Source organism: Haplochromis burtoni, unplaced genomic scaffold (genome assembly GCF_018398535.1).
Source record: "Haplochromis burtoni strain Fernald_Lab_line unplaced genomic scaffold, NCSU_Asbu1 Contig_248, whole genome shotgun sequence".
In the NCBI taxonomy this organism is placed as follows: domain Eukaryota; kingdom Metazoa; phylum Chordata; class Actinopteri; order Cichliformes; family Cichlidae; genus Haplochromis; species Haplochromis burtoni.
This window is the reverse complement of record NW_024582609.1, coordinates 8,406-80,494: the sequence shown is the minus strand read 5'-3', so window position 1 is coordinate 80,494 and position 72,089 is coordinate 8,406. Positions and strand designations below refer to the sequence as shown.

General features: G+C 39.9%; 2 protein-coding genes across 2 annotated transcripts in view; one reads left to right on the top strand and one right to left on the bottom strand.

Annotated features, from left to right (window-relative positions):
- Positions 1 to 49,907: 49,907 nt before the first annotated feature.
- tes (testis derived transcript (3 LIM domains)) lies at positions 49,908 to 62,134 on the bottom strand. The gene is made up of 7 exons (XM_005938352.3): positions 61,920 to 62,134; positions 57,566 to 57,651; positions 54,781 to 55,330; positions 53,136 to 53,813; positions 51,547 to 51,762; positions 51,247 to 51,405; positions 49,908 to 50,112 (listed from the first exon to the last, which is right to left on the bottom strand). The coding sequence occupies exons 1-7, from the start codon at positions 61,944 to 61,946 to the stop codon at positions 49,921 to 49,923; spliced, it is 1,908 nt and encodes a 635-aa protein (XP_005938414.1). The 5' UTR covers positions 61,947 to 62,134; the 3' UTR covers positions 49,908 to 49,920.
- A 6,017-nt stretch (positions 62,135 to 68,151) lies between these two features.
- Positions 68,152 to 72,089, top strand: part of cpa5 (carboxypeptidase A5) — a 4,936-nt gene continuing 998 nt past the window's right edge. The window contains exons 1-9 of the mRNA XM_005938353.3: positions 68,152 to 68,303; positions 69,167 to 69,248; positions 69,449 to 69,583; positions 69,678 to 69,779; positions 70,727 to 70,828; positions 71,002 to 71,103; positions 71,236 to 71,346; positions 71,600 to 71,690; positions 71,898 to 72,089. The exon at positions 71,898 to 72,089 is cut by the window's right edge and continues 8 nt beyond it. Coding sequence (XP_005938415.1) covers positions 68,236 to 68,303; positions 69,167 to 69,248; positions 69,449 to 69,583; positions 69,678 to 69,779; positions 70,727 to 70,828; positions 71,002 to 71,103; positions 71,236 to 71,346; positions 71,600 to 71,690; positions 71,898 to 72,089 — 985 coding nt within the window. The 5' untranslated portion in view covers positions 68,152 to 68,235. The remainder of the gene's footprint in view (positions 68,304 to 69,166; positions 69,249 to 69,448; positions 69,584 to 69,677; positions 69,780 to 70,726; positions 70,829 to 71,001; positions 71,104 to 71,235; positions 71,347 to 71,599; positions 71,691 to 71,897) is intronic.

Genomic DNA, 72,089 nt, shown 5'->3' with positions numbered 1-72,089 from the left:
GTACAGAAACGTGCCACTCGCAAAGTAACGCAAGGCAATGCACACAGTTTGTGCAGTTGTTAATGCCCGACTACGGTGAGTGGTACTCTTAACATGGGGATCCAGCAAGTTGGTTAGGTAGATGATACCCTCACGGGAAAATCGGTATCTCTCTATGAGCACACTGTCGCGCTGAGCTAAAGGATCCTGTCTATCCCGCAATATACGTTGGATTCTGAACACTCTCCTTATCACTCTTGCACCTTCCGCAATGGGTGGCTCGCGTACAAACGGACAGGACATGGCTGCGACAAACTTCCCACTTCCACCTTCGCTTTTATAGCGAATCACCTACATGACATAGCGTGATTACTAGTACATTTCCCTTTTTTTAGGGACTGACCTGTATGTATCTGTGTGGAATCAATAAAAGGATCAAGTGCTGCATTATCTTTAGTTACATTGATGTTATTTATTTATGGTGAAACAGTGGCGGAATGTCGCTGTTGCTTTTGTATAATGAAGTGGACATACCTGCGTGGCCGCGATCTAATCCTGTTTACATAAAGTAAACCTGCTCCCGAGCAGGTTTACGCTTACGGCTCTGTTGCTATGACAGCAAGTCCCGGATGAGCTTCGGGAAACCGAACGATCCAAGATCACGCGAAATCGTCAACAATCTAATCCAGCTAACTTACTTAGCGAGGTACGGAGAACGGGCCCCAGGCCCACACACTAGCCAAACACTCCTTTTCGATTTGTGCGTAGCCTGTTTCAGCCTGCATGAGGGGTCTAGAGCAGTAGGCAACTGGTTTCCACTCTGCACCATGAAGCTGAAGCAGCACAGCCCCAAGCTCGTAGCTACTGGCGTCAGTGGATACACCTGTGGGTCTGTTGGCGTCATATAAGGCAAGAATAGGTGCTGATGTAAGCACTCTCTTGAGGTTCTCGAAGGCTGCCTGCTGTGGGTGGCCCCAGGTCCAAATCTTTTTGCTTTTAAGCAACTCGTACAATGGCTGGCATACTGAGGCAAGAGCAGGAATATATCTGCCCAGGTAATTAACCATTCCTAGGATCCATTTGAGGTCTTGCACATTTTCTGGTGATGGCAGCTGAAGAATGGCATTCACTTTTTCAGGGTCTGGCCTGACCCCAGAATAGTTGATCAGGTGCCCTTGGAAGCGAAGCTGGCTCTGTCAGCTCTGTGGCCCCATAGACCAGGATGTCATCCATAAAGACCTCTACACCCTCAAGCCCCTCTAAGGTCTCCAACATCTTTCGCTGAAAGATCTCGTGTGCACTTGTTATCCCAAAGGGCAGCCTCTTAAAGCAATACCTGCCAAACGGGTGATGAATGTCGTTAGTCTGCAAGTCTCGTGGTGCAGCGGGATCTGCCAAAATCCACTGGCTGCATCCAGCGAGGAGAAGACCGTTGCCCCACATTGTTTCCTCAGGGGTAGGCAAGATGTAGCGCTCTCTTTTGACAGAGTTATTCAGTTTTGTCAAATCAAAGTGCTGTTTCCAGTCGGGCCATTCCGTTGGCTTATCAAAGGGGAAGCTTGTCGAGGGATTAAACTTAGCCATTCTGTTGTTTCCTCCCTTATGGCGTTATTCCAGCGATGGTCCGGGTGACTTCTGACACCATGCAGAAGGACCCCTCGGTAGCTTTCCTTATAACACTGCTTTATTGAACGTATGCTCAGCATCAGTTTTAATGGCACAACAACGGGTGCGACAGCTAGGAGTAAAAACTGCCACTTGGCAGCCCTGCCGCAAAGCATATCAGATGGCGTAAAGCTGCAGTACCTACCCACTCAACACAGGCATTAACATAACCCAGACAGTCCTCGCACATATTTTTAACACATTACTTGCCACCAACATTGTTATGAAGTGACAGGGAAAGGGAGGGAGACTTTGAAAACGTATTTACAGACAGTAACCAACAAATCCTGCGTAATATATATAGATTTAATATCTCTCTGTGGCCCATTCCGGTCTGACAGATGGAATTATACTGGCAAAGACGAGGTCAACCTTCTAAGCATGAAAGACTCTACAAGTTCATCTTAAGTTTATGTGAATGCTTCCTATTGTATTAGTTGGTTCAGCTGAGATGATTTGATCTTCTGCAAATAATCAAGTCAGAAGAGTGCTAGACATCTGGTATGACAGCTTATAACCAGTAACCATCTTCTCATCTCTCCTCAGTTATTAGATTCTGCCCTGTCTATTTGTACAAAGTGTCTCAAAGAACAATTACTGCAGCAGGTAGCATGTGGCACATTTTTATTGCTTCATGTACTATTAATGATAAAGCTTGCATATGCTACTTTTAGCATGCAGGTGAAGAATATTGCAGCAGTCACCACTGGCTGACCTTACTCTGTCCTTTGAGCCTCTTGATTCTCCATAGATTAAATTGAATTAATGCAACAAACAGCCACAGGACATCCAGGCAAACATTCCCTGGAGATATGCATTCTGAGCTGCAGCTTGGAGAACTTCCAGTGACTTCATGAGGAAGAAATGCCTATTTGTCCAGGAGTTTCCAGAGGGAACAATGATATCAGAGCACCCACAGTGTACAGGGATTTCCTGTTGTACCCAAAGAACTTTCATCAGTGGTTTGAAACACACACCACCTTGAATGAAAGGTGTGCACTTTTTATCATGTGAATACAATCTGTGGTTGTATTTTCATTCAGGCATGAATAATATGTATTCTACAAGTGTGCCCACCCATTTACCCCTGTGCAGGTGCAGGCCTATGGGTGTAGATGGGAAACACTCAAACTTTCCTGCTCTCTCTGTCTGAGGATGTGTTTTTGCATTCCAGTGTTTAGATTTAATTTAATGTGTTCTGTCTCAATCTCAGATTCCAGCAATATCTTTTAAGATTAGGAATAAAATAAAGACCAAAATAGAAGCAAAATCAGAGAAAACAACAGAGTTAATCAAAGGCCCTGTACTATGTTTTAAAAATATTTATGTTCCTGTTCTAGGCTTTTTGATTTGACTTAAAGCTCTCTAAATTACACACACACACACACACACACACACACACACACACACACACACACACACACACACACACACATATATATTTATGACATGATAAACCAGAAACACTGCAAAAATGAATCATGAATTAGCCCCAGGTTAATTTTGCTATACATTTGAAGCCAAACTTTCCATCACTGCAACAAATGAAACAGAGCTTGTCAAGGTTAAATGTATTTAGGAAGCTTTTATTTGATTACAAACAGGGTTATCACAACAGGAAAGGCAAAGAATACAGATCCAAACATATAAATACTGAGGCTGGGTCAAGTTCAGTATAATCATTTGTCTATAGTGAGTGAGAACACGCATGGCATATGACCCCTACGATATCTTCATCTTTATCCAATTAGTGTTTCTTTGAGGTTGTCAGTTTAATGTAAATTCTATCATTGTTTTATTAATGAATGTCTGCAGAGTGGTATGCACATGTATTGTATGTGTATTCCTTTCTGTCAGTTCAGGCTTGTTGCTCTACTGGTTGCTGACTATGCTCTACCTTGAGGGTAATAGGTTTGCTCCACAGTTCTTTCACTTAGACGTATCGGATCAACCCCTAGAATGTTTTTGGTTTTAGTCTGTTGGCATCCCCTTTTTCGCTTCTCTCTGATGGTGTTGTTTCTGCTTGTGACTCATTCAAAATTCTTTCCACTAATAATGTATAATGCTTCCTGGCACAGAGCAGCTGGTAGAAATGGGTCTGTTACCTAAAAAACAGTGACCCTGGCTGAATCATAGCAAGCCTTGTATGTTTCTGAGATAAAGTTCTTTGAACAAAGGACTCGTGTAAGCTTTGACTACTAATTTTAATGTGGCAGTGATAATTAAAAAAGAAAAGACACAACCTTGTGTACACTGCATATTTCTCCTATTTTAAAACAAGTCAACAAGCAGGTACTTATTCTGTAGAGCTTTCATCAGATAACAATAAAGCACTATAAGAAATGCTACGAGGCCACACCCATCATCACCCAGGGCAAAGAAACCAGAGAAAGAAGACCCTGATCTTTCACGATGGAAGTAAATCTTGAAAAGAATCTTTTAAAGTATTTATTTTCAAAACTATAATATATGTTACTGAGGAGTTACACTAATTTTTAATTATGCATGCTGACATTTCTTCCTTTTAAAACTTAACCTTTGCTTTGGCCAAAGTCAGTTTAAGAAGCAGGTAATTGTAATTTTCTTCTTTTCGTACACAATGTGAAAGACTATGGATCAAATTTGTGAAAATTGCTTTATGCTTCATAAGACATGGAGGGATTGGAGCATAGCTGAGACACTGTGTGAGAGCTGAGCAGCGAAAAGAAATTAAGTGAGTAGCCGGCTCTCGCTCAATGGGAGTCGACTCTTCTGATTCACTGCAAAGCTCTCTCTAAGCACGGCTCTTAGAGCTGATGCTTTTGCGCACGACACATTATCAAACGTTACGTTATGTGTCATGGATACTGTTGATTCCAAATCTCCCGACCACTATGTCAATCTGAGACAGCAAGACCCAGACAGCGAGACCAAGACAAGACCAAGACCAAAGTCCGTTGAGACCAAGACAAGACCAAGACCACGTAAAAGTGGTCATGAGACTGGTCTCGTGACCAAGACCAGTCTCGAGACATCCAATTCTAGTTATTTGACAATTGTCTGATATTTATTAGAAAATAAATAAGTCTCAGAATGTCAAACAAACGGGTGTTTGGATTATATTAATCAAATCTATATGATGACGAAACCTCAGCATTTATTGATTATTAGTTGTTCAACATCCTCGTTTTACAGTAGGCATGAATGAAGTCACAGATAAATCGCTTCTGTCTCTGCACCTCACTTCTTGCTTACCTTACAGAGGAGGTGGAGGGATGAAGATGAGAAGGGGAGAATGAGGATATCGGTTTTGGAGGGAGGAATGTCCTGACAGGCCCCGGCATATTGAGGCATCGACTGTCACATTTGTTATGAGTGGTGGAAAATCTTCATAGCAAGCTTGAAAGCCCCTCAAACCATTTTCCAAAATAGCCCAGATCTATCTTGCAATGTGCTGGACACCGTATGTAAACTCTCTGTGTCACATGCCTTTCTCTGCATTGAGGTAAATGTTCGTCTGTTGTCTCTATGTCATCTCGGATAGGACAGTCTTCTTTAGTGGACTCTGAAAAAAATGTTCCGGAAACCAAATAAAATGAAACCAGCTGAGAGTCTATGGCACACCTATCTGTCTCCACATGCCTGAGTTGTTCAGGCTGTTATACCAGAATTTTACTGATAAAATTAGGACGGAAATAAAAACTGATATTATTGGGTGGGCAACTGTGATTGCTTTGTAAAATCAGAGAAGAAAAGATATTATGATACATTTAGAAACTGATAAAACAAGACTGCCTCCCAGATGCAATTATGCATCCTTTACAGAGGTAGCACTGTTGCCTTGACGAGTGATGACCATGAGCTCTCTCGGGGACAGCATTTTGTCTTGTTTTGTAGGAAATGAGTAGAGACCATCTGCTGCCACAATAAGTTCAAAGCAAACATCATAAAAGCTGATGGGATCAGCATTTTGGTTGAAAATAGTTTGAAAGTCCTGCATGTGTTTGCCTGTCAACCAGGAAGTGAGCAGGGAGCAGACTGAAACCTGTAAATATTTCTCTCAGGATGAGTGGTTTGTTACAAACATAGGCCTCCCCAATAAATCACAGCTAATTCACGCACAACCGTCAGCATGCCGCAAGTCATTAACCCCAGGTTTTAAACATGTGTTTATGAGGGATTTTGTTGCTGGGAGATTGAGGACATATTAACACTTGAAACTTCAAGGGTTTATTACGCTTATTGAAGCTGTTTGGATATCCAGGCGCTGCCTCTGAGCTACATTGTCCATGTCTGTAGTGTTAGTGACATGAGTCATTCTGTACACAATACAGTAGGCATGTGTTCAAATAGAAATACATTTTAGAGCGTGCAAGGACAGCGGCTGAATTTGAAAATAGCTGTTGCTTTATCAAATTCCATGTGTCCAAGAGTGTGTAATATGAAGCAAGGATGGACATTAGAAGGTGTTTATCAGGTTAATAAGTCACCCCAGTGCTTCCCAGTGTAGCTGTAAGTATGATCACATAAAAGGGATATTGTTGGGTTATGACCTGTGGCAAAATGGAAAAGATCCACCAGCAGGAGTGTGGCAAACTATTCAAACAGAAAAAGTGCTGATATTAAACACGTGATACTGACAGAAAGCAAAAAAACAGTGTTATGTAGATGCGTGTGACAGAAAAAAAACGATGATGATGTTCTACATGAAATGCATCAAAATAGTAAGAAACGTGTTTAGAAAACGCACCACACAACACTTACTGTTGTATCTCTGACCACATTTGATGGAAACTATTATTGCCAGGAAAACATTTCAACAGCTTTTTCACCACCTTTGAGTTTGCCACCTTTATGCGGTGAACCTCTTGTGTCATCACCCTAAAGGGTTCATATTTGCAAATGTGGAAAATATTACCTCACACTGAGCAGAAGAATGATGTGCACCTGTCACTGCTTTTTCTCCCGTGCTGTAAAATAAACACCCAGAATGTCCTGAGGGGGGAAAACGATTGCTCATTTCTTTGGTAGTGTGTGTTATTATTCTCGTATTTAGACAGGCAGCAAAGTTACCAATGCAAAGAGAAAGCAGCAACAACATCATTTGAGCTGTATTCCCTCTAATCATTATGGTAACACCCTGTCATCCCAGGGCTGATAGAGATTTCACGCCTTGTGCCAAAGGGATGTAATTTCCTCTCACGGATGGCAGACAAAGAATTACTCTCGTAAGTGATGGGTGCTGGCTCCAGCCAGGTAGAAGACAGTGATACTTTTTACTCTTTGAGATTTTTTGGCTGCAGGTCACGTGAATATTAAGGATGACAGCACTGGAAGGTATGCAGAGCAGCTGTTGGTTCATGCACAGTACCATGCTGGTACATTGTTTGCAGTGTTGAGTCAGACCTGTAAGACCCACCAAACGACTGGCAAACCCTCCAGCCATTTTTGTGAAATTAATTTAATCATAAAGAGTGTTGCAAGTGTTCCAGTAACCAAGTTAGATATTTAGAATACAGACTTGTGCTTGTTACAACTGGTTACTTTGTTAAAAGTAATACATTTCATAAATAACTTTTCTTCTAAGTCTGCTTTACTTTAGTTAAACTGATGCTGGTTAGATTGTCAATAAGATGTTTTTACAAGACTAGTCCTTTGACTAACAGGGTATAAGTGATTCAGTAGTTTGTACAACCACATTTAGCAGCAATACCTTGAAGTAATTGTTTCAAGGTATTCTGTTTCACATCATTATTGAGGATTTTTGCTCCAGTTCATTGAGGTTTGCAGGGACTCATACACAGCTCTTAAGATTCTGGCACATGTCATTCAGGATGAGGTGAGGACTTTGAGTCATTGCAGCAACCTGATTATTTTCTTTTTCAGCCATTCTGTTGTAGATTCTCTGGTGAAATTGGGATCATTGTCCTGTTGCATGACTCAATTTAGGTCAAGCGTTAGTTATCGGATAGATGGGATCACATTTAACTACAAAACATTTTGGTATACAGAAGAGTTCATAGTCGACTCAATGAATTCAAGCTACCCAGGTCCTGTGGCTGCAAAACAAGTCCAAATCAGCCCTCCACTACAGTGATTTCTAGTTGGTATGAAGTTTGTTTTTTTTACTAACATATTAATAATATATTTTCACCAAATTTGGCACTGTGTATTATGGCCAGATAACGACCAAGTCCTTCTTAGTCAGGAAGAAACTAATGTGATTGATATGTAGATATGTAAATGTGTCAAAATGGCACTTTGACCATTTTGACACTGTGCATAGTTAGATCTTTAAGCCTAATATAATTGGTACAATCTATTTTTAACAAATACATTGTTAAAGTGTCTGATGTTATAGAAAATGACACAATGAATAGTACTGCAAGAATACTCGAGTACCCGGCTGTCTCTGCTCTTAAAGAGTAGATTAAAGAGAATGCTGCCTTCTAGCTGGTTTTTTAGTATAAATTACTTGGAACGCAACATCTCCTTTATGTAGTGGTAAATGGACTGGTTACTCTACTCTTCTGAGCTCTCAAAGCGCTTTACACAACTTTTGCATTCACCCATTCACACCAGCACATTTTCTTAGTGCTTTCTAACAAACATTCACACACATTCATACTCCGATGGATGCATCGGAGAGCAATTTGGGGTTAGTATCTTGCCCAAGGATATTTGGCATGCAGACTAGGGGGAGCCAGGAATCGAACCACTAACCTATGGTTTACACATTTATTTATTTATTTAGGACAGTGCATAAATGTAAAAAAAAATTACATGAATGTAAACATACCAGATTATAGCCAAGGGCTAATTTCCATCTGTTGTCCTTAAGCATAAAAATAGACATAATAATTCATAAAAATTCATCATTCATTCATAATAAAAACTCCATCACCAAACTTACACATACACACCATTCTGTTCCCAAATAAAACATTAAAACTATACAACTCATACATGATCAACTTGATTTGTCCATAACCAGTTTTTAACCTTTGCCTTAAACAAATTGAATGTCGAGCATTCTCTAATGGGTTGAGGAAGACTGTTCCACAGATGGCCACCCTTAACAGAGAGGACGTTCTGCCCAAATGCTGTCCGTCTGTGGGGTATAAACAAGTCTCCTCGGATTGAAGCTCGAGTGGTCCTGTCTGAGCTTTCTTTATGCCTAATGAACTGCTTTAGTGGTTTGCCAAACAAGAGAAACATCACTGGTTCAGTGCTAGGAGACGACACAAATCCCTTTGAACTTGCTCTAGAAGGCGTATGTGGTGTAAAAAAAAGAAGCAAAATCAAACATGCAGAGCTGCTTACTGAAAGTCCAGCTGCTAGAGCAGCTCTAGTATTGGTATACATATAAAATGCATGTGCTTGTTTGACACCCCTGTTGTGTTTCTCTTACACCATCTTTGAATGTTACTGTTGTGCCGGCCTTCTGCTTTGGGCAGGGCCTGCTGTCCCTTTCTGTTTGTCACTGTGTTGTCTTCCATGTTCCTGGTAGGTGGGGTTAATCAGTACATCTGGGAGCACCTGGCCAGTCTCTCTGGAGCATTTAAGAACAGACTGTCCTCGTCTCTCATTTATCTATCACATATTTGTTGGTTTGGCTTTGGCCTAGTTGTTTGAGGTTTTACAACACTATGCATACTTAACAATCCATCGCCCATCTGTCATGGTTCCTGGGTCATACACCCAGTGTTATGGACTCTCTGGTTTTGTTCACTTTAATATTTCTAGTAATTCTGGCATGTTCCTGGGTTTTGGCCCCAGCGTTCTGTGTTTTCAACTAATGATTTTAATGTTTTGGCATTTAAATTATTAGTTCCAGGTTTTAGTTATAGGTTAAGTCTATTTGATTTGCTTGGAGTCCCCTTCTTGCCTCACTATGTTCCCATGTCCATCCTTGTCTCTCTGTATCTTGTCCTGAGTCTCAATAGTGAAGTTAGACTTGTCTCTGTGTCTGTTACCCTTTGTCAATGCAGTTGTGTCCCCGTGTCTGTCTGTTCTGTCTGTGCCTTGTAGTTTGTGTTGTTTTTCCCCAGTCAGTCATGTCTCCATGTTTGTTTCCCTTGTTGTCCATGTCAGTTCATGTGTTGTAGCCTCTATGTTTCCCTTTGTATTGTGATCGTCTCATATCCTTTGTGCATCGTGTTCAGTTTTGCTTTCCCTTGTCTCTTTACTGTATTCAGCTCAGCTGTTTTTTCCTAGGTATCTCCACTTTGCCCTACTCCCTGTTGTGTATTTAAACTCTTGGTTTGAATTCCTCATTACTCCTGCTGTGTAACCCTCAGCTCCTGGTTTCCCAGTCCAGCTCTGTCCTGGCTTATGTATTTTTTATATTTCGTAAGTTAACAGTAATAAAAGTTAAAGTGGTTTCACATCCTGTCTCCTGCATCCTGCACTTAGAGTCCAAAACCTGCCTTCAGCACAGCGATACATGAGACCATCCAACTACTGACACACTGATAACTGATTAACACACCTCATGGAGTATTATGGTTTTCCAAATTATCTGGTCGATAAATCGCTAAAATTTGGTTTAATTGTGTTCTCTCCCATTATTTGTCATGGCACTTGAGCCAGACTCTGACACTGAGAAGTATGTTTGAGAAAGGTGGCTAATCACATACAGTACCTAAAGTGATATTGATACATTAACAGTTTGACAGTGTTTTAATGATGCAGATTGCTAAAGCCTAATTTGAAACATTTTAGAAATGCATTATTATAAATTTACCTTCATCAGTTTACGAGTGTTTCATGGTAATTTTCTCAGCGTGGAAGATATCAGTCTTCCACAATCTACTAATCTTTTTAAAGTCAAATGATTTCTCATCTTATGTTTCCAAAGCTGATCCAATCCTCCTGATAGTGCAGAATCCCAGACTTCATATCCAGACAGAGAAATCTTTGTGCAAATTAAACCAAAGGTGAAAATGTGAAATCACTCAGTTGTGCAGCGGAAACTTTTCACAATACTGTGGCCATGAATGGTGCCACCTTTTTAACTCTTGTTCTGAATCACTTGTTATTTACAAAAAAATACACTAGACAGCCTCTACTGCCCTTTCTTTTTCCTTGTCTTGAACACATCCTTCATAATCGGTAATGCATAATAAAACAAGATATAATCAAAAACCCTTGAGTGTGCCCAAGAAACCATTTTTAGTTTGCACCCTGGAAATCCCATTATGACATGGACGCACATGGACTTGTACCTCCACGATGTGCATAAGACATCATTCTCCGTGTTGGTGTTGCAATAGAACATCTGCATGACACCTTAATTTTGTCTTTAGATACTTCAGCAACAATAAAAGTGTATTAAAATCTGACCCAAAAGAAAAAATCACACAGCATAGACCCATGAATGTTGCTAAACCAAAAAGCGCATGTCTGATCGAATACCTTCAGGCTTCAGACTGCTGTTTGGTCTCAAGGTCATCACCACTGATACAGTTTGATCTCTTAGAGGTCCATGCTGGAATCATAGCGTGCTTAGAAGATTTGTATCTGTTGTTTTTCTTTGTTGGTCAAAGGAAAGCTGAAAGACTCAACATGTCTCCATCATATCTCCACGAATCTAAGCTTTTCTTTTACTCCCCAAATGCTAAAAGTGTTTTAAAAAATTTTGAAAAATTAAACAGGTCTTTAGATGATGCTGGGTTGTACAAAAGATGCAGTGAGGTACATGGAATGACATTGGGAGTGCACTAGAGCCACCGAGGAGGCCATCTCTTATACAAAAGGAGTGAACTGATACATGAACCTTGTTTATGCTCCAGCTAGACACAAGCATATCTACTCTAATTAAAAAGTAAAAAACAATTCCACAATCTCATATTTCTAACATTTATAATGGATAATAATGTGTCGTTGCAAATTTTCCGTGAATTAGAATGTGAACTTCATCATTCAGGAGGTTTACACTTCTTTCAACCATAAAGTCTTACTCGTGCTTCAACCATGACACAAGTATAAGGCTGGTCTGACACACCCGGCTCTTCCATGTGAATCAGCACATCCTCCTCAAGATGTACGTACACACACACACACCATCCCACGTACTGTATCCCAAACCACAGCAGTTCTGACTGGAAGCTCTGAATAACCGTTTAAAGATGTCTGTTTTTTCTTTTCTTTTTTTAGCTGTGTGTGCTCCATCACACTCCATTATGCAGAGGAATGTGAGGGCTTGGCTTTTACTTGGCAAAAACAAGATTTGAGAAACTATGCAGCTGAAGGATATAACAAAAACACACAGCAAACTCATTTATTTGGCAGAGGAATTGTCATTATGCTCATTAACACAAGGTTGTTTATGTCAAATGCCAAAGCTCCAAGAGATTTGTAAAACAAAGCGTCCAAAAAGGCCAAAGAATAGAACTGATATCATTAAACCTGAATATTCATCAGCTAAAATGTGGCTTATAATGTTCATTATCATGGCAGTCTTGAACACATACAAATTAATCAAATATAAAAATAATTTAATGCTACAGGCAAGTTGGGGTTTCTAATTCGAAAGACCTGCATTTGTGTAGACTGTGGCACTCAAAGACCCTGGAGGGGAATACATATTGAAAAAACCAAATACGGCTTTAGTCATGAAAATTCTCTGTTTTTTTTTCACTTCAAACTGGAAAATGACCTGCAAGCGTTTGATGACTTGAAATCTGATCACAAAGACTTCATGACTTCCTGTTCTGCCTCCAAGTTATTGTTTATATACCAAAAACCTAAACTGTTCCCAGACAGTAGCTGATAGTTTTAAGATTGCACTTTGGCAATATGAGCAAAAATGTTTTCCCTCTTGGCTCCCTACATAGGCTGTAAACAAGAGCCTACTCAAACATGATTGGTCAGTAGTCCTTGGACTAAAAATGGGCTGCAAATCACAACGATTTGGTACAAAACATGGGGCGAACATGCAAACTCCACAAAGAAATGCCTTAGCCAGGTTTTGGAATTGAACTTAGGACCTTTTTCCTGTGAGGCAACAGTGCTAACCACTACACCACCATTCAAACTAATGGATAACATTCATGCAACTAGCATTACATGTTGAAGGTTAATGAAAATCACAGTTATGGCACAAAAATAGTTTAGCTTTAGGCAATAAAACACTTGGTTAAGAGTAGGGAAATACTTCAGAGATTAAATGCTATGCTAACTATGTGTAGCTTATACACCACACCAATTCTTCTGCCGGCCTTGTCCTTTGAGAGTGTTTGAAGACTGAAAAATGAGGTATTGTCTGATATTTATCTCATTTCTAAGAATTTTCAACAGGGTTACAAAATGTTAACAGTGGTTTTTAGATCCTATTTTTATTCTCTTTGGCGGCTGCAAAATATTGGTTAAACTAAAAAATATATGACTGCAGGTGAGATTGCAGTGGACTGTTTTCAGGCCACGGTGGGCTGAGATTGCTGAGATTTATGGGAATAGTAGTTTGAGACCACTTGAGTCTCAAGACCACCTGAGACCACCTGAGTTCAAAGTTGCAGATAAACCCTTAAAACCTCAGACTGCACAGAACAATTACCTTTTTGTTCTGTTGCCATTGTGATAAAGATTACTGTTATGGCGATGAGGAGCTAAGTGCCCTACTAGTTCAATAATGTTGGAGATAAACCTTTACAGGATGTCATATTCTGAACAAATGTGCTTTTTTTATTGAGTTTCTGACTTATATTGTTTAGATTGTGAGCAACATTTTTGATAATAAATGTATCCAAGTGCTTCAGTGGGTCAGTAATGCAGCAGATAAACTGTTAAAAACACATTCTTCACCTACCATGTAAGGCTCCCTGCTATCAATGTGCTGTATTCTCATTCCTGAAGAACTCCACACCTGATACACACATGGAGGGTGTGGTGAGCTGAGGAGTTATGAGCCAATAGACATCCTGGCTCACTCACACATGGATGCATGCACACACACATTCTCCGGTAGTTTTCCAGAGAAATCTAACCCTTGAGATGTGAATGATGCTTTCACACAAAATGGCCACCGTTGGACAGCTTTCAAAATGCTACAAAGCTTTCTTTTTAACACGGTGGGGGAATCTCTGGTTTTAATGATGCTACTTTGCGAGAGGGTTTCCCCCTTAAGACATAGCATGCGACCTGCGTAACTTTCACAAATACAGCGCTCCATTGTCTTCGCTGTGTGCACACACTGAGCCCCTGCTGTTAACCTTTTATTAAAAGTAGATAAGATTGACTTTGAGACTTTGATTTAAAAAAAAAAAAGACTTTGATAAGTCTAAGTCTTTGATGCATGCCCAGTAAATCTTCTGGCAGGAATTTCTCTTGGTGAAACTGATCCAGAGGCAGAGTTTATGGAGCTTTTAATGCAGTCCTGTTATAATAAGGTGAAGCTCTGAAAACTGTGCAAAGGTTTCTGCAGGAAGGAAAAAACAATCAAATGTATGAAAAATTATCACTTGTGTCTGTTGGGTGAAGTGATCGAAAGTAGACATTTCATAAACTTAAACTCATGTACTACTTACTTCATCTTCTAAAGACTGCACTACAAAGCAGGATTTGGGGCTTAGCGAGATAACTTTGGCGTTAACGTTGTGTTTTCTGTGCTTCAGGTGGTCCACTTCTGAGTGTATTACCATGGCAACTTAGGCTACACACCTAACGTGCACTGAGGAGATTATGTTCAAGATCAGAGATTATTACGTGTGAAATCACTGTAGTGGTCAACTCTAGTGAAAGCCAATGGACCTCAGGGCACGGATGTTAATTACCCCTTGGGGATAAATAAAGTCTTTCTGATTCTTGCAGGGTCGGCAGGTTTTCAACAGTGATTTAAGTGATAGTTGGTGTGTGTAGCAGTGCAGCGAAAAGAATCTTTTCAAATCAACTGACATAATAATTTGTATTTGTTATAATAGAATTATAATTTCTATTGTGAGCGCCGTAAATTTTGAGTGTAATCAGCTGACTTATATTGCTGCTGCTGCTGTAAGATTCAATGCTCTTTGTGGATTTATCTAAGTGAATTCAATGAGCTATGAGCAGATGTTACTACAGTTGTCGTGGCTAATTTCCAGCACTGGCAGTATAAAGCTGGAATAAAGGTGGAATTTTATCAGACTTACTCATTTACTGAAGAAACCAGAACACCAGCACTTGTGTCCCTAATTAAAGCCTACTTTAAGATAGAGCATAAAGTTTTTGTCCATGTATTGCTGATGTAAGGTTTATTAAAGCCAGATAAAGACATCCTGGTTATCCTGAACTTGCTCCACAGTCCAGGCTCCCGATCTTGTTTTTGAGAATTAAAGTTAGAGCTGATGAATCGCATAGAAACACTTTCAAAGCTGCACTGTCAAGATTTGTAAGAAATGTGTATCACAGAACATGTGGGTACATTGGACAGACACAGATCCCTGCTAATTGAGGAAAACTTCAGTATAAAGACTAGAATTTCCCACTCTAAGACTGGAGCATAAACCTCTTGGAGTGGTTGCCATTATATTTGTGAGATAATTTAATTCAAATTACCCTTAAGGCAACAAAATTGCAAATGAGGCGTTCATTTCTCTGACTGGAATTATCCGAGAAGATACCTGGCAAACAGCTATGGGCTGCAGACACCTGTGTCAGCACCCTTTAAATTGCCGATTAAATTGTCCGATTTAAAGTTCAACACTTGACAAAAAAAAAGAAAGAAAAATAAATTCAAAGTAGTGCTGTCAGCGTTAATCTTGTTAAAATGACGTTAACGCCATAACCGCATTAAAGCGGCAAATCTCCGTTAGTGAGTTAACGCGGATCGCCCTGTGTGTGTGGGCTGCACAGCTAATGCGTTAACGAGCTATCCGCGCTAACGAGCTAACAAGCTAACGTGCTGACTCCGTGCAGCCCCACGCATTGGGATATCCGCGTTAACTCGCTAACAGAGATTTGCTGCGTTAATGCGGTTATGGCGTTAACATCATTTTAACGAGGTTAATGCTGACAGCACTAATTCTAAGATTAAAATCAGAATTCAGAGAAACAAATGCATTACCTAAGAAAAGGTTTATGTTTTTCAGTGGCCTTCTTTCTCTTCTGCATTAGCTTATCTGTACTAGCTCCCTCCTCTGTACTAGCTTGGCAACTTTGACATCTGCTCCATGAAAGCATATGGAGCAACTTGAATTTAGCTTATTTCCAGTTTGTTGTTTTAAATAGTTACATTTTTCTGTAAACCATATGTAGTATAGAGTACACCTAAGACTTGTACTTGCTCAGCTTACAAAAAAATAGCAAATAAATTTATCACACTTATAGCTTAAATCCACTAGTCCCTACTTGGGCTGGCTCAGCCCCTCGCGTTTTCAGGGTTTTCCATAAGGTGTTAGTACCCGGTACCAGATACTTTTTTAGTGTCTACTCGGCCGGGATTCCAAGCGACCTGAGGCGATTCGAGGTCAACAGACTGCATAGCACCGAGTGACTCGTCAGTGGGCTCACTCAATGACTCATGAGAGCGTTGCCTTCACAAAAATCAAAACCACCATTTTTGAAACCCGGCAACGAGGGAAATGACTGCACTAAAAACAACAGAAAGGCCCCTCAAGTCTGATAAAAAAGCCATTAGGTATCTGCTTTCTGAGACAGCCTCAAGTGGACACTTGAAGAGCTGCAGTCTTACGTGTTGAGTTCACGCGCTGACTCAATTTTTCTGCATAGGAATAACACCATGACATTCAGTAGCAATTTACAAATGATCAGTAAAAGAGATGGTTTGTGTGAAATTGGCAATGTTTCTGAAAACCATCATATATCCAGAATTTGAATATACAGGACAAAAGTACCATGCAGAGTACAGTTTGTTTGCTATCGTGTCATTTACATCTAGGTTTTGTATATTTAAATAGCCTGGGAAGCTGAGCTCACTGCCAGGGTGATGCGAATGATAAGGACAAGTGTCTGGTTCCCATTTAATCCCAATGGTACGTTCTGCTGAGGAATCTCCCTGTGGTGAACTGGTTTGAGTGGTTACTATGCTGCAAACAGACGGTTGCTATGTTGGGAAGCAACCACAGGGCCAGTCAAACAAACATCCCTTCTCTGAGTCACAGGCCACCTCCCCCCCATCCTCTCACTAGTGCACGGAGTTCCCTTCCTAAACTTGAGTCGTATGTAATTACGCCTGATTTCTCGCTCGCTTACATTCAGTTCCCCTGTAATCTCACATCATCCAAGCCCAGACACTGCCCCCTCTGTTACCTTCTTCCTTACCCTAGCTGCTCTCTCTTCACCATCAGATAGGCTTGACAAAATAGCTTCTGGATGATATTTTTAGGGGGTCACCCCCTCCCATTTTCTTTCCACCTTGCTCCACAAATAAGCAGTCCACTCCCCTTCTGGAGGAGGAAAACTCAATTGACTCACTCATTACGGCCTCATCTGGCATGCATAGTTCAGCCTACTGACCAAGTGCAGCTGTTTGCTTTGCTTTCTTCATCAACAGACGATGAGATGAAGACCAGATCAGAGCAGCGGAGAGCCGTTAGAAATCTGCCACCATTTGGACTGAATTTGAGCCTTATTTCAGAATGCCAGTTGGAGTGCCTGCTGGATAATGTGAGGAATCTAATGCCAGAAACACGTGGAAGCAAAAAATGATCGTCCATCATAAATTCTACATATTTATTTATCCCAAATTACCATCAAATATATGTCAAACTACATTAAATGCTGTTTAACGACAACTTCAAGAATCCGATTTTTGTTTTCTTTTAGGAATATCCTGTCCTAGTGGCTATCCTATTCACTTTAATCCTTATCTTATTTTCCTCTGAAGTAACGGAAGCAATGGGATTTTATCTACAACTGTAAGTAAATGCTAAATCTGCCAGAGAAACCTTAACAAGGTTTCTGGAACTGCTCGGTGACATCATTAACATCCATTAAATGTCAGTCACTATTCACAGGTCAGCCAGGCTTTGTATTAGAGGGCTGGACTGTGTTCTTTTGGGTCTCATCGTCACATGTGTGCAGACAAGGAACATTCTCAGAAAAAAGGAGTGTAAGAAAGAGAGACCACACACCACAACCTGCAGAGTGCAACTGAATGTGTTTGACTCATTTTTAAAGATTACATGTGGTGAGAATAACTCAGAGGAAGAGAAGAGGGAGCCATCAAGCAGCAGCCTTTCAGGGGTGTGAAAGGTGACAAGAGACAGAGGGTGGAGATAAAAAAAAAAAAAGAGGAAGAATGTAAAATGAAAGACTATAAATCCATACACATTTCATAAAAGCTGTAACAATAAATTTTGTTCATCTGGAATGGTGGGAAGATACTGATGAAAAGAGTGCCTTTAGGAAGTATTACATCTTTTTTTTGCTGCAGCTGTTGACACACCAGTTTGTTGTCTCTGCATGTTTCATCGGTGTTGAAAAAAGGAATGATATATTAGTTAAAGATTATGAGGGAATAAATAAGAAGGACATGGGCAATTCTGTCATACTTCAAAAGAGAACTCAAGACTTGGTTCAGTCTTACAAACAATCAGTGGATCAGATCAGACTGAAAGGTGAATGATGGGATTTCAGCACAATCATTTTGGCAGGAATTAAGATGATGAGTATCATAAAATAAGCAAATAGCCATTAAAAAAAATATTGCACATTATTGGGCAGAAATAACCCACAACACACAAGCAATGTGTGTTTCTTCTGCCTTGAACGTACTTGGGCATTTACTGAACTTTTTCCCATGTGAAGGAGTTGACTTACCTGCGTATTAGCCAAAACACAGGTCTGTGTTTTTTTCAAAGTACAAAGAGGTGCTTATAAATAAATATATTACCAAATTAAGTTTACAAATCCCTTTCTTACCATGCTTCATAGCGGCCCACCCATCGTAGGGTACACGATATGACAACCAGCAACCTCGAGATCTGAAAAATGAAAGTGGCAAAAACTGCAGTTCCTGCAATGGTCGTTGGTAACAGGAGAATGATGAAGCTGAGTATTTTAGAATAGACTAGAATAGCCCTTTATTGTCGCTGTACATGCACAATGAAATTATGTGTTAGGGTTAGAGCTTTACAGCTTAGTTTTAAAATAATGGTTTATAACTAATTTTCTCCTTGATAACAGCGATGCTGAGGGATGAAGGGGAATAGTTTTAAGGCTTAAAGTTAGAAACTAGGTTGCTTTAACTAAAAGGTTTACCCACATGGGGATTTGAAGTTGATCACTCCTTGGCTGCTTCTCCACTAAAGAACCAAACTAAGTTACTGAACCGGAGCTCTCACATCATCTATGTGGTCTTTTGAACCTTTATAATTTTAATAAACTAACATGTAATAAAGTTTCCCCACGCTACATCATTGCAATAATACCTAATTTTACAACCATTATTTATCTCCCAGTATGATTTCTGATAGTGTTAGTGCTTTTTTAAAAAATGTAACCGCACCAAAGAAGAATTTATGATCGGTAACTGCTTATCAAAATTTTACTGATAATAATAATCCACATTAACCTTAATTAGCTCTAGCTCTCATTGCCGAGACCTTGTCAGATATGAACTTCTTCAATTCTTGTCTGTCTGCTGGAGCAGAAACAGTGACACTGAGTTTTTGTTAATTCATCTTAAACCCTCGTGTTGTCCTGGGGGTCTTGTCTGACCACAGGATATTTTATTTTCACTCAAAAAAACTTGTCTGGCAAAAAAGTAAAGTTTCCCTGACAAAAGATGAAAGAATATATTTTTAGTAAATGTGTTGTGTTATATAAAATTTGTTGCACATCTACATCATCCCCAAACACCAATCACAGACTTAACATCTGGCTTCTAATTCGCTCCAGTGAATGTTTAGTTTAACTGGTTAGAGAGTCATTATTTGAAGGGATTATTGCACTTGCAAGCAGATGTAAAATGGCTGCAAACTGGAACATTCAGCTCCTTTTATAGAAGACATTCTTTATGACTTTGTCATAAGAAAATTACTCCAGCAGACACTGTGCACATGGACTCTGACATTGTGCATCAAATTTTGTCTGATCGCATGTTTATTTTCAGTTTCTGTTAATTTTAGAGCAAATGTCTGAGCCTTGCATCTCAAATTACTCAATTCACTTTTAGCCGTTGACGTTCTCATTTCCAGAGAGATTATTTGTAGATGAGACTCCCCTGTGAACCTCTTGAGCTTAATCATTCATCATGGACTATGTGGATGTTTCTGCTGAGTTTATTACTTTTTATCAGCACAGCTTGTGGTGTGTTATTTCTGCAAGACTACTAAATCAAGTCAGTCAGACAGTGCTGAATTAAATTTATAATTTATTTAACTCGTTTAAAGTTCATTTCAGTAAGGGGTCCTCTGAAGGAACACAGAGGACTGATATTTATTGAACATTTGTCATGCAAAAACTTTTGTTTTCCAATTTTAGTCCATTCTGCAGGTGCAGATCTGTGTTTATGAAACCCTATTATATACTGACACTCAGTGTAAGTCAGGTCACTGATTTATTGTGCCCACCCTCATTCCCAGTAATCTAACTCCCAGGTCTGCAGAGAAAAGAGAAGCAAATTTATGATCAGAACTACACAGAACAGTGCCAGATGGGGAAAAGAGTACAGTAGCTTCAGTGACTGAAAGCATTTTGCACCCTTGCTGTGCTCACAGGCCACACTTCGCTAACACTGGGTTAGATCCCTGTTCGCTTTCAGAAATACCATCAACGTGATTCAACATGGTGCTGCAATCATTCCTCGGAGACTTTGGTGCATGCTGACATGATAGCATTCCATAGTTGTTGCAAATTTGTCTCATCCATGATGTGACCACATCACGCACGTGCTCTCTTGCATTGAGATCTGGGATTAAATGTACTGTCATGCTCAAGAAACTAGTTTGACATGATCTGAAATCTGTGACATGGTGCGGTATCCTGATGAAAGCAGGAAATGGGCACCCTGTGGTGCATGGTGCAAGTGAAGTTTACAAGTTAAATTTACAGTGGGTTTTACACTGATCACGCATAACATGATGACCACTGACAGGTGAAGTGAATAACAATGATTTTCTCTTCATCAGTTCACCTGTTAGTGAAAAAGTGAACATTCTTTCTGGCTGTGGCCTCTTTCAGTAGGACTATGTGCCACAAAGCAAAAAAGGTTCAGGAGTACTTTGAGGAGCACAACAATGATTCTGAGGTGCTGACTTGGTCTGCAAATTCTCTAGATTTCAATTCAATCCAACATCTGTGGTATGAGCTGATCAAACAAGTCTGATCCATGGAGGGCTCCACCTCGCAACTTACAAGACTTAAAGGATCTGTTGCTAACATCTTGGTGCCAGATACCACAGCACCTTCAGAGGTTTAATCGAGTCCATGCCTCAATGGGTCAGGGCTGTTTTGGCAGCAAACAGGGGACCAACACAATATCAGGAAGGCGGTCATGCCTGAATGGTGTATGAATGTATGTGACACACAACCAGATTATAACACTTTAAGTTACTTTAAAACTATTCTTAATACTACATTTAAAATGCACTTCCAACTATCAAGGACCTTACATATACCATACAATAAATAGTTCCCTCACAGTGCTCTGATATGTCCTCCGGACTGTGATATAGTCAATCTGTGTCTCAGTAAAATCAGTATTTGCTACATATTAATTAGGCACTTCCATTTAAAAAGCTCTGACGAAACAGAAAGTTACCACTCAAACACAGTATCTTGTTCTGCCAGAGATGTAAACACTGTGTCAGACTGAGACAAGCTCTCGTCAACATCCCACTCAGGAAGTGGTGTAAGGCAGATAAGGAGGCAACGGGAAGAGGGAGCATCGTACAGATCAAATGTTCACGTATTTGTATCTGTACACAAATTAGCCATGAACTAAATACAAGCGGCTAAGTTCAGGCTAATTAATAACAACCAGGAAGTGCAAGGTTTGTTTTCTTTGTGCAGCTGAACATGAAGTCACAGGCGTCATCTTGGCCTCTCAGCTCCCCGGTCTCCATGTCTGCCAAGATTTGATGGGATTTTCTAATTGAGCTGCATAGGTCAGAGGTCAGGCAACTGTAGAGCCATAAAGGTCTTCTGAAGGTCACCTCACTAATACTGGCTTGCAATAACTAAAGGAAGAGAAAACAGTATTATAATGGTATCCTAATTTTGTCAAGGAATTAAAACATTCTCATTTCAGCTGTATGCAGCTTTGGTAAAAGAGAGGGAGCATTATCACCCCTCTTAGCTAGGTAACAACAGTGCCACAATTAACCAAATATACAAAGGCAACTTGAAATGATTATAAATCATATAATGCATTTGACTTTGCATCTCTCTGATAATTTGTGTGTCTAAAAACAATATAAATGCTTTTTTTTTGCTTACACAGCAGGAGAAAAAAAACATTAGCTCTTCAGTGATGGAGGTGGATAAATCAAGCGCTCTCATCAGTAATGCTTAGGGTGTTAGTTGTGGGGTCAGGCAGTCTCGTTCAGCCATGGTAGCTGATGGACACTAATAGCTCTCCGTGTTTTTCTTTGGTTAGCCTGTCACCTTTTGCTTCATTAGTTGCCAATCTGTCTCTGCTGCCGTTTTGTTCTTTTGCAATTTTTAACACCCATTGCTCTATTCATCAACCTTTCACTTCTTTATTTCCTCACTCTTTCAGAGCACTTCTAGTTCACTTGCTTCTCAGCATGCTCTGTTTTCCTTGCTGTTTATTTCTCTATCATCCTTTGCCTTTCTCCCCTTTTCCCTCTTTCTGCAGGACTTAGCCACTAACATCAGCAAAGAAGTGTCTATATAAAGCCTCCCTCGCCCATCCTTTGCCCTTCCCACAATCCTCTGTGCCTCGCAACCCAACTGACCGACGCAGAGTTTCCTGGCTTTGGTTCAGGAAATTGCCGCTCCAAAGAAGGAGGAGGAGAAGGAGGAGGAGGAAGAGGAGGATGGAAACTTAGAGACGGCTTCTTTGCCTTGGATACAATAATAAAACACACGCAAACACACAGTCACACAACCACACGCAGACATTCAGAGATTGAAGGAGAGGAAATACACACACGCCTTTATAAGCTGCCTCGACGTCTCTGTTATCAGGACATACTGTGAGAACACGGAGATACTTGAATGATCAAGAGAAGGAAAGGCAACATTCTGGAGGTGTTCCTCACTTCTCTCTTCTTCACTCTGTCTTGCACTACACTTGCTCTCTTCTCCAGTCCTAGCGTTTCTCCATTCCATCACTTTTCTTTCCCAACTTTTCAGATTTGTATTCTCTAACTGAATATTTGTTGGGAGTTCAACAGCTTCTGTAATAGAGGTGTAAAAATGTTTGCCTATACAGAGCTACAATGTTAAGTATCCCATCAAAGAAACACAAGAAGTTGTGTTTTTATTTCTCACACAGAGGTCAAGTTTATACTCAACCCAAGCAACTAATACAAATTTTGATCAGCAGGGATGCTTTCCCTTCTCTCGCTTCATCAATCTCCCTATTTCTTAATTGCAAAAGTTTTCTGTTGCCACTTAACCTAAAGTCTCACTATTCTTGAGCTAAAAGCATTAAGATGTAGTGATCGTCATTTAACTTTTTGATAAGATTTTGTTGACCTGACAGTTAATATGAGGAAAACAAATTTACTTTGATATAACAATATACATGTTTTAAATTCTTAATAACAGAAATAGAGCGAGATAGCGTCAGCGTTCCCCCTTCATTTTCCTCTAAACACATTTCGGTGTTGCCATTTTAGGCAGTAAAAGAAAAATGCATATTTCTTCTCTGGTGCTCCTCAGTTGGGTTGACTCATTCTTGCCTTTGAGTAACAAAGTTCCCTTCTTTCTCTCTGTATGACTGACCAGTGTTTTTTGTGCTTGTCGTACCATTAAAAAAACATTTAAAACTGATTAACTTAACAACACGTATGTAATTTGGTGAAATAACTATCAGAATCAGAATCAGAATCAGAAAGGGTTTTATTGCCAAATGTTGAGCAGGTTTACAACATTAGGAAATTGCTGCGGTGCTTCAGTGCAAACATACTGTCATAAAAATATAAAAATAAGAATAAGAATTAAAAGTGCTAAGTGGATAGATATATACATGATATATACATGAGTGCAGGTGGTGATCAGTGCCAAACATGGAATGATGCAGTGAACACAGCGTAGGGTCATGTGTTAGTGGTGGGAACAGTCATACGGTTATTGTTCATGTGTCCAACAGCAGAGGGGAAGAAACTGTTCTTATGGCGAGAGGTTCTGGTGCGAATGGACCGGAGCCTCCTGCCTGAGGGGAGCAGGTCAAACAGACTGTGTCCAGGGTGAGAAGGGTCAGCTGAGATCCGAGCTGCACGCCGCAGTGTCCTGGAGGTGTACAGGTCCTGCAGAGATGGGAGTCTGCAGCCAATCACCTTCTCAGCAGAGCGCACAACACGCTGCAGTCTCTGTTTGTCCCTGATAGTGGCTCCAGCGTACCACACGGTGATGGAGGAGGTGAGGATGGACTCGATGATTGCAGTGTAGAATTGCATCATCGTCCGTGTTGGCAGGTTGAATTTCTTCAGCTGCCTCAGGAAGTACATCCTCTGCTGGGCTTTCTTGATGACGGAGGTGATGGTGGGCTCCCACTTCAGGTCCTGGGTGATGGTGGTACCCAGGAAGCGGAACGAGTCCACAGAGGTGATGGGGGTGTCAGTCAGGATGATGGGGGGGAGTGGGGCTGTGTGCTTCCTGAAGTCCACAATAATCTCCACTGTCTTCTGGGCATTCAGCACCAGGTTGTTGTGGCTGCACCAGGACACCAGACGTTCAACCTCCCTCCTGTAGGCAGACTCATCCCCGTCCGAGATGAGTCCGATAACGGTGGTGTCATCTGCAAACTTGATTAGCTTGACAGACTGGTGGGTGGAGGTGCAGCAGTTGGTGTACAGGGAGAAGAGCAGAGGAGAAAGAACACAGCCCTGAGGGGAGCCGGTGCTGATGGTCCGGGAGTCCGAGACATTCTTTCCCAGCCTCACGTGCTGCTTCCTGTCCGTCAGGAAGTCAGTGATCCACCGGCAGATGGGATCAGGCACATTCATCTGGGAAAGCTTGTCTCGGAGATGGTCTGGAAGGATGGTGTTGAAGGCAGAGCTGAAGTCCACAAACAGGATCCTGGCGTAGGTTCCTGGGGAGTCCAGATGCTGCAGGATGAAGTGTAGGGCCATGTTGATGGCGTCGTCTACAGACCTGTTGGCTCTGTATGCAAACTGCAGGGGGTCCAGGAGGGGGGCCGTGAGGGTCTTGAGATGGGAGAGAACTAGGCGCTCAAATGACTTCATGACCACAGATGTCAGAGCCACGGGTCTGTAGTCATTTAGTCCAGTGATCCTAGGTTTCTTGGGGACAGGGATTATGGTAGAGGACTTGAAGCAGGCAGGCACATGACATGCCTGCAGTGAGGAGTTGAAAATGCCAGAAAACACTGGGGCCAGCTCGTTTGCACAGTGTCTGAGGGTGGCAGGAGACACACCGTCTGGGCCGGGAGCTTTTCGATCCACAGGATCATTACAATCTAAACAAAAAACTTTATGGAGGTGACAGTGCTAGTTAATGGACGGACCCTTCAACAAAGCATGCAGCAGTAGTGGCCATGTGTAGCTCCTTCCCCTCATCCCTCACCAACTTGTGCCAACTGGGAATCCTCATCCCCACACTATGGAGTCTTGGGTGGTAAGTAGGCTACGTGTGTACGAGCATGCCTACACACATTCTCTACAACGAAAACCAGGGAAAAATGTGCGCTAACACACGTTGCCAATCTCTTTAGAAATAAACAGAATTACTCAATGAGTAACCCAGATACACATGTATGCACTCACTAGCTCATGTACACACATGCTCACAGTCAGAAACCACAATGCAGCCAGTCAGAATACTCTGCAGCTGACGTACATCCTGCCCTGCTCTGCCTCTTGCCTTTCTCCTTTTCTGTCATCAGCAGTGGTTCCTATGACAACAGGTTGCTTTGGTAAGGAGATTACATTTTGGATGGGGGCAGGACAAGTTTGGATACTGTACTGGGCTCTAGGTCAACACGGGCAACAAATAAGACATCAGACACAAAAAATGTTCTGTAGAGAGAAAGCATGAATGAACTACTGCTTTTTTTTTTTTAATAGTTGTGACCATGATTCAAATCGGCTCAAATTTTAACCAGAGCAGGATTCAACATATGCTTTTAGTAAAAATACTACAAACTTCAGTGGGTTTTTAGTCGATTTTGATGAGTTTCTTTACTTTGATCATTTAAATTTCAAATGAATAGAAATGTTGCCATGCATGGAAACCCCAAATCTTAGTTCTGACTTTAGCAATAGAAAACACACACTGAAAATGAGCTGCAAAACTAAAGAAAGATGGATTGTTATAAAGGAAGAAAAATGCGACTTTATAAATGAGCCATCAAATAAAACCCCACAGAATAAATTGACAGCCTCTGACAGTTTATGCATTTGTTTAAAAATTGTGAATGTATCTTTAAAATTTGGCAAGAAAAAGTTTTTTTGTGATGCAAACTGTAGGATATCACAGGGTAGTGTGGATCCTGGAACTACAAGTTTTAGCTCCATAAATAGCTGAAGTCTAATTCAGTATGAGAATGATTGCAGTGTCTTTATAGCTCAGAGCCACGGTGATGGGCTGCAGTATCATAGCTTTGTCACAACTAACTCACAATCAGAAAAAAAAACAAGTGGCCAGAAAGACTAGAAATGTTGTCTGCCACATCTAAAGGAACTCCGTGGGATGTAGTACATTTGGTCAAAAGCCTGAGAGGGAAACCCTATCATCTCACGAAATTCCTTCCACAGCCTCTTACCACACCCTCACTCAGTCAGACACACACACACAGACAAACGCAATGTTCTAACATATGCATTCCTGTGACCTCACATGTGCTCTCACACTGGAATCCAACACAGCCTCATGCTCAATCGTGGACCTAAAGGGGAAAGCCCAGGAAAGAAAACAAACAAAAAAACCCAAACAGAGTCTAGATTGGGAACTTCACAGTCCCTGCATTTCTGAGGACAACCCTTCAACCAGATGGCTGCACGAACTACGTGATGGAATACAATTTGTGTGCATGACCACGTTTTGGCCAGGAGCAGGGATTTCCTCAGTCTGTTAGTGGAACACTTCTTTGCTAATGGGGCTTTTACTTGATGTGTGTAAATCTGTCCATAAGCCGGCCGTGCAGGCATACACCCTTATCCTCTGGCTCACTTTGTCCCATGTCAGAGTATTGTCTGCTGTCTCGTAGCAGTGAGGATATGACGGAATGTTTTGGAGCGTTGGATGTGAAAATGATACCCCAGAGAGTGTTCTTGTGTTACCTAAGTAGGCCTCTGCTGACTGCTTCCATGTATTGTCACCACAGGGGGGAGAAGGAGGGGAGGTGGCTGCAGTGGAGGGACTTGGCAGAGACTCCTCTAATGGATTCTTTCTAACAACTTAATCAGGAGGGAAAATATGAAAACACAATAGAGGAAATGATCCCAGAGGGTGTAAACCGTACTGTATACTTTTTCCTTTGAGCTGACATGGGAAGACATGTCACAGATTACCAAGAAAAGCTTTGATGTGATTGGACAAGCTTTTCTTGTGCCTGAAAACAGGGAATCCTCTGAAGGGCTCTGTAGAAGTACAACCAACCAGAAAACAGGCCAGCCTGTTTACTTGGTCCCCACATCTGTGCCTCTATTTTAGTGCAGTCATTCAGTAAGTAATGCTGCATTTAGATAAAAGTATGTTTGTTAGGTAAACAAGCATACATGCGTGGAAGAAACTTTTTTTAACGTTTTTTGCAACATTAGCATTGCTACTTTTAACAATCAAAATTTAAATTAAATTTAAATTTAGGATAAATAGCAGACATACGAGGCTTTAGACCAGTATATTTTACACCAGGGCACTGATTATACCAAACACACTCACATATTAAGAAATACTTGAGTTTGTGTCAGTAGGGCGTCTCTGTAAATTACTTGTACAGTGAGCAGTTGCAGTTGTAAATGAGAAAGTTTGTGATACTGGCAGTGTTGGACAAGAGTATGCCCACATCTGCTCTGGGTCTTCTCTCTTGTAACTGGGGGAGCTGGCCTCAGGCCCAGATCAACCAAGGTTTCTAATTAATTTAAGGGGTTAATCTTGTTCTGCTCATGATCAAAGTTCAGCCTGCCGTCCCTAGCTGACCTTCCTTTTTGCCAAATACTGTTTAATAGCTAGCGATGAAGCATCTGGAGTTAATTTGGAGGTTTCCACTGCTGGGTAACGTCTGCTTTTTCTTTTGTGTAAGTTCAGACTAAAGGAACAGGAAAAAAAAGACAGCGAGAGAGAGACAGAGGGATAAAGATAGAGAGAGAGCGAACCATGAACTTCTGTAACCAGATATTAAACCATAAACGGCATTATCTAGTTCAGGGCAGCATCTGTAAAGCAACAGGAAATCATACACGTCAAACATGCCTTTTGTGTGGAAAAGGACATGTTGTCATTTTAAATAGCTCGATGCTGTATTATTATCACTTTGACCTTGAGATTAATTTGCTGACCTTGAAGTTTTTAAGGCTTTTTTTCTTTGACCAATAAATCATTAAGTGGACCTTGAAAACCTTGGAGGATATCAGGCAAATTGTAATGGATCGTTAACATGACCCCACTCTACAAAACTGTATTAGAATTCATTCAAAACTTTTTGAGCTTACACACACACACACACACACACACACACACACACACACACACACACACACACAAACTTTCCATGTAAAAAAATTCTTTGACATGTATCCTGTGCGATGGTTTTGGAGAGTAACTTCAACAGACAAAAATAAACAGCTGGAGCAATAGTGCAGATAATATCATGGAAAACACATTTGTATTCAGTCTGCTGAGTTCATCTGGAAATGGTGGAGAGCAAGCTGGTTCAAAAAAAACCCACACATACACAATCTGTGTGAAGGTTGTACACACACATAGCCTAAGGTGGTTCAAACATTAATGTGCACTTTATGTGAGCAGAAACAACGCAACACTATTTACCACTATTGTGAACAGGTCCACACACAGTAACACATTGTTCACAATCTACTTGGACTGAGTGCTAAATACAGAGACATGTGTGGCCACAGTGACCACAGGAAGAGCTAAAGCACTAATTCCTTCCATGGCTCCATGGTACTTCACATTGTTAGTAGATAGGATTTATTACAGTGAGTGGAGCCAAGTGTATTCTCCAACAGCCGCACAGAGAAATATTGAGGCTCCACTCACTGCCTGAAGAGAAATGGTAAGGGCTTTACAGTTGGGATAATAACTGTCCTGTCTCCCTTTGCAAACCCTCTTCTTGTACCTTTCACTCTCAGTCTGTCATGGCAGATTGTTTCCCCTCCCTGAGCCCAGTTCTGCAGGAGGTTTCTTCTCGTTAAAGTCGCTAACTAAGAGATCATCCTTCTTATCTAAAGAAGGCTTCAAAGTGGGACCTAATTGGTAATGCTATGGTGCCTATGCTCATCTTTTAGATATAGCTCATGGCATAAATCTCTGCATTGCCAGTGAAAACATTATGGCAAATGGTAAAAGCTGACAGTATGTTGCACAGAAAGAGAAGCGAAAATGAAGGTTATCTATCTTTGGTGTAATTTATTTACAGAATCTCCAGGCGACACACAAACTGTAAATAAAAGATGAATACAGCCACTGTGACATCATCCACTGGTTATATACAACCCATTGTGAAGCTAGAGATGAGACTTTTTGGTGTTACATTCTTCATGTTGTGAACCGGTACCAGATAAATAAGACAAAATAATCCACAGATGATTTAAAACTTTTGCAGTCAGAGAAGTTGCCTCCTGCTGGCCATTAGAAAGACAGCTTTTATTCATCTGGACTTAACTGTTGCATTTTGTCATACAGTTGTTTACTTACTGATAAAGATATGTTAGTGTCTTACTCAGCTGCTCACACAATCCTTAAACCAGGGCAAAGAAAACACAGTACCACCAGGAGACAGAAGAAGAAAGGAGGAGCCCAAAGGGAGAGGTATTCTGCACGTGTTTGGATAAGGGTGTGCTGGGTTTTGAAAGCACGAGTAGGGCTGGGGAATACCTTTCTAAAAAAGTTAGCGAGATTGCACAGGATTTTCCAGTGACCTGTGTATTACACTGAACACTTCTTATCTTTTAATCACCAGCTGCAAGACCAATGTGTGTAATGAACAATCACAGAAAGAGGTAAACACGTTTTCCTAACATTCTTTCTTGGGAATGGTGCCAAAGTACAGCAGTAACTCACCAGGCATACAGCAAAAGCTGGAAATTCAACAATGACTGCCTTGTCTGTGTTTGTGCATTTGTGTAATGCACTACAGATTATGCTACATGTGTGATTCTCATTCTCCTGCTGCTGTGCTTTCATACCTCAGTGACTTTAATTGAGTCCAATCATGGAGACAGAGTCTCACTTCGACTTGAATTAGTTGTGGAAAATGAGTCGGCTGGCTCAATAGATGCTTGTTTTCAGGGACAACACAGGGAAACACATAGCTCAGTCAGCACAGCAGTCTGCCTGGGCTGCCTCGATGCTGATCTGAGCTCCAGATCAACATGTGAAGCAATCTGTCATGTTGAGTGAGATCTATTTAGAAAGGGGAAATCACTTAAGCAATCAAGGATATAAATACAGCCGAGTGCAAACAAATTATGGTTTTGTTTTTATATCTAACTGGTGTAGTTCTAACTTTTATTTATATTCCATATCTAACTCTAACCATAACACTTCTTCCACTGTCATGACTTGGAGTGTAGCTGAGGTGAGGACCCAAGTGCAGAGAAGCAGAGTGCAGGAATGAAAAACAAGCTGTCTATTTAAGGCTGTTACAAAGTCTCTAAGATGAAGATTTAATAGGAAAATAAAGAAAGTCCACAATTTTACAAAAGCACAAAATTCAGAAAGGTAGACAATAAAAGCTAGAAGCTACAAACTAAACAAACTTAAACAAATCTTGCTTTTATTAGACAGTCCAGGTCATCATTTTATAGATTATGTTTCTTAATCTCCAAAAGACTCACAGTGTTTTTAACTTTTACTTTACTTTAAAGCCTGACAGCTTGTTATGTTTTCCTTCAAGTCATACAACAAGCCCAAGGCCAATAAGCCCAAGTAGTAAAAGACAATGGATTTTTCTACATATAAATTGTGACATGTTTGCAACATCAAATGTACCTAGAAAGTGGGACCATAAAACGTACTGTACTGGATGTTCTTGTGAGTGTCAGAGTGTTACACCACACCAAAACTCTGAATTTTCTTAAGGTATGATGTCTTTTCCTTCCCTGCAACAGCTTTGTTGCTAAATGAGTACTTAAAGATGATGTCTGTCTACTCCCAATGCCAAAGACATGCTCAGGTCTGCCCATCAAGCCTGAATGTGTCCTAACTATTACCTAACTTCCAAAGAACGAGAGGAAAAATGACAAATGCTGCCAAAGGAACTCTTTTGATGTGTCTCAGTTTTATCAGAAACATAACACTTAACTGTTCGAGAGATCAGCGCAGGCCAAGAAACAGCAGAGATTAAGAATTTCACTGTCATCTGACATCTGTGTTTTTTGTAAATATACTTTCCCCGTATGCCTCTCCTCTCTGGAAGGTAACAGGTCCAAGTATGAAATGTGGTGTTTACGTCAGTGACCTCTAGAGTGCTTTCTTTACCTGCTGAGTATGAATGTTATGCAAAAAGAAGCACTGACAGATGATGCAGAGCAGGTTGGCCCAGATGCAGACAGCCAGTGTAAAACACATGGATTTATAAAGCACCGGATAAACATGACGAGAATTATAAGAATGTGAGACAACAACTGCAGCATAGTTAGGTTTACCAGTTCAAAGGTTTATGTATAGTTCTTTGTCATGCTTGTGTGTGTGTGTGTTTGTATGCATATATGTTGCACCTATGCACGACCTTGTCAGATTTTCATATTACAAAACTTTCTGGCTATGGAGCTTATTATTTGAATGGAAACATGCAGTTGCAGAACTGACAGGAGCCGGACAGTTGAGGTAAAAGTTGAAGTGATTAAATTAAAACATAGAGTACACTGTTATCTTGTTCAATTTCAGATGCATCTGGTAACTTTAATAAAATAGTGTTGGAGGATAATCTGCATTTTACCTGTGTTTTTTTTTTTAATCATAACTCTAATAATTCAGTTGTTATTCAAAATTAACATCTGTATCTAATAATTTCCTGTGTGAGAGTTGATTTAGATTACGGAGCTCTCATAAAGCAGGACTGGTATCTGGGAGACTGTAGGTTTGACTCATGCCGTACAGCATTCAGCTTCTGTTGTATTTGGCAAAACAGCCTAATCTGTGCCAAAACAGATAATACCACAATGTGACAGCGGTTTATAAAACTGAAGAAACATTTAAAAGATGTGAAGTGAAAAAAAAAGCACCTCAGGCCCCTCTACTTGTAATACAGACTTGATATCAATTTGTATATTATAATGGAACACATTCCATAGAGTCTTTTATGGGAGCAACAGTAATCTTTTCACATGCTCCTTACGCAAGATAACTTGTCCTTAACTCTTTAAAGCCAAGAGTATCATATTTGATACGTGTTTTTTGAGTTTTTGAGACTTCTACATCATCAGCGTTACTTTGTTTTACCCTAAAAAATAATATAAATTGCATGACAAATTTTCAGTGACTAAAATGCAAAAATATAGCTTATGTAGCAAATGTGATACAAATTAAAACTCATATATGCTGATTAAAATTTGAAGTATTTTTATATATTTTATCTAAAGGTTCAACAAACACTCCATTATCAAAAAATTAAAGATTTCTGAGAGTTATTTCATGTTTCAGGTTTTAAAGGTTTGTACATGCCCATAAACAACTAAAGCTTCATGGAAATGTTTTGCAGTTGTAAACATCTTCTCAGTTGAATCTCAGAGTGTGGTATGTAAATTGCTTTAGACTGTCACTGCAGTATCTGTAAGCCACTTTGCAACCCACATCCTAGATGCTGTTTTTGACTTAAGCAATGTTATTTATACCTGATGTGTTCGCTAAGATCCCATGAAAACATCCTTACAATATACTCAGACTGGTACACATGAAACATATAGTATAAGTCAGATCTAGACACTGTTCATTGGAAAGCGTGAATATAAGCAGTGTTAAAACAAGTCGATCATTTTGATAACGTCACCTACATCTGCAAGCTGTTCAGCAAGTCCTGTAATTATGAAAAACTAATCTCTTACAGAGATATGACTTTAGACACTACTTGTGCCAGGAAAATGAGCTGCTCCACAGAGATATATGAAGCAATTACATTGCTAAGTGTTCAATCTATGTCTTCTTATCCGCGTCTACATTTCTCTTCACTTGCCAACAAACAGCTGATAAGTGCACACAGAATGGCTCATTTGTTCCTTTTCACTCAGTGTGCATGTGGGCTTTCCTCCAGCTATTCATGAAGAAAGTAGTGCAGGGCTGCCCATGGAAATCTTCACTCACTCAAACAGGAGATGTCTGATTTTGGCAGGTCAGTGCAAAACTGCATCAGCCGGAGGAGGTTTGCAGGGGATGCTTTGTAATGATTGGTGGAGAAGGATTGGGTTAGTGTGGGCTGGGTCAAAGAGCGGAGCTGATTAAATCTAGCAGCAAAGATTTTGGCATTGGTTAGAAGCAAGTAGTAGTGTGTGTAGTCAAAGGTCAGAAGGCGAGTGCTGGGCCCACTCCCTGTGAAAGCAGCGAGTGAAGAGGGATAAACCATTGCAAACACACTTTAGAGTAAAAGTAAAGTCAAATGCAAGGATAACCCTTAAACAAATTATTGCACCTGATTATTGCAGAACTGCTCTACAAATCTATGTGAATCTGTTTATATGGTGGAGTTACGTGAAAGAAAACAAAGAAAAAAAACAGCAATGTAATAGTACACTGGTTTCCACTGTCTTTGCAATACAATCTGATAAGTAGACGGGAGCCTACACAGGCTTAACAAACTCCTATACACAGAAGCTGTAGGTCAGATTCTACAAGTTTATTTTCAACTACTGCCTTCCTGTTAAGATGCGTGGTATCATCTCATTTGCTTGTTTAATAGAAGCTGATTTAGAAAAGTTTTTTTTTTTAAGTTGCCATTCTCAGCTGTATCTTAGTCTGGCAAGTTTGTACCTTTACGGGCAGAGACAACAAAAATGTATTCTTCTCTCTCGCTGCCGATCAGGATGACAGTGTAAGGGATCATATTGTTACTTTTATGCCTGTAGCAATGGTTGTACTTGTTAGGATTCAGGTGGGGGTTTCCCATGGGTGTAATTAACACAGTTGGCCTGACTAAGCCTGTTGAACCTAATGCATTCTTAAATTTCTGAGGTATTCTGGTAACACATCTGAATCTGGAAACGGATAAACAGAAGTAGGTGGAGTAAAAATTCTATGGCTATATCCATAGCACCATTGATTCAGGTATAACATGCTCTGTATTCTGTGCAAGAACCATATCAAGAGCTATTGATCTAGTATATATATCTCACTGTGGTGAGGCTAAATATACTGGCCAGTCACATTAAAATGATTAATTGGTGGGACTGGAAAGTCTCCACAGTGTTAAGTCTTCACTTTAGGGAACAGAATATTTAGTGCATGCGTGGCACTGGGAGGAGACAAAGTAAATAGTGACACTAGAAGAGAAGTAGGTGTTATGGAGCCATGATCTTAGAGTTATCTGTAAACATCTCACACTCATTACCATCTAACTTATATGTATAAATGACACATTATGTGCTGGGTAAAGGGATTGGCCAGACAATGATGAAGAATTGGACAGAATATTTTAGAGAGAGTTAGACAGAAAGAGGGTTTGTTTCTATAAATGCATTCTTATGATTGACAATATTAAACATGTTGCTGTTGTTGTTTTAATCTAAATCAGGCACCGACTGTAACCAATCCCTATTTGCTACTGTATTCAATTCAATTCAATTCAAGGTGGGACACGTATAGATGAGAACCAGAAGGAGCGTGTTTCTCGCTCCTGAAATTCTGATACTTAATCTCCAAGAGTTTGCCAATTAATAAGAAACATGTAAATAAAAAGTGTTGGAAATGAGAATGTGTTTTTAGTTTTGATACTGAATGACTGGCTGCACCTACCACAATGTAATGTTTGCATGATGCAGTTTGATTGGTTAGAATATGCTTTGGAAGGTTTTAATAGACATCATTTTGAGTGGCAATCACCTGAGAATTAAAGTAACAGGCCCGCACTTCAGTTTAGGAATCCCCAACATCACACCAGTTCAAAGTGAGTGTTATTTAAATTCTGCGACGTGTTTTGTCCAGTCGCTTTCTGCTTTTTCTTTTTCCCCTCAACTACCCCTTGCAGCAGGAGTTTTTTTTCAGGTGGTCATGTGATTGTTGGGGTTTCTTTCCAATACTGTAGGATTTTTACCTTGCAATATAAAGTGACTTGAGGCAACAGTTGTTGTGAATTACGACTATATAAATAAAGCTTAGTTACATGGGGATAGTATAAGTCCTAGACATTCTTTATGTGGTATCTTGTTATGTTATGTTCTCCTTATTATACAAATCTTTTTCCCAACTGTATGAAAAAGACACCAAAGTACAAAGACGGTCGAAAGGAGTAACACTGTGTCTTTGTGTATCTGGACCAAGCATACAATAAGGTGCTAAGACAGGAGCTGTGGTACTGCATGAGGGAGTAATATAGAATATAGATAGTGTGTGGTTGGAGAAATAAGTGATGGTGAGATTACATAAGGGACCGGCTCTGAGCTCCTTCCTGTTTGCAGGGGTGATGGACAGGTAGACATAAGAGTGTCTGTGCACTTTGATGTTTGCAGATGGCAATGTGATTTGTAGTGAAACCATCATGGAGAGCAGTATAAAGAAAGCCTTCGAGGGTGGTGGTAAAGTCAGTAGAAGCAGGACAGAATACATGTGTGTGAATGAGAGGGAAACAGGTGTAACAGCGAAGCTGTAAGGAGCTGAGGTAGTGAAGGTGGATGAGTTTAAACGCCTGAGATCAACTATCAACCAAAGCAATGCGCAACGCTCAAGAGAGGTGAAGAAGAGGGTGCAGGCTAAGATGGTTTGGACTTGTGCAGAGGGGATTAATAGATGCTGAAGAATGCTGAAGGGAAAAAAATGGGAAAAGTAATAAGAAAATATATCAATCTGTAAGACCTATGCATGTAACTGCAAGCTATTGAATTTATAACTGGAATAGCAGGAAAAAAAACTTTCTTATGGTAGTCTAACTGTTCATTTGAAATATAAATATAATAACCAGAAAAAGTGATGGGAATGGTCAGGTGACACCTCTTTGCTTTGCATTCGTTTACCTCCCATGTGGGCCCACTTCGTCATGAAAGTGAAACAGAACTAGCCCATCCTCAGTGAGGAGGGGAAAAAAGACATGAGTATAAAAAAAGAACTAGCAGTCAACTTTTATGACCATACAAGGCTGCCACATTCCTGCCTCGGACATTTACAGGCTCTTAAACTGGAGCCTGGTGCTTGCCAAAAGTGAAGAGAGGAATTCTTATCAGTATTTTCATAGTATATGGAGGGAGTTATGGGAGCATGATGAGTAGTGGAAGAAAGAGTAAGTTTATATTAAAGGTTAACAAGAACAAATAATTGTGGAGACAAAATAGGATCAAATAGACTAATGGGAATCTTGGTCTAAAATAAAAAAATTCCTTGCCTGAGGGTTCTATTACACTTTCATAATATCCAGTACTGTGTGTAGATGAAAATGCTTATAGACAAAAACAGGGAAATTTTTTTATTAAAGTGTCTTCATTTTCTATATTTAAAAATTTGCTTCATATTTCATACTGAGGAAAACCTGTTTTCAATGCATGCATAAAAGAAACTTGACCACAAATGTCTGTACTCAATATTTTTTATCATCAATCAGTCTGTGCGTATCATTAATCATCACCAGTATTTGTTTAATTTTAAATTATGTGCAAGAAGTAATAATTTCAAATGCTGTAGCAGGTCATTAGGTTAATCCATGCTAGTCTAGGAAGAGATACCAGACTGTCAACTAACACCCACACACTGGCACACTTCAATATCACAGTGCTGTTCTATGTCATGGGTTCAACATTTCATCTGTGAGTGTGTGAGTGTGTGGGCTTTAAAGTTAAACATCTTTGTTGTAAATATGTATTGACAGATTATACACTTTTTTCATCATTATTTATAACTTGCTTCTTGGAGTTCTCATCGTTGCTATTTCCAGCTTCAGAAACCAGCAACAATTTCAGATGTTCTCTACTTAGCACCAGTTAGTACCAGGCAGACAACAGTTGTTGTGGAGACCAAAATCAGTGGAACAAAAGTAAATGTTGCCCTTATACTGTATTTTGGTCAAGTGGGCTGAGTGTCCTGAGTGTCCTGAGTTCGATTCCACCACCAGGCCAGAGCCTTTCTTTGTTGCATTTGCATGTTCTACCTGTTTGTGTGGCTTCTCTCTGGGTAGTCTGGTGTTCCCCCGCAGTCCAGAGACATGCAGTTGTTTGGGTTTGGTCAATTCACCCATAGGTCTGAATGGCTGTCTGTCTCTATGTGTTAGCCCTGTGACAGACTGGTGACCTGTCCCAGGTGTACCCTGCCTCAATTGAATTGATAGGCTGTGATCCTGACAAGGATAAGCGGCAGAGGATGGATGGATGAGCCGAATGTCCAACTATCTATCCATCCGGCTTCTTTCAATGTGGGGGAGTAACAGCTCTACACTGAGCTGCTCATCCTGTCTTTTTTCTTTCTTTCTTCTATTAATCTAGCTAAGTGTAAACAGCAGTAAATACTAAATATTCAATGTTGTTGTGCAGCACACAGGACAGACAGCGCACAATGTGCTTTGAAGTAGCAGCCAAGAAAGGTGTAATTTAAGTCTACGAACAGTGAACACCCATGTGCACACCTGTGTGGATCAGCGCGCTTGTATTCAAACGGTTTCCCCCATGTAACGGTCTGCTAGAGGGTGTAGAGAGCCATAGCCCTGTCCCCCAGGGCATGAAGCAGGCATTGAGGAGATCCAGGCCCCAGACATCCAGAGGCCCCAGAGTGCGAGAGCCCAAGGAGGACCACCGGAGGGGCATCTGTGCCACCCTCATGGGAAGGGCTGAGGATCCCCAGACGAGGCGTCACCCAGTAGCCACCGAGCAGAAGCTAGAGGGGGCTGCACCGGCGTGCCCGCTGTACCAGAGTGAACTGAGCTGCAGGCCCAGAGGCCAGAGGCCTGAGGGCCCCCGCACCCCGGAGGAGGCCTGACCGAGCAACAGACGCCAGGCCCCGCTAAGTAGCCACCGGGAGTGAGCTGGTACATACCTGAGCGCCCAGCCCCGGACACCAAGAACCACAAATGCACGGACCCCTGAGGGCATCAGTCACCGGCAGGGAGTGTGGTGAGAGGAGGCCTTGGAGGGCCTGGGAGTTCCCAGAGAGGTGGAGTCTAAGACCCGACCTGACATATAGACACAGACAAACAGGCACACGCAGACACAAACATGCATTCCCACCCTCATGCACACATATACAAACACTCAGCACTCACCCAACGTAAGGATTGACATAAATGGACATGTACACACAGTCACACTCCCCTAACATACTCTATACCCCGGGTCCAGGTACCCTCGCCCCCAGAGGGGGAAACAGAACCCAGACCCAAGAGATGTTACCCTTCCCCCCGGGGTGGAGGCAAGCAGACCGTCCCAGGCTCCGCAGCAGCAGGGAGGCCAATCGGACAGCCAACATCTCCTCCCAGCCCCCCCGCCCCGATGGCTAGAGAGAACGGGGGTGTGTGAAGACCCCATACCTCCCTCCTCCCGCTCATGTGTAGTGTTGCTGCGTGTTGTTCTAAAGTGCATTTAAAACAAGGGAGAGCATGGTGCTGCTGCCAGAGTAGACTTGTAGTCAAGACCGCCTAATCGGACAAGACCAACGAGGCGAGACCAAGACAAGACCAAGACCAGAGGGTATCGAGACCAAGACAAGACCAAGACCAAGACCAAGTTGAGACGAGACCAAGACCGAGACCGAGTCGAGACGAGACCAAGACCAAGACCAAGACCGAGACAAAAAAAGTCTTTAAACTGCAGCCAGATGCTATTCTATATACATATTCAGGACACCTTAAACTAGTTTTTTAATTAAGCAGCAAGGCAGAACAAAGTCGGGCCTGTATCAAGACACAGGGACTAAACCCCAATTCAACCAGACCCAAAACTGATCTGGAATTAAAACAGGACTACAACAGTAACCAAGACAGAACCAGAATCAGAACTAGATGATAGTAGCACTAAAAATCATCATAGACCTGCACTACACTTATTTTTTAATTCTACCAAAGTACAATATTTAGATTGAGAAAAGTTTATATAATTATTTAGCCTCGTTGTGCAAACAAGCCTGCATAACTTAATAAATATAGAATTTGAAAAGTAACAAATGGTATCTAAAAAGAAACACTAGGTACTAGATACATGTTCTGATGAGTTTTGGCAAACAACCATTTGACTAACATGTGTGTCTCACCTGCTCTTGTTCCATCTCTGTTCTGTCGTCATTCTCTCTCTCCCTCTCTGCTCCTCTCTCTCCCTCTTTGTGCTGACAATCAAGCCAAACACCAACATCATCAAATATACAGTTGAAACCAGATATTTATGTACTCTTCAGATAAAAACACAAACACTTTTTTAATTGTAACATCAAATCACATGGACTCTACTAACCTATCAGAAGCTTCTTTAGCTCAGAATGGAATCGTCTGGAGTTTTCTTATTAATTAACAATAAACTTAGTGTATATGTACTCCTAAATTTGATGAAAGTGATTAAAATAGACAGCTCCCTCTTTTTATTCTGACATTTAACTAATTCAAAAGATATTTCAACATTTATTTATCTAAAACAAAAGTTTACTCTAAATTGATGTTTAACAGTAAAAAAAAGTTTTTATGTTTTCTCCATAAAGTGTATGTAAATATCTGGTTTCAACTGTGAATATACTGCTGTGTATTGAAATTCCTCTTGTTTTGCATAGATATACTGAACAACATCCAAAGCATAATATATAAAATAACATCTACCTGAGTTTTTTCTTTGAAAGAAGCTCCTTATGTCCATTGTTGTGTTCATCAGTACACAACTGAAACCGATTTAGAGATGAAATGTAAGCTAAGACTAAAAAATCAGCATTGCTGTTCGGCTTTTTATTTATCCATTTGTTGATTCACTCGAAGAGCGAGTAACGCAACCAAGTGATCAGTTTGATATCAATCTTTTGTGATACACCGTCATATTTACATTATTAGTTCAGTACGAATGATTTGCTTTGGTACCTGGTCAAACTTAAGCTCTCCTCTGTCTGCAGCAAATTCGCAGGCAGCAGCTTCTCCCCCCTCGCTCACATGGGTGCTGCGCTCAGTCGCCTAGTGCCTGAGCTCGGATCATACCAAAATTAGGGGGAATTTACGACGGTGCGCTCTGTGCTTCGTGTGTTGTTTTTGGGCTTAAGCCCAGTAAGCCACCCCCCCCCCCCACTCCGCTGATGGTTGACTCCAAATCTCCCGAACACTATGTCGATTTGAGAACGCAAGACCGAAACAGCGAGACCAAGACCGAGACCAAGACAAAAGTCCGTCGAGACCAAGACGAGACCAAGACCACGTAAAAGTGGTCTCGAGCAGACCGGTCTCGAGACATCCAACTCTATGCCAGAGAGCAGCAGGTGTTAGCACGGCCCCTCCCGAGAACCCTCAATGTCTACATGGATTTAAAATTGAGAGGTGGGCACCGGCGCCAGAGGTAGGTTTGAGTACACAGACCGTCCACTGGACGCCGTTAACGTGCCCACCCTCAAGGCCCTATATATATATGTGTGTGTTATGAGAGTGTAAGTAATGTGGATGTCTAAGTTGTGAGATAAAATTGAGGCACAGGTGGCCAGAAGGGGACAGAGGGGGGGGATGTCTCCCCTGCACCCTGGTGACACACCCGCACCCCAAGGCCCTACCTGTGTAGGTGAGTGTGGTGGAGCGGGAAGAGGGAGGTAGCCGGGGATGAGGAGGAAAAGGAGGGAGGGGAGGATGCCCCTCCCTAGGGCCAGCTCCCCCACTGACCCCAGTAGGCACCCCCGCCCTCTGGTACCCACCAAGGCAAGGGAGCCCAGGTCCATCCAGACCGAGGCCTACGGTAGCAGCACTGCCAAGCCCCACAGGACCCGGGGCAGCCCACCCTACCCCACCGCAGAGGAAACTGTACCCACCCCAACATTCAATCATCTCCCAGACTACACAAGACAACAGACACCCAGGTTAAGTTAAGCTCATCCTGTCTTTAAATGAGAGCACTTCTCACTTTTCCTGGCAGAGTACTAATTAGGGTTGCCAATTCCTATCCCAGGTGCAAACCACAAACTGTCGGTACACGATCAGCACTCAATTAAACAACAGAACCACATCATCTGCAAAATGCAGGGATGAAATCCTGTAAGGCCTTACTACTTTATAGTTAATATGCTAGAGGCAAGTGTCTTTCACACTGCTGTACAGCTTTTACTGGTCCGAATCGGTAAATAAGTAAAACATAATTTTTTTGCTATTCTTCCTATTCTCTCTAATATGATTACAGTTTTTTGGGAAATCAACAGAAAAATTCCCAACCCCAGCCCACTGGAAGACGTGGCCTTAAAATTGCAGATAAATAATGTAGATGAAACTACTTTTGCAGGTATTATTAAGTAAGGGTTGCAGATTGTCAACTTTTCCTTCTCCTTTCTTTGAACTAAATGAAAAGTCAGTGTTAAGGGGGGGAGGGGCATGTGTATAAGGTTGAAATGAGTCATGCACATAAAGTAATGATGCAGTCAGGACGTGATACTGCTTCCTTTGTTCTCAAAATGCTGCTGTTATCCAACAGTAAATTAAAAATTCCAAAATGCCATTTAACAAAGACAGAAAATTGATGCATATGTGAAAGCCAAACCCATAAGGACCTGTTGAGAGAAATTAAAAGAAAATACATAATGGCCCTCAATTTAACATTTTTAAATCATTGTTTTGATTAATGCCCTATAATCCTGAAAGACTATCACCATCATCATGGTGCACTATAACCTTGAGTGGTATTCTGATTACCTCTGTGAGAATTTAGCTCCAGCCTTTTCGAGCTTGCAGAATGGAAAGGAGGAAGTCTGTGGTTAACAATGGCAGGAAAGGGAAACTTGTTTTGAGAAGCTTGGCACATTAATGGCAGTGCAGGCTTAAAATAATTGGAGACACTGTAAATGTTAACTTCTTGGTTGTAATGTGGTGTCGGTAGCAAACCTATACTTTGATGTCTCATTATATTTTTAGTATTTTGTTCCCTTAATCTCATTTTTGTAGGCATCTAAGTAGATGTAAATCAAATTGCTCATAACTTAAAGTTTTAATTATACTTTATCCTGAGGGTGGAAAAAATGCACAGCTTAACTTATTTTGCAGTACAAACCCACTCAGTTACAGTGCATCAGGAAAGTATTCACAGCATTTCACTTGTTCCACATTGTGTCATGTTACAACCTTGTTCCAAAGTGGATTGGATTCATTTTTCACCTCAAAACTCTCTACGCAGTACCCCATAATCCAGGCAGGCAACTCTTGGTGTTCAAACTTCGTCCATTTATGGACGATGGAGGCCACATTGCAGAATTTTTTTCTTTATCAGATCTGTGCCTCAATACGATCCTGTCTCTGAGGTCTACAAACAATTCCTTGGACTGCATGGCTTTGTTTGTGCTCACTGTCAACTATGCGACCCTACATAGACAGGTGTGTGCACAGGTGGACTCCAGTCACTTCAATCAGACAGGTCAGTGGAAACAGTATAAGCTCATTGTTGTGCGTCATAGCAATGCCTGTGAATACTTACATACATAAATATTAACAGGCACCATGTCTTCATTTTGCAAGAATTTTAAGCAAACATTTTGTCAGTTTGTCATCATGGGGTATTATTGTGTGAAGAACTTCGAGGTGAAAAATCTATTTAAAACATTTTGAAATGAGGAACATGACACAATGTGGAACAGGTGAAGTGCTATGAATACTTTCTGGATGCACTGTATACCATACTGCTGTCTGAAGTATTTCCACAGTAACTCGAATTACTGCTTTCTCACTAGTATCAGTTTTACTCCCTCTTACAATGTGTAACAGTCCCATGACATTTGACTTAATAAATGACGGATCTTATCTAAATATGAAACAGAAGGCACCAGGGAGCACCCAACTCTAAGAAACCTCTGAATTTTGAAAAATGAACTCACTTGAACACAGACATGCGAGTCCTCGCAGAGCAAATCATATTTCGGATGGCTCTAAACACACCTTATCAGCATGTGTAACTGAAACAAATATTGCCAGCTGTAAGACACAATCATTAACTGGTGACTTATCGTGAAATGCAAACAGTAACCAAGCAACCCAGACTCAATGTGAAGTAGCTGAGAGCCAATAATCCTGCTAAAACAAGCAGGGCTCTTTCCACTCGCTATTTTTCTACAAAAGAATAAATTAATTACTTGTTATCTTAGAGACAAAAAGCAAAGCTTGTTAGGTAGAGCAGCACTGTAGAAAAAAAAGGATGAGCAGGTGAGATAATGGAGATAATGTTACAAGCTGTGAAGAGAAAGCGCTTTCTAAAAAGGTGCTCCTACATTGTCAGACATTCTTTGAAGTCTTGAAATCCTTCCCTGAAGAAAGGATTTCCAACACAAAAAGTTAGTCCAACAGAGAAACTCCAAATTATAAAGCACAAGCCTATAGGGAAGAGCGACTCCTGCTGGAAACAACAAAAAACTGACTGGTTCTAATGTTAGCCCATAAATGTCTCTTAAAATGTCCTTTGGGAGAAAAATGCCTAATTTTAGGAATGGTTTAAACGTTTATCTTTGTTCCTTCTCACCTAGGCATCCTTTTCTTCTTTTCCCCCTTTCCTGTCTTTCTTTCTATTATTTGTAAGAGCTTCTAAAATGTTCAGTAGTACCAGTGAACTCTATATTCTACTTCAATTTTAATTGCATTCATAGATAAAATCATGTAAGTCACAATGCTTAACAATATGTAACTACAAAACATAGCTAAGCAGCTATACAAAGAAAGCATATTGGAGCTGAATGGTTGTTTTTTGTTTACCTTTGTTTGCATTACCTTCATATAGTGTCAGAATGTTGACACCCTGGTGAACAGGTTCAGTGAGACTGATCACAACTGGGATCTCTGCTAAGGATGATTTTAGCATGAAGAAGAACCATGTGAGCCACACATATAACTTGTGAATCTGGAAGTATCTGTGCATGTGTAATTCACACCAAAATAACCCTGTGAGGCTTCTAGCACTTTAAAAACGAGGAAGACGTTGAAAGTTGTGTTATGGAGAAGATGGTAATGATCTGTATAATATTCAGATAGACTATAGGAGAGAGGTTAAAAAGAAGGACGGATATGGAGAGGGCAGATGGAAGGTGGCAAAGATACTAAAGAAGATTTGTAGGTTGGATGATCAGATAAGAGAGCAATGACTATAACTGGGGATGGAAAATAAAAATAAGATGGATATCTTAGCTTCAACGAGCCACTAAATACTCAGGCTTGACAATTCCCCAATTATTTGACCTACTTTCTCAAATGGATTGGATGGATTATATGGAAATAATCCCTATTCAGGATCAGTGCTGTTTTGTTAGTTTAGTTTCTCTTAAATGAGATTTATTTATTACGCATATTAGCAAGGATAATGGCAGATATCTCATAACCTTTGTGGATAAGCAGATTTCCTGTTATCCTTTAATCTTGTGTTTTTGTACTACAATAATGGCAAAGGTGAAATGAATCTCAACTGAAGTCTGAGTTTGTGAGCCACACATGAACATAACTTGTCTGATGCTACGATTAAACATGACTGCTCCTGTTGGCTGCTGTTAGCCTGTAATGCCAGGCCTGCTTTATAATGACATTCCATTAAACTGAATCACTCCTGCTCACTGGCTCCCTCCTCATAGGAGGAATGTGGGTGGTGACTTATCGAAGTTTCATGTATCTGGCATTTATACCATCTGGGTTAAAATGCCTGCCCTGGCTGCTTTTTCTGCTCATCTTCAGCTTTAAGATTCCTGTGTGCAGTATGTCTGGGTTCAACCTGAATTATCCACAACTGGATGTTCTTTTTTTAAATAGGAAGTATGAAGGTCTCACATTCTCATTTTTAATATCCTTACAATATTTTTTCCACAAGTTCAGTGAAAAAAAAAAGTATCAAAGTGTATCTCTGCATATCTCTTCTCTCCACATCTTCTCAAATTCTTTATCGTAGTTATAACAAATGTTTTGCATACAGAAACTGCTACCTCAAACAGTTTAATGACTGGTTTTTATTTTGCAGTCACGACATGAACTAAAGAATGTGAGATCAGATGATCTTCAGGTGCTCTCACCTCAGCGCATTTGGGACAGTCCCAGTTAGCTCTCAAAGAAAAAACTCACGAGAAGCAGCACTTGTCTGAGATGTGGTATTCATCCAGATGGGCATCTGTGAAACTACACAGTTAGTCTAGATCCTGTGTTGTGTTTAAGGCGCTTATTTTTTCTTTTTGTTTTTTTCTCGTTGACATTTCATATAGTTCCTCCCTTAATTTTAGTTTATGAGGCAGTGGAATTTGGATTTGACTTCAAGGTTTGTTGCCAGTGCAGCTGAGGTGTGAAATTAAAAATATGGATGTAATCAGGAAGATTTCATCTGAATATATCTCCGAATAATTTTTCTGGAGAACAAAAGCAGAGTGAGTATGGGTTATCTAACTGAGCTAAGGAAAACATTTACAAGAGCTCCATTTGAAGGCTTGTGATAAGCTATGGAAGTGGCTCCATGGAAATACTGCAGGTGCTTCCTTACAGTAATTAGAGATGTTAAACTTGAGCCCGCTTATTTGCATTTGCCACTGGACTCAAGCATTACTCTAGAGTATATTCTACAGAATGCCGATTTGTGAAACTGCATAGACTCCGTTGCAAACAGTCTCTGGTGCTTTCCATGTGTTTCTCCTCACCGCTCTACTATGGTGAAAAACTACACAAACAGAAAACTCCAATTCCAAGAAGCTCATAAAATCTCATCTTGATGCAATCTTGTATGTCTCCTCATATGAATATGACTTACTGTTTGCATATTGGATAGACATAGATGCTGCCCTACATTCATGCATTTGAGGATTTATGATCTGTAAGCAATCAGTCTGAATTATGGAAATCAGACCTGACTCAAAACTATTCTTCAACTAGACAACAGCTTTTAAACATATACTCCAACACACAAATGTGTTATTATAGAGACACAAACGTTTTTATTAAAGTATACTGCAGCTGGTTCTATACACAGACTGACTAATACAAATTCTGGTGACAGCACCATGTAAATTCAGTTATTTATTTAAAAAAAATAAATAAATAAATAAAAAAATCACATTCAAGTTCCATCCTGTACGTATTACAGGAAGGTGACTTGTCCCCTTTTTTTCTGCTTCTTACAGTTTTAACTGTTTCCTTACTCAAGATACCACGTAAAACAAAACTTGATCAACACTTCAGTGAAATGCCAACAATGACCTGACTTCCTATGACAGAAGAAGTGGCCATGGAAGGAATCTCTGAAATGAGAAAATCAGAACAAGGTCACGGGAAGATGTTGGAAAGAGGTAATGAATGTGTGACCCTGGCCAGGCAATTCAGTCACATGAAGACTGGTAGAGTTGTGGCTGAAAGGGGGGAAATAACAGCACAGTTCTGGGCCGACTGCCATTTAAGACAATGGGCCTCCTCAGAAATGGCACTTCCTTGAATTGTGCACACTTTCCATATTGTAAATGAAAATACAAGCCCCTCAGTGGTGTTTTTTCCATCATGGCCAACCTACCACTGACTTCCCAGAGAGTAACAGGTGATTCATCAGAGAGAGCAACATCGGTCCTGTAGGAGTTAAAGTGAGCTGTATTTGGATTGCATACTGGTTCTCCTACAGCAGATAAATACTGTTCCTAAATGTTTGTGTACACTGATCACGCTCTGCATACTGTAGCATTTAGTGTACAGCACATGTGTAATGTGGAATAGTGACAACACCTTTACAGTATCTTCATCAGGAGTAAATCTGCAACCACAGGTACTTGAAACCATGCTGGAAGTTACACGAGGCCAAGACAATAAATCTAAAAGATCCTTTTCACACAGAAAAAGCATCACTGTAGTTGGCAATTTATGGTAAGCAGCATTAATGATGCCTTTAGTGAGCCACTGTGATGATTTAACATTTCAAAGATCAACCTGTAATTTGAGAATGTGGCTGTACAAAGCTATTTTCACACATAAATTTCAGAAAATGTATTGTAATGCAGTTGGGATACAGCTTTAGAGCCACTCACAAACAAAACTGAACACACTGATCAATGTCTCATCTGACTGACTACACAGGACATTTGCATGCACCTTTGACAAGTGCTGAGAAACAGGAGTGTGCAAAAGTCTTGAGCCACCCATGTCTACTTTATACTGTTGAGGTCCATGCTCATGGGGAGACCAACCCATGACTGAGATATGCCTTTACTGCATTTGCAGTGTGTTAGGGATCATTGTCACACTGAAAAATGAACCTATTGTCAATCAGAGGCTTTCCAGTGAATGGTGGTGCAAACTCTGACTGTTCTTTTCTGTGTTCATAATCCCATCAATTTTGACAAGATCCCCAACACCACTCGTTAAAATGCAGTACTAGACATTTACAAATAGCTGTAAGCACCATCTCCTGACCTCCTCCATACGTGTCATCAATGATTTGAACCAAAAGTTTAAAACTTGGATCGACCACTCTGAAGACCTGCTGCCACCGATTTTCAGTCCAGGTCAGTCATATAGTCATACACTATCCTTTTCTCCCTGGTTCCCAGTTCAACAATATAAGCAGATGTTTAACAAGCTATATAGCTGATTTCCATCCCCAGACTTTAAAACTAGTATAAAAGGAAGCATTTGGTGAGTAAATCTAATAAACATAACCTTAAAGATACATTTATGTCTGCTACTGGTTAATGTAACACTGAACAACACACCCTGCTCTGCACCAGTCCAACATCACGGTGAGCGTCACCCTAACCAGTTTAGCCTTCACTAAGCTGTACCAAACTTCCTAGTACATTTTCCTGCATTCTTTAAATAACGTATAATTATTATACATCACATAGTTTCGCAAGACCTCTCACAAAAACATAATTCAGCAACACATAGATCCAACATCTGACATAAAAGCTCTAAAAAAATGGGCCATTGCATGTAGGCTTTAAAATTCCATTGTGTAAAATTCTACTTGGAGAGCAGCCCTTACCTTTGAACATTATATCTCATCTTTAAAATTTAATTTTTTTCCTCAATGTAGGCAAAACAGCAACAGTACATAATCTAGCATACACGTTGTGTGACAAGAAACAGTTTGTGTTTTTTGATATTTGTTATCTGCCACTTAAAAATACTTTACTCCATTTATGCATGCTGTTCTTCTGTGCCGCTAGATGGCTGAAGTACTGCAACTTTCTATACTACGAATGCATCACAGTGATAACAAATGATGTTATTATATTCTCATTACTGAGCAAGCGTCTCCATGCCAACACTGGAAGAAACACCAGCACATTAAAATGAACTAGTTTGACAGTACCCTGCCTATCTGATTTAATTGCTGGTTAATTGAAGGTGTCACAATGTCATTCCAGATAGTTTCAGCTCACTTTAATCCCTGGTGCTGAGGTCCCTTCCATGACAAGATAAGTATAATGCAAAAACCTCTGGGTATTGCAGCCTGGATACTTTGGTTAAACTGCTTTTTTTCCTATAACAGTAGGAGGTGAACAAACAAAGCACGTCTGAGATTCAGTGTAAGGTATGAAGACACTCCAAACGAGAGTTTCTGGAGATATTTTTATCTCCCAAAAGCTTAATGCCTCTGACAACCAGTCAAGCTGCAGTTCATTTGTGTAAACACTTTATTACTGTATCCTTTGAGACATTTGTGGGATTTTAATTTCTCATAAACTATTGAGATAGCTTCAAGTTGCCTCAACATTCCTTGTATCCAAGAAAGCATTGTATTAAATGTGACAAAACCTCCTTCGAGGTGCTCCTGAGATACTGTGATCAAGAGCATAGAACAGATGGATAATCTGAAAAGAGCCACATTAAAGTCTAAACTCTGTAACAACAAAGTGCTCTTCAATTGTTGTAGTCCAATAGTTTTGTAATCCAAGGTCATCCAAATAGAAGAAACAGCAGAACAATCAAAGGTTAAAGCTGTAACTATATTTGTAGAGATCCTATTAAAACTTGAAAGGCAGGAATTTAACCATTTTAGCATTTTGTTGTATGTGAGAGAAGTAATTTTAGAAAAACCTGTTTTTAATACCACAAATAAACTAACAAGGAGCTATTTGCAACACCTTGTTGCCTTGATATAAGTATGAAAATACTATGATACAACATTGCTGGCTGACAATAAAACAAGACAGTATATGCCATTTGTAGACAGAGATGGAAGAATTACTTTTAATGTCTCATTGAAAGCACAAATTTAATTCATCAAAACTTCAAATTTAGCTACAGACTGCAAGTTTGATATTACATTGATTATTTACTTTCAACCAGCCTCAAATCTGGCTAACACTGACAGTAACGTTGGTGCATGGAAAGGGAATGTCAGTAGTTTTTATATAAAGTAGTAAAAAGGTGGCAAAAAACAACAACAAAACAAACAAAAACCCAGCAATAGGTTAGTGGTCACAGGTTTAACAAGAAAGAAATCTCATCTGTAAATAATAACAGTGCAAGAAAAGCAAACAAGAAATTTAAGGCTGGAAAAAAGTGGAAACCCCCTTTTTTTAAAACTATCTGAGACTACAAGATATATCAGTGCTGCGATCTTTCTGGACTTACAATAAGTACCTGAATTCAAACGGTTTCACTGTTACAGTAGATCTCCATACTACAGAGATCAGGCACTATTTCTGTTAAAAGAACCATAACAGACTATTGTAGCTGTACCAGTGTTCTCTCTGTACGATTCCTGGTTTCGCAAGTGATCATGAAGAAGATGAAGGACTTGTCTTGGCCCTTTAAGCCATGATTTTCTTCTTGCACTCCACAGAGCAGAACAGGAAGTTCTTCACTGCCATGAAGCGCTGGCCAATCAGGCATTTGGAGCAGCCGGAGCACTTGAAGCACTGTGGCTCGGCATGCCAGTGATAATCACCATAGGAAACCCTCTGGGCCTCAGGCTCTACTGCATTCTGGCAAGATGAGCATTTCTGGCAAGAGGTAGGAAATAATGATGTCAAGTTTTTTTAAGTTAAGTTTCAGATATCTAGGTTTTCCACAATTCATTTTAAAATTATTATTCAAACTCTTCAAGTTTCTATATTATTTCTATGTAGTTTCTTTCCCTAACAGCTTTAGCCTCCACTGCAGTCAAACTATGCATGTATGTGGTTTAAACTATAAGGTGTCCTCATGGTGCCTAATTAATACCTGACACGTTGAAATATGTTTCGTTTAAAAACTTTTTAAAAATGCTTGGCAGCACAGTGTAATTACTATCTCAAACAAAAAAGAGATTCCTCAACTCTTACAAGCAAAGGCAAGTATTTGGTTATATGACAACATAAGCTTTGCTGTGGATTATGTTGGGAAAAACAAAACAAAACACAGTAAACACACACCGAGCGCTTCACATTCTTGGCTTAGGGTGGCCAGCATATATTCCCCTATCAATTTTTCACAAAGTTTGACTTGGGTGAGACGATTTTGCACGAAGCCCTAAGAATCCCTAAGTAATTTGCTTTGGTAACAAGTAAAATGCTATAATCATTGTTGGTGTGTTATAATGGCCTCCAAAAGAGAGTGATCAGAGTGAAATGTGACAATCTTCTATTTTAAACATCTGCTTTTTAGATCAAACCATAACATTCCACTGTGGCGTCCAATATAAGATGTTGTTGTTCTTGTTAGAGCTCATTAGGGTGTTTAAGGCCAAAAATATGCACTCAAGAATCTGAATTTTGGTATGGCTACAGCTCCCTGCTAACAAATCCTTCAAGTTCAATTGCACTAATCAGCCAAAACAATATGACCTTCTACCTGGTGTGCTCATTTGTGTGCAACAAAACAGCTCACTGCTCTAAAACTTCAAAGGTACCCCAAGACATCAGCACCATAATTATTCTTATAGTATTGTATATAATGAGCTGTAGCCTCTGCATATCAGACTTGCTGACTAGTGGCCATATTCAAAATGTTGATTACGCAAACAGACTACCCACTTATGTTCTACTGTATCCCAGACCATCACATGCATCTCTGAGAGGTCATAATGTTATGGATCATTGGTGTATTTAAACCAATGAGCCAATTAAAGAAAGAAACCCAGAGCAACAAAGACTTACCACAGCATAGTTCGTCATGTAGCAGGGCTTGCAGACAGGCTTGTCATTCTCCATAACATACGTCTCTCCAGCCAGAATGCAGTCACATTCAAAACAGCAGAAATGCTTCAGATGCCAGTTCTGGCCCTCAGCCTGAGTGTACTCGTTACTGAAGATCAGCTGTAAACAGACATGCATCAGAATGTAGCATCAACGGTGCTAACAAACTCTCAGCTATGAATGGTCACACAGATGTGTATGTAATGCAATTTTTTTTAACCAAAATCAAAAGAGAAGCAAATGATCATATCCTCATCTCACCTCATCACAGCCTCCACATCGTGGCTTCTCGCTGTCTCCATAGTGCCGTCCACAGTACATCTTGCCTTTCTTCCAGAAGTAGATCATGTCCACCAGCAGTTCGTTACAGGTACAGCAGACGAAGCATGCTGGGTGCCACATCTTGTCATAACCGGCCCGCTCAGCATAGACAGCTGGCTCACCCTTACGCATGGGCTGCTGGCACTGATGGCATGACTTTAAGGGAAAGTACAGTACATTGGTACAGCTGTATAGTTCATTATGAAAATATATTCTATTGATATTTTATTATATAGGAGAAAAAAAAATCAGAATAGTTTGTTACATCCTCTCCTAAATAGCTTTCATTACAACCCATTTGATGTGAACAAACTATGACTGCACAGTATTTCATAACAAGTTTCCATCAATGGTAACTTTGCTCTTTGAATGTTGTTGGGTTTGTTTTTATTTTACATGAATTGTAGTAAAATTGAAAGCAGGATGAAATAAAAATCCACAAAAAGAATTAACTGCACATGGTAATGATAAGAAAAACAGTACTGCATTAAATAAGAACCCAGCATCCTCAAATGGGATGGTTGGTCTATGGCTCCACCTAGTGTTAAGTTTGGAAATGGTTTATTTATCAGTTTTCAGTCAAGTCATACAAAAGTTAAGATTTGAACTTAGTCAAATGTATTAACTTGAACTATGGCTATTTACATATTCTATTAAAAATCTATTTTTCATATATTACCAGCAATTCATCACATCTTTAAAGAAACATTTTGTGCATGATTTCTAAGCTTAAGACATTAAAGGGTTTCCAGATGAATGGGATGAGCAGAAATGGAAGGAAATGTGAAATTATAGAAACATTATAATATAAAGGTGTGTATATAGGTGATTTGTATTGCAGGGTGGAGTGGGTCCAACTCTTATGAGATGTGAAGGTCACAAGTAGACGCTATGTAATTTCAAGGGTTTATATAAGTGTTGATCGGGCTTCCCGATGAGCCCTAGGGCAACTGTAAGAGGAGTGTGGTTGACCAAAGGAAAAATATATTATGAAACTAAGTTTGACTTACACACAGGAAATAAACTAGAAAACCACTAAATGAAACTACAACATGTGTAATTCCCCCGTTTGAGGGTATGCTAGAAGATAGGAAGGGAACAGGTATTCTGACCATGTTTTATTTTATTCATGATATTATATATATATATATATATATATATATATATATATATATATATATATATATATATATATATATATATATATAATCTCAATACAAAATGGTGTATAGGTTTTATTTGAACCTAAATATATTATATATTTAAATAAAGTTCCTCTTAAAATTATTGTCTCCATCTATTAACTAGATGTCAAACATATTATTGTGTTCTTGGAATTTGTTCTATTGGTAAAGACTTTCATCTTGTGTTATGCAAAACTGTGAGTGAGGATTTTTTTTTTTTTGCTTTGTATGTTTTCCTCCCATCTGTTATAGTGTGACATGCATGTCATGTGTTTACCATATACATTTTTATTTAATTTAACTTTAGTGCAGATGGTCAGTGAACTGAGGGGGGAAAAAACTTACAAAGTTCTGTTGTGGTAGTCCAGCTTGCTGAGCTCCAGGGACACTCATGGCTCCAGCGGTGGCAGTAGTACCCATGGCTCCTCCAGCTGGTCCAAAGCCTGCAGATGGTCCAACGCCAGGCCCTGAAAGTGGTCCACCACCAGCTCCAGCTCCACCAGCTGCAGGTCCAAAACCACCACCAGCTCCAACTCCACCAGCTGCAGATCCAAAACCACCACCAGCTCCAGCCCCAACACCAGGTCCTGCAGCTCCAGGCCCTGAACCAAATCCAACTCCAGCAACCCCAGCCTCTGGTTTATAGCCAGCACCTCCACCCCCACCAATACTCCCAGCAGCAGCACCACCTCTAGGTCCAAACTCAGCCCCTCCTGCACTAGGAGCCCCTCCTGCACTAGGAGCCCCTCCAACCCCAACACTAGATCCACCCAGCCCTCCTGCCTGAACCAGAGCCATCTCTTCAGGCAGCATGACATCTCCAACCCCCAGGGCTTCATCCTTGTACTTGCGAACGTATTGCTGCATCAGCTTGACCTCAGCAGGGCTCAGCTCATGACACCTGGACGGGTCCTGGTCGTGTTCAGGTAGCTGTCGGGCCATCTGCTGCCGACGGTAAGCAGCTCCCTCTGTACCAACCACTGGGCGTTTCTCTGGTGGGAGCAACTCAATATAACGCACAGCCTACAGAGAGACAGACAATAAAAGAGTCACCTCAGAGGGAATGAAGAAAAATGCGAAGGACAACCAGAAGAAGATCAGAGAGACAGATTAGATATAGACTAACCAGAAAGAAAGTGAAGTTTTGTTTTTTAGTGAGAAGACAAGGAATACATGGGACAGATACAAAAACAGACTAAACAAAAGACGAGAAAGTTGAGTTAATGTCAAACATAAGATTAATGTGGTGGTGAGAGATGCTGGCATTAAAAATGACATCCTCTTTACTGTAATCACCAGTGCTTCAAAAGTCCCCGCCACACATTTAAGACAACTGAATAAAACAGCATTTTGTAACATATTTCTGAAAGAAATTGCTACTGAGAAGAAACAGACCTTTTAAACAAAAAAAAGACCTAAACAAAAACAAACAAACAAAAAACTGTTGATTCAGTGACATCAAATGTGCAGACCTTCTGTTCTGCAGTAGCTAGCCAAGGGTTTTCTAATACCTTGAACTTTAGGAGGCATAAACAAACAAAAATGATCCGGCTAATCTCCCCTTCAAGGTCGTCTTTCTCTGTGCACCTGAACAATGCCAGGAAGTCTAATTCTAAACATCTACACTCCAGTGTGTTAAAATGGTAACATCTTGCCTTAAATTTCACTTTGGAGACAAGCACAAGGTTACAGGAAAGTGTCATAAAGGAAGAGGTTGACTTTTTTAGTTGACTAGACCTACATCGATCTATGGTTCATGTGTTTTTGCCTATTACCAAATCTTAAATGATGCAATACCACCAATACTTCCTGATCAAGGCAGGAATATTATCTATTAATATGTTAATTTTTTTATACCAATGAATCCTTTACCATATGATAATGCTTAAATGCTTTTTGGGGGTTTTAGGAGGGTGGGGAATGAAAAAACAAAAAAACCCAACTCACTTTAGACTTGAAAAGTTATTTTCTAACTAATATGAACTCTTACCAGGTACTTGTTAGCCACTGGTGGTGCCCACTCATAGGTGACAGTCTTCATTGGTACATCTTTAGGAACTGGCACTACGTTGGCTGATGTGGCACTGACAGTGACTGGCACTTTGCTAGCCCTGACTGGTGTGGCACTGGCTGGTACAGGCTGAACCCGAGCATGACCCTGAACCCCAATGCCTGTCGAACCTGCAGAGGCTCCAGCTGAGGGTACAGAACCAGCTGTGGCAGACGGGGACACAGAACCAGCTGTGGCAGACGGGGACACAGAACCAGCTGTGGCAGACGACGACACAGAGCCGGCTCTGGCAGAAGGGGGCACAACAGTAGAGGTCGCACTGGGTGGTACCGTGTAAGCAGTGGCAGGGCTAGGCAAAGTGATGGTCACCATGTTGCCCTGGTAGCTGGGGATCCCATCCGTCTTCAGTTTGGCGATGAGGCCGGTGTACTTCGTGTCCTCAAACAGCTTGCCTACCTTCTTGTTCTCCTCCGAGTTCATCGCCACATCATGCTCTGTGAGGCCACATTTGCAGTTTCGGCATATCTTTCTGCAAAGAAGAATTTAACAAAATGTTCAGGACTTTGACTTTTTAAACCTTGATACTAATAAATTACCATTGCTTTATTCAAACTAAACAAGCAAATGTCTCAGTTTTTTTTACTACATATTCTTCTTTATAGCTGGTATATTTGATAAATTTGAATAAATCCTCACTTCATTCACCTCCCTCTATTTTTAGAATATTAAATAAAAACTCCTACACCATTATACCAACACAATAAGTTCTGTGTTAAAACTGAACTACTGGCATTTTTATCATGCCTCAACACATCTTTTGATATAACTATGACATAATTTGTAACTAGAAGGCATGCTCCAGCCCAAACAGGCCTTCAGAATTTTAGTGGAATAGGCAATACGTTATAGCAATACTCATAGGTAACCAGATGAAAACTCTGTAACACTGAAATAGAAAAATATCTTCTCTTTTCTTTATGTTTTTTTAACTTCATTTTAAAACTGATGAAGAAAGAGCTTCTCAACTTTGGGATAAATAACATATTTTAAAGAAAATGAAAGGTGTTTTCATCAGTGTTGCAACAAAAAAAAAAAAGTGTCAGAGGATTGCTGTATTATTATACAGCAATCCTCTGACACACATAAAGTGAAATGACTTACAATAGAGTTTTGTTTTGTTTAGATTATGTTTACCTAGCTTGATTGTTTAAGACCCATTAACTTTATATTTACAAAAACACTGTATAACTATAATAAATGATTATGACAGGCTCTACAATCAAAACTAACTTGTGGCTTTAGAGGGCAGGTGACAACCTTTAATTATAGCGTCTTCATAGAATTATGATAAAAACTTTGCCTGAAAATTCAGCCCCGGCCGCATTAGACTAAATTCTATTCTCAAGAACAGCATGTTCCCATTAGGCCGATGGCTCCTGCTGCTATAGGAATCCTTTTAATTAAGCAAGCTGGGAAGTTGACAGACTGGGTCAATGAGTGAAATGTTGTTGTCATGCAGAATAAGCATGCTTTTTTAAATGACTGCTCTGATTCATAATGGTATTCAACATTACTGAGTTGAGTTTTAAAATATATAGTGATATATTTCTACATAAGATACAGGAATGAAACTAAATATTTTATATAAATATAGCTTAATATTGCATCAAAATTTTTGTAAAGAGTCTGCATTTCTCCTCTTACTACAATTACCATCTCATGCAGCTCCATCTCTATTTACTGCCCTCCTGCACCGCAAGCTCAACAATAAACTAAGCTTCAAAGTTAAGCTCTGAGTAAATATTATAATTACCAGTATTTCAACAGCTAACAAACAGTATGTCATTTCTACTATATAAGTCAAACAAAGAAAGAAACTGCTCATTTCCAAAGCCACCCATCTCATTTGACTAAAACAGTAGATTCTACATTACAAAGAATAGTTTCTGGAGTTTTTGGTGTGCCGATGTGTTTTAACATGTTAGTTTGGATCTGAGAGAGTTTAATAAATGCCAAAGTAAACCAACAACAAAAATAATCAGCAAGTTCTTTGTTGTTATGACGTAAAAGTGTTTTATCAAAGAACTTTGGCAGCTTTTACAGGAGCAATGCTGCTTTCATTGTTTTCCAACAGCACATAAAGCACTGAAAATGTTGCAAACATGGGATACAGCTAAAGCAGTAATTATTTCTTGTAGATGACTAAAATGCTGACCATGACCACACCAGCGCTTATCTTCAGCGCAGGCTCTTACTCCTGTCTGTTAGCAGGCGTGTCACCTACCATCCACTATAAATAATACGCTGCCTGCAGTTCTCAAGGGTGAACAACTCCATTTCAAAGGAAATATATTATCCTTCAATGCAAGAAAAGCATTTCAGAAGTCAAACACTAATTATCAGAATTATTATTATCAGAAAGAATAATTATCAGAAAGAGACATACAAGAGATATACTCCTGCCAAGTTTACTGAAAATGGCAGCCTACTGCCTAAGACATCTTACCCATTGCATGAAATAAGGAGGTATATTTTGTTTATTATCATTCAGCCCAAAAAGCACTAAAATATGGTGTTTGTTGACTGAACCTTACTAAACACTATTTTTTGTTTGTTTATTTTTGTTAAACTAAAGTCGTACTGAAGAGTTCACAGCTTTGCTCAAGACAACAGCGACTCACTCTTTAATCAGCAATTTGGACACAGGAAGCAAAGAAAAGGAAACTTGTGAAACTGTGATGATGTGCAGAGGAACTGTTCAAACCTCCAGAAATGCAGCTCAAAGCCCTCACACTTGTCCTTGCATTTCAAACAGGCAGCTCCAGCACCAAACTCATGGCCAAGCGTCACCTGTAAATAAAGCACACAAAGGAAATGACACATACTGTCAGTGTTTTGTTTTCTATTGAGCAGAACACGGTATTTAAATGAGGGAAAAAGTTTATGATGATACTTGTGGGAGAAGAATCAGAATAAGCTTCACTGGCCAAGTATATGTACACATACATTTATTATTTAAATAACAGGACAGACAAACAGACAATAGCAACATGACAGAGACAATAACATGTTTAACATATTTATATTTGCATTGTTGCAAAGAGATCAGAGAGCAACGATGTTGGAACAACTTGTGAAAGAATAAGAAACAAATAAGTGTCTACTTATATCTTATATGGGAATGTGACAGCATATTATATGAATAAAGAAAGTACATAGATATTTACAACAAATGGGTTGTTTTGGTGTACAGTGCTCTGTAATGCCTATCAGAGGGGAGGAGTTGGAACCTGTTGTGTCCAGGGTATGATGTTTGTCTGATTCTGAATTTGTCTTGAAATCCTGAATGGAGAGAAAATCTGCGCCAATCTTTTTTTTTTTTTTCTGCAGTCCCAACTGTCCGTTTGATGATTGATGTGCAAAGAACAGACTTAAGTATTGCAGAGTACATTTTGATCAACAGCGCCTGAGGCAGATTGAACTTCCTGAACTAACACAGGAAAGACATCCTCTGTTGGGCCTTTTGATCATTTTGTCTATGTTGGACGCCCACTTCAGGTCTTGGAAGATTGTAGATCCCACTGCAGAGGGATTCCTACTGAAGACAGAGCAGGAGCAGCTTAAATGAGATTTACGTTTTGCTACTTTGTAGTACCACCATAAATCATGTTGGAACAACTTAAATTGGGCTTTTTAAAATCTCCCAGGGGAATTAAGTCTCACTCTGGAAATTGTTGCAAGTTTCACTTTTAAACAGCAGTCACTGTCTGTCTGCATTCCTCAGCAGAGAATGTCTTTTTGGGTCAAAAACATCTCTTGACAGCAGGGTGCCTGATGGGATCCCACCAGCCTCTTAGTGTTATTGAATAGTTGCCTATATATGGTCGCAAACCATCCTAATGGCTTAATGTGTACATGAGTGAGAAATGCAGACAGACAGTGGCTCCTGTTTAAAAGTGAAGCTTTGATGCCAGACTTTTAACATTCACCACAATTTCCAGAATGAGACGTTTGTCCTCTGGGAGATGTTAAGAAGCCAAATTATAAGTTGTTCCAGCATGGTCCTAGAAAGTACCAAACACATCAGTAAATCTTAGTTAAACTGTAAGATGTACTCGCCTCCTGTGTCTTTTGCAATGAGCAGCTTAAACAGAACTTAAGGAGCAGCCTGGAGTAGCCTGTCACAAGGAACTAGGGAAGATGAGAGTTTCTGTGTAATTAAGCATGATTCTTTTGGGGTAGGACTGTGTATGATTTTACTTGCATTTTAATACTGATGCAGAAATATTTGTGGAAGGCAGTGTTGTCTAAATAAAAAGTTTAACCTGAATTATGAAAAAGTAAACAAGATTACAAAAGGTGTGCAGGCATCCATTGCTAACTTCCAGTCCTTGATTCTCAGGGGGTTTCAGATGGTACTACAAAGATGTTCAGGCTCTTGCAGAAAGTACTTGAACTTTGAGACAAAAGAACAAATTACTTAAAATGTCATTTTACACTACCAACTAAAACATCATTTTCAACTTTGCAAATGCAAACGTTTATTGGTATGCTTTAAGGGCGGACAGGATAAGTGGTTGAAGCCTAAATATTTATCTCAAGCATAGGGAGGACGACTGTTTTTGGCAGAGCTCATTCAGCATGTATGCATGCTTCCCTGGAAGGCAGCTGCACCATCTGGATTCACACTTCAAGTTAATCAATGACTTTGTTTCATGACTAAGCCTGTGGGGTGATTAATTTTGATGACAACACTTTTGCTACAAGCCAGCTTAGACACAAAGTCTATGATTCAGGTCCAGTGAGTCATAGTTCATGAGTCACTTTACTGGAGAAGGGCAGAGCTGCAGGCCAGTGGCAAGGAAGTAGTCGCTTTAGCTGGAGCTGACCAGCTACTTTCAGACGCTGGACACAGTTTCTGTAACATCATGAAGATGATGTAAGATATGTAAAACACATATTTTTAAAAAGAATGTTCAATTACTTACATGCATACATCTTGTTTCTAATGCTTTAAATAACAGACGGTGTCAAGGAAGTTTCAGTCAAACCACCCTTAAATTTATGAACAACTTTTTCTATTTTTAAGGCAAACTTTCCTCTGTAAAGGTGGAATACGGTCATAAAAAATATTACTATTTTTCAGTTCGCTTACTGCTGTTTTAGACAAAGATTTAATTGGTTTCATGATTCACTGGCTTGAACTGAAATTCAGTTCATAACACTGTAATCACTGCAGGATTTAAACAAACAGAGAAATCCTTTGGTGTGGTTCTATTTCTACCACAAAGTCATATGAAAGCTTTAATGATGGTTTAGGTGTTTAGGTAAGAAATAAACCTAGCCAGACCTCCACAGACTTCTAAGAGTCAGCAGAATGGCAGTGCTGTACGCCGCGACCCTATAGTCACAGCCTATTACGTCAGACGTTCTGTTAAGTAGAATGCAGCACCTTAATTGAGTATAATATCACCTAAACACAATGATAACGTTTCCTGAACAAGCGCAACACAGATCACAGCAGCATCTCTGTGAACTTGCAGCCTCCTGCAGACAGAAATCCTGCAGCGGTGGCAGGCTGATCTCCCCCAGGGATTACAGGCAGATGTCAGACTGTCTGTCTGGGTTATCCAGCTGCTCAGACCTATTTAAGGAGAGGATTCCCTCATCTTCACTGAAACAGTTTGTCCCTGTAAAATTCTCACTCTTAGTCAATTTTTCAGAGTGAAGCTGAAAGCTCTGAAATTTAATGCAGGAAAAATGTAAACCATATTTTTACAAGTGGCTGAAGACATTAAATTGCAGCTTAATAACTCATACAAAACAAACCACCAGTCTGTGTAACCACCTTCACTGCTACCAAATCTCTGCAGGTCTGTGCAAAGATCCCCCAAAGCTCAAGTTAACTTAGTAGCATAAATTAACAGTACAGTACCAATGTTTTTGCACCATGCAACCAAAACACAATCCTTGTTTGTGTATAAACTTGTCAATAACCATAATAAATAACAACAACAATAATAATAATAATAATCCATATAGTTTGATTCTGATAACTACAAAAGCTTTAACAGATGTTAAAATGCATTTTTCTTTTCCTAAACTACTTAAGAGGTTATAATAGCTTCTATGGAAAATGCTGACTGGTTGATATTCATGTGTATTCACTACATAAACCTGGATTCCTCGAACAGAATTATTTATACAGATTATCTATGGGCCATAAGTAAACTAAGGAGAAGGGGTGCATAAGAGGAATCTAGTGAATGCCAACAACGAGTATCTACAGTGATCCATGATGATGAATGAATGACTATTCACTAGACAAAGCGTGTACTGTAAAAAGGTTTCCTGCCTGTCCTGACTCTTAACTTTTGTCTTCTCCCTTGGATGGCCAAACTCTATTTAAAAAACATTAGATTTTGATGCATCTGGCTTACAGTCTTAAGTGCATTATGAGTGACATGAGCCTTAATATTCTTGAAACCCTGCTGACAGTTCAACACTCAATTCGGCAGCTGTAACGGCAACATTTACTTATGGACAAATTAACTATCACAGCTGGTTTGCATTTTACTGTCATAGTGATTTGTTCCACTTAATAGAGAGCCGAGGACGCTGAGCACCGCGGATTAATACAGTATCAAAACCCTGAACAAGGAGGACGACTTTGTACGTAAAATGGGTCCGTTAATGGGTCAAGCTGTTCCGCTATTAAGTTACAGAGGTTGGGGGTTTGGTTGATACGCAGAGTGAGACTTTATCACATTTCAAACGCAGTTTCTTACATCGGAACTTATTCTGAAAGGGAAGTAACTAAAAAGGGCGCGACCTATGTTTTCCAAGTTTGTAAACCGATCGACGTGAGTTTGTTCCAGCAATATCAACTACCCAATGATGTAAAATAAGCGTATTTAAGCGAACTAAGTAGATTTTTAATTGGAAAAAAAAAACATAAATAAAGACCATTAATATCTCGAAATTAAAACCGAAACTTAAACTGTAAAATAACTTGCAGTACTGTAACTTTTCTGCCACCTGTCCCTTGCTCTGCACACCTTAAGGGCGTTCCCTGAACTGTGCGAGATATCTACGAAGAACACGGGGGCAAAGCTTACCTTCTTTAGCTCCCTCTCTATCTCCATTTTTGTGTTCAACGTTTTCTTATTCCAGACGTGCTTCTCGTAAAAAAAAAAAAACAACAACTGTCGAATCCAAACACAGACAACAGGGAGAATGTGCCGGAAAAATGTAAAACAAATCCTGCTGCCCTCACTGATTTCCCTTTGGGGGTCCTGCTTCTACTCCGCACAGGTGATAACTTCGCCGGAATCAAGTCGATAGTTTCCGTTTGGGCATTTCAAAATAAAATGTACGTTGCCCACTAATGAGTCGGGTCTTATTTGTGTCAGTATGATGAAGTATTTAAATACTTGTGCATGTATTTTCAAAATCTATGTGATAAATTACAAATTGACTTTTTGTTTTAAACTCTAGGGGAGCCTCTAGGATTTTTTCATAGGGGTGGCCACTAAAATTACTGCAGTGGCACACGCCAGAGTGAAGGGGGCGATGAAATCACGAGGGACATACAAAATGACACAATATGAATGATAAAAATTGTATATGCAGGAATTAATAAGAAGCGAATGTTTCAGCTCATTGTAGAGTGTCTTCCTCTCTCTTGCGCTCATGTTTATTAAAATTATTACCTAATTTTGGGGCGTGGCCAGTGCTGGTCTGAAATAAGCAACGTCGTCCATTCACTAGTTTTCCATGTGAAAATATTAAGATGTGATCTGAAATTTTAAAATTAGCCTGGGGATCTGTGTTTTTAGACAAACAAATCAAACTGTCACTGTGCTCAACTGCTGAAGTGACAGTTCCATCTTAATGAATTAATGACACGTTCAGATAATTATTTAACAATGTATATATTAATTTCATTCTGGCACTCCTGGCACTCCAAAGCAACAAAGAAGTAAAACCAAAAAAAGTGGTCTCAGAAAGGACTTTAAAAGGAAAACAACAAAAATATTTACTTTTAAAGATTGATGAGGCTGCTTCATCACAGAACCCAAGATAGTGAAAATGAGGTATTGGACAAATAATAATTGGTTCTGTTGACTATATATTTATTTTGGCATGAAATAGTAAACATGGGCACAGTAATCACATTAATTAACCAAAACAGTATTTATTGTAAACACCTGTAAACACTTGGGTATGCTTATTATTGGTCAAAATTAGTATGTCTATCAATTTATAATCCTCAAAGACATATAAAAGATACACTGTGATGGAAAGACCTGCTTTAACTATCTTACTTGGAGCCTGGTGTTAACTAGTCACGACACTGCAGTTATTTCATCTTTTCCAACAATTTGGGCTCATCTGGCGCTTTTACTGTGAAAAAAACACTTTCATTACTTCCGGACTTGCCTCATCTCTTCTTTCTTTCCTTTCTAGCTTGACTTTACTTTCACTCGGGAGGTCCCGTACACTTTTCAATGATGTTTGAACAGGGCGGGACTTCCGTTTTGACAGATTTTCCGTCTTAACCAATAAGAGTACAAAAAAGAGGCACTGGAGGACAGGGTAGCCAACCAGGAAACAACAGGGCGTGTCTTTACCTAACAAAGGATGTGAGTGTATTTGACACATTCAACCTGCTGCAGTTACGGTTTTTCCTCCGAACCTTTCCCCCCCTCCTCCGACCCTCATCTTTATGTGTAAATACATTCTAAATTATTAAATTATCTAATTATACACTGATAACGGTGTGGTAATTTGTTTGTGACAAGACAAGAAAATTAATTTTTAATCACATATAGCAACTGACATAATCTTAGGACTCGTTGTCCGCAGACTTACAGCTGGTCCGTGTTTTGAACTAATGTTTGTGGTTTGAACCGAAACAGCTGCAGTTTTGACTCAGTGACAGGAAACAATATCCGTTATCAACTTCCTGTGTGTTGGTTTAGTGGAAGCAGCACTGTCACACCCGGCCACTTGATCTGTCGTGTTAACTGTTAAAGAACCGTGTTTTGATGCAGCTTTTTCGCCGATGCTCTCATTCCCTGTGATGTCTGATCTATGCTTTCTGGTATGCCTGTAAACTCTCAGGCAACTGTTTTAGTGGATGTCGTCATTCAATCGCTGCATCCAAACCCTAATAAAATCGCATCATGTCAGAAGACATGCTGTTAAATGTGACTCCAAGATGGAAAGTGGGTCACTTAAAAGTGACCCTGAACCAGAATACACCAACTATAATACTTTTTAAAAATCACACACATAAAATGAGAGAGTAACTAAAGTTAAAAAGTTCAAATGAGTGTGCCCCACCTTTCACCCTACAGATAACTGTATGGATGCATGGAAGGACTTACCCTCCCATGCTGATTTTCAGCTCCCCCCACCCAAACACGCAAGAATAAGGAAGCTGTACACTCTCAAAGTGCTGCATCACTGTGACCTCAGCAGATTTTACACTCTTTTGTATAGTTCACATTTCATGCACTTATTATCTCTCTAAACTTTGGTAGGGGCTAAGTTCAGTTCAAGGAAACTTTAACAGACAGATGGATCAAAGATACTGCCTGCTTTGTTTTTGTAAGTCTGTGTGAATTCTGCAGATGCTTTTTACTGTTTATTTTTCCTCTGCACTGAGCTTATCAGCTTGGTTGCATAGGAAAAACTTGTAGATAGCAGACAGAAGACAGCCAATGGAGGGAGGTGGCATTAGTGAGTAACGTTACTTTGCTACCTTGTAAATTTCCTTTCAATTCTTAAATTCCCAAGTATGTCATAGATATCTTTTAAATCAGGCATTAAGAAGGAATCCAAGATGCTAGAATGCTGGAATTTTAAAGGCATTTCAAATTGCCAAATATCTTAGCTGTTCAATACTTACTCCTCAATAGGTCAACATTCCCAAGAACTACATCCACTAAAGGTGACCGTTGTAAGGGAAGAAAACAAGACAAAAGCTGGGTATTGATGCCCAGCATATTAAAAAAATGATTTTGATGCCTCCTGTCTTCACAGGGAAAATTCAACTAACATTTGGTAGGTGTCTTTTTCTTAATGCCTCACACCTGCTAAAACGCCAGATGTAAAGTTTTTGTACCATTACAAAACAAGTTATCTCATGTCTGGAAATATTTTTATTGACATGCAGGGTTCACAGTACATGTGTCCAGGCAGCTGGTTTGAATTTAGCTCATTGATGCAGTTCATCTGTGGAGCTGCTCCACCAGTAAGAGAGAGGAAGCTCAGAACACTGCTTTGTGTTGAACAATGAGATTCCTTCCTGAGCTGTAAACAGCATTTAAGCCAGCCATTCAATACCAGCTAATAGTGGATTATGATTTATTAATGTTTCATTGTTTTTTCATCCAAATAATCTGTCTATTTCACATAAAGTACCGTTTTTGTTTTTCAAACAATAAAATGGGGAGAAGCAATGAGGATGCAGTGACTAAATATGGTTGTATAAATATATTATTCAACAATAAAGTCATAAATAAAAAAAAATTCATAGCAAAATTAAAGCCGTGTATTCTGATGATGATGTCTTAGTGTTTGATTAAATAAATTTTTGCCAGTTTATATCATAAACACCCACAGGTTAAATAAATCTGTGGAAACAGCTATCCTCGCTCCATCAAAAGTTAGCAAAATCTGCTGAGCATCACCTCTATTTGCATATTATAAACAACAACAACAACAACACATACGTTAGAATGCTGTTTCAGTTCAGCATTCAATACAATACACCCCTCACAACTCATCAGGGAACTGACAGACCTGGGCATCAGTTCCCTCATCTGCAAATGGTTACTGGACTTCCTGACCAACCGCCCCCAACATGTCCAGCTGGATAACCGCTGCTCATCTACCATCACAATGAAGGCTGTACCGCAAGGCTGTGTGATGAGCCCTTTCCTCTACTCCCTCTTCACCCACGACTGCAGACCTGCTGATGGTTCCAACACCATCATTAAGTTTGCAGATGACACCACGGTGATTGGCCTCATCAGTGACAACGATGAGGCCGCCTACAGGGAGGAGGTGGATCGTCTGGCTAAGTGGTGCGACAGAAACAACCTGCTGCTTAACACAGAGAAGACCAAGGAGCTCATCGTGGACTACAGGAGGAATGCTGACCCACATCCACCCATCCACATTAAGGGGACGGCTGTGGAGCGTGTGAGCAGCTTCAAGTTCCTGGGAGTTCACATCTCCAAGGATCTCATCTGGACGACCAACTGCTCCAAGCTGGTCAAGAAGGCTCACCAGCGCCTCTTCTTCTTGAGGACTCTGAGGAAGAACCACCTGTCCTCAGACATCCTGGTGAACTTCTATCGCTGCACCATCGAGAGCATCCTGACCAACTGTATAACAGTCTGGTACGGGAAATGCTCTGCCTCGGACCGGAAGGCGTTGCAGAGGGTCGTGAAAACTGCCCAGCACATCGCCGGAGCACCACTTCCTGCCATAAAAGACATCTACAGGAAGCGGTTTCTGAAAAAGGCTGGGAAAATCATTAAAGACCCCAGTCACCCATCACATGGACTCTTCACCCTCCTGCCCTCTGGGAGGCGCTACAGGAGCCGCTGGACTAAGACCACCAGGTACCGGAACAGCTTCTTCCCCACAGCTGTCAGACTCCTGAACTCTGCCTCCTGACATCTGACCCACACTAAACTCATGAACTGGACATACACACACCCACAACCACCTACACACACACACACACAATGGACAACCGTACCCTCAAACACACAATAATAACATGGACTGAACCACCACTCACAACCACTTGCACTTTATATAGCCTCTGTAGACATTATCCACATATCTCACTTATCTTAACTGCACTACTGTATAGTTCTGTGTAAATAATAATTCTGTACATACGATAATTTTTAATCCTACAACTGTTTATAACTTGCATAGTTCACATTTCTGTATAACTGTATATCTCAGATTTCTGTATAGTTTTTTTATTTCAGATTTATATCCTGTTCATAGCCTGTACATAGCTTGTACTCAATACAGCCTGTACATACTTATAGTTATAGAACATTCACAACATACTTCATACAGTGTACATTATAACATACCATAATAGACCCATTCCTGTAATATGCTTACATATCTATATTATTGCTAATATATATTGTAATATATCTATATCACTAAAGCACTTCTGGATGGATGCAAACTGCATTTCGTTGCCCTGTACCTGTGCATGTGCAATGACAATAAAGTTGAATTCTATTCTATTCTAAAACCAGAGCATAAATAGGCCATGCAGGAAACTGAATAGGAAGTTAAAAAAGCACATTGACAGTGTGTGCACATAGTTCCCAGTTATTGCATGACAACATTACAGCAACTATGGGAGGAGCTAAGCTGGCTAGCTTCACTGCTTCTCATGAGAAAGCAAGTTATTTTATTTCCCAAATATCTTGTTAAAATCTCTTAAAGAAAAGTGTGACAGGTTTTTTTTATTTATTTTTTTTTATCTTTAAGCAACTAATACATCGACTAAGCCATCAAACAAAATTCTTGAGGATTTGCTATTTGCTTTTCTTATCATGCTTTTTGTTTTTTAAGCTGTAGAGGCTGGTGAGAAACAGTATTCCATTTCAGGTAGGGTGACACCATACGAAATTACAATAAACTTCTTGAGTTCTTGACTTATACAATTTCTGTATATATTATATATAATATATATATTAATATATAAAATAGTATTATATATATATATATATATTATATTATATATATATATATATATATATATATATTATATATATATATTATTATTATATATATATATATAATATATATATGTGTGTGTGTGTGTATATATTCATAATGAAGCAAAGCAAAGGAAATGCATTGGATTTTTTAAAATCTTTTCCTCCTGTGACCTAAGTTGTTGTTTGTGATGCATTTGTAATTTCTCCTACCGATTTGGGATTAGATGGACCTGATAAGTACCAAAGGTTAGCATTTCTTTCCAAGGTTTTTGTTTGTTTGTTTGTTTTAAAAATCATGGGGACAATTGTGTAACAAAGTATTAAACACTTCGTTGAGGAGAATGAAGGAGGAGGTGGAGAACAGCCTAAATGTAATGTCCCCATATGAGGACCCATGTTAAAAAAAGTGTTTTCAGTCAGACTAAGATTGAATTTAGCACCAGTGCTTTTATTTTGTAAACTAAACATAAATTCAGTTTGTTCAAAATATGTGTGTATGATGCAACTTCTGGTTCTGGTATCTCTAGGCTGGTGTGGGAAAAGGACCAGCCGGTGACAGAGCTCTCTGAACTCTGGCAAGGTCAACCTTTGGGCATATATCAGGTGGCAGAGGCAGCCATAAAAGTCTGTTTCTGGCCCAACATTCACACTGTTGGTCATGATGAGGGGGCTGTTCGTGTTCGCTGCGCTGCTTGTGGCAGTTTTTGGCAAAGTGACGTTTGAGGGGTAAGTGGACCTGTCGACTAAATCTAAAACTATCTACTACCGTAAGTAAAGACTAAAGTAAATCAGTGTTTTTGAGCAAACGTAGGCACTATCATCAGTTTCCTTAAGAAGAGTTATGGATTAGTCATGATTGAATTAATCAGTCATTAGCAATGCTTCTACTTCTTGGGTTTTGATATTGACCCAGGTGTCATCTATGTATCTGTAGCTGTGGCTAGCTGCTGTCCCTGTGAAAGACCAAGCGCTTTACTTTCAACCTTTTTTTACTTTCGGACACTCCCGATTGGAAAAAAAGAAAAGCTGCATCATACATTTTTTGATAAGGACACACAGTTATTCATGTGTAGAGATCCAAAAACCAATTTTTCAGCCTGCAAACTCACACAGATTGAAGTGTGGATCAGAGAACAGAATTCAGGTTTATGCTATCAGTCCCAGCAATGTGTCGAATGACAAACAGTTTTTTTCTCAAATTGAAAAATAGTTTATAGAGGAAACACTGGCAAGCAGTCTTTTATAACTTCCAACTTTATGAAGCTTAAGGCTTCTCACTTCCTGTTATTTAAAATAGTGCTGTATGTATGTAATTTATCCGACACCCCTCTGTTGCTAGAGCATGAATAAAACCCTAAAATCTAAATTTTCTTGCAGTTTTACATAGTATATATACATAGTATGTGAAATAGCTAATATGCAGTGCCTAGAAAACCTGGACTGTTCCTGCATCCAGTTGATGCCTGCCGATGAGAACTGGTTGAGATACCTAAACTGATAACTCTGGTTTCACAATAAATGACTTTTTTCTGCACAAGCAAGATACGCTGAGTAGAAGGCTGTAAAACTTAGCTGTTTGCTGTTTGCAGGCACAAAGTGCTTCGAATTGTTCCCAAGGATGAAGTCCAGCTGTCTCTTATCAAGGATCTGGAGGAAATGATGGAGTTCGAGGTAATTTATCAGCCACTAAATGACATCACCAGCCACCACTGTTTAAAATAAACTTTAAAAAGAAGAAGAAAGAAGAAAACAAACAAAACCACAAAATTTTAAAAATGCCTTAATAGCTCTATTTTTTATCTTTATAAGTTTTCTAAATTGAGTAGAAACTTCTTTTGTATGCTTTGGTTAATATATTTTTGTTCTTTCAGCTGGATTTTTGGAGGGGGGTGACTACTGTGTCTAATCCCGTGGATGTCAGAGTTCCCTTCCATGTCTTGAAGTCAGTCAAAGATTACCTTGAGACACAGAACATTGACTACTCCACCATGATTGAAGACCTCCAGGTTGCTTATAAGATCAGAATACACCCTGGAGTTTTTTCTGTTAATAGTTTTGCTCAGTAACTCTAATATTATAAAATCTATCATTGTACTGCAGATGATTCTGGATAAGGAGCAGAAGGAGATGGCTGCTGCTCGTGTACCTCAGGCCAAAAACACTGATAGTTTCGACTTCGCTAACTACCACACCCTTGAAGAGGTAAGTACACAAAACTCCTCTGGCTACTGTTATCCAGTGAATAGATTGTAGCCAACTGTGTATTTTCTTTCACTAACCCATGCAAAGCAGTAAGAAAAAGCAAATAAACTCTTTGAACGTTTTTTCAAATGTGCTAAATTTGTAATAAAATATAGCATACAAATATAGCATACTGAGTGTCAGGATCCCTCAGCTGTGACATTTTTCTTTCTGATGCTTCACACACTATTACCAGTATCTCCTTTTGTCTGATTAAAAGCTATCATCTTTGGCTAAGCAGCTTAACCTGATGCTTCATTCTATCACAGTGCAGTGTTTTTGCTAGCGAGTGGCATGACTGACAAGGAAGGGAAAGGAAATGGACTTGCATTTTTATAGCAATTCTCTGGTCTTAGAGACCACTGAGAGTATTTAAGATTACAACAAGCCACATTTAACCATGCATTAATACAATGCCTTATACATTTTAAGAACCATTGTACCTCTCATTCATGGCCAATTTAGAATCATCAATTTACCTAACATATAGAGAGCATATCGAGAATATCTATAGGGAGGCCGTGCAAACACCCCAGTTGGGGTTCAAAGCAAGAACCTTATTGCTGTGCAGCGACAGTACTAACTACTGCACCAATCACTGTGGGAGGAACTTACTTGTACTCTATCTGTTCATGTGAACAATGTCAATTACATTTTTGAAGCACAACAAAGGACATTTATTTCTAAAAGTATGGGGCCATGTACAGTGTGTAATGTGCCAACACTGGAAATTTGGTGCTCAATATTTCAGTGACATTTAAACTGAATGTTAATAGCAATCCTAGCATTTAGCATTTCCCTATTGATCTACATCATGTTGCAATCCCCATGACATTTGAGGCCAGACAGTGGTACAGAATCATGTCGCACTCAACTGATGCTTATGCATTATTGTGTCTTTCATTCAGATCTACAGCTTCCAGGACATGCTGGTGGCTGAGAATCCCAACTTTGTCAGCAAGATAGTGATTGGGCAGAGCTACGAAGGCCGTCCTCTTAATGTGCTCAAGGTAAAAAAAAAACCAAACAAGCAAAACTACAACTGCACAATAGAGCTGAACGAACATTAAAATTAAAAAAAGACAAAACCTCCCATACTCTTCTGGCAAGAGTTTTCACCCTCATGCTGCTCTTCATTTTTTATTTGTAATGAAGTTTGCTACTTTCCTTTCCTGTCTTGTAGTTCAGCACTGGTGGAACCAACCGTCCTGCCATCTGGATCGACACTGGAATCCACTCCAGAGAGTGGGTCACTCAGGCCAGCGGGCTATGGTTTGCTAAGAAGGTGTTTTTTTGTTTTTTTTTTCATTTTCTTTAATAATATTATTAACATTTGTTGCTTTTGTCTGTGTCTCTGCCACTTCTCACAACTTACAGGTTGCACTGAATATTGTGTCCTCTGCTTTCCTGTCATTAGATTGTGACTGATTATGGAACGGATCCCGCCCTCACTGCAATCCTCAGTCAAATGGACATCTTCCTGGAGATTGCCACCAACCCTGATGGATACGCCTTCACCCACAGCAGTGTGAGTCTTTCATACTGTCTACTGTCTGATTTGTTTTAGAGTAATTTGCTGTACAACCAAATGTCTGTTTATAACCTTCATTTTACTTTTAAACATTTTTTTCAGGGCTTATCCCAATTAGCTTAAGCTGACAAGATGATACAGATGAATTAGTAATGGTGTATTTAGTCGGTTTTGCACAATGAATTAAATTTTGAGAGTCATATAGAATAAAATATCTTTCTTCAAGCAAAGACTAACATTACTGTTTCAGAATCGTATGTGGCGTAAGACCAGGAAGCCCAATCCTGGTTCTTCTTGTGTGGGAGTTGATCCCAATAGGAACTGGGATGCTGGTTTTGGAGGTAATATTTTCCCCTGCCATTCACTTGTATTTAAAGCCACTGTATGAGGTAATAATGATCATATGTGTGTGTGTGTGTGTGTGTGTGTGTGTGTGTGTGTGTGTGTGTGTGTGTGTGTGTGTGTATTGCTTATGTCTTTCATATTTTTACATTCTAATGCTTTACCACAGTGTCTGTTTGTCTGGTTTTCTTTATATTAATAAATAGAACCTGGTGCCAGCAGCAGCCCCTGCTCAGAAACCTATCGTGGACCCAGTGCACACTCTGAGTCTGAGGTCAAGTCTATTGTGGACTTCGTGAAGTCTCATGGCAACATCAAGGCCTTCATCTCCATCCATTCCTACTCTCAGATGCTCATGTATCCCTATGGCTACAAAAGCACTCCTGCCAATGACGCGG

What these genes read in the sequence shown, in the direction of transcription:
- tes (XM_005938352.3), bottom strand. Translation starts at nt 61,946, where the DNA reads ATGGAGATAGAGAGGGAGCTAAAGAAG. An exon ending in TTTGAGCTGCATTTCTGGAG is followed by an intron (nt 55,331 to 57,565) that starts GTTTGAACAGTT and finishes TCTTCTTTGCAG; the next exon opens with AAAGATATGCCGAAACTGCA. An exon ending in ACATGACGAACTATGCTGTG is followed by an intron (nt 50,113 to 51,246) that starts GTAAGTCTTTGT and finishes ACCTCTTGCCAG; the next exon opens with AAATGCTCATCTTGCCAGAA.